This window comes from Amblyomma maculatum, chromosome 3, assembly GCF_055883805.1.
Source record: "Amblyomma maculatum isolate TAMU_Amacu chromosome 3, ASM5588380v1, whole genome shotgun sequence".
Lineage (NCBI taxonomy): Eukaryota > Metazoa > Arthropoda > Arachnida > Ixodida > Ixodidae > Amblyomma > Amblyomma maculatum.
Genome location: NC_139346.1, coordinates 209,392,836 through 209,444,672, shown reverse-complemented (window position 1 = coordinate 209,444,672; position 51,837 = coordinate 209,392,836). Strand labels below are relative to the sequence as shown.

The 51,837-nt window shown below is 47.6% G+C and overlaps 1 protein-coding gene across 1 annotated transcript; it reads right to left on the bottom strand.

The window, feature by feature from the left end:
* Positions 1 to 7,225: 7,225 nt before the first annotated feature.
* On the bottom strand, positions 7,226 to 37,300 carry LOC146197583 (neprilysin-1-like). The gene is made up of 19 exons (XM_084599490.1): positions 37,186 to 37,300; positions 36,979 to 37,044; positions 36,305 to 36,466; positions 33,160 to 33,249; positions 31,508 to 31,893; positions 30,566 to 30,655; positions 29,583 to 29,713; positions 28,923 to 29,151; positions 27,890 to 28,000; positions 25,683 to 25,745; positions 25,017 to 25,120; positions 24,842 to 24,900; positions 23,838 to 23,904; positions 23,705 to 23,772; positions 18,310 to 18,440; positions 15,913 to 15,996; positions 15,718 to 15,822; positions 15,008 to 15,084; positions 7,226 to 7,325 (listed from the first exon to the last, which is right to left on the bottom strand). Exons 2-19 carry the CDS (start codon positions 36,992 to 36,994, stop codon positions 7,226 to 7,228), a joined length of 2,073 nt encoding a protein of 690 aa, XP_084455616.1. The 5' UTR covers positions 36,995 to 37,044; positions 37,186 to 37,300.
* Between the last annotated feature and the right edge of the window lie 14,537 nt (positions 37,301 to 51,837).

Here is a 51,837-nt window from a genome sequence, read left to right as displayed (position 1 = left end):
CGTAAGGAAAGGGAGGAAGGTGGGAGCACGACCTACTGTATACAGTAGGTCGTGGATGGGAGTGAATGCGGAAAGAGAGAAAAGGGAGTCGGTAGTGAACTACGGAGTAATTTAGACCACCTGGGGCTCTTTAACGTGCGCTGACATCGCTCAGCACACGGACGCCACTTCGTTTCGCCACCATCGAAACGCAGCGCCGCCGCGGTCGGGATCGAACCATGCTATGATCGAACCCGAGAACTCCGGCACAGTGGACGGGCGTCTTACCACTACATCACCGTGGCGGGGCCCTTAGCGCGCGTTCAAACGTTGGATTACAGATGGCAGGGATGCTAAACAAGAACACATCTCGTGGAATCTCGCAGAATATGGCATATTTCACGCGCAGATCTCGCGCACAACTAACGCGCACGAGACTTCGTTTCATGAGCCTAGAAAGGCTTCCGCCTTAAAAATTCTGAGCTCTGTAGAATCTACACTGAAGAAATGCAGAAGGCTGAGCGTTGCTGTGTTGTCCGCGAGGTGTGTCAGAGCCCCCTAGTCTAGATGGCTCTGGATGTGTCAGCGAGATTCCACGAGTGACAGATACTGCGCCTTTCCTTTTTAGTGAACCAATTAGAGAACGCCGGTAATTTTGATGCCTTCAACGGAACGCTGGTTGTCTTCGACAAGGGGCGCACAATGTACCGTGTGTAGCAGCAACGCTCAGGCTTTCGTACTTCCCCACTGCAGATTCTGCAGTCATTGCACCCTCCACCGCTTAGGTGGTGGATGACGGCTGTTGCGACGAACGTCTTTCTCTCCCTCTTCTTTTTCTTTCTTCTCTACTTTCTCTTCTCTTCTGTCCACACGAGGCAGCAGAGGTTGCCCCGCCTGGGTGGTGCAGTGGTAAGATGCGCGACTACTGTGCCGGAGTACCCGTGTTCGAACCCGACCTCGGCGGCTGCGTTTCGATGGAGGCAAAACGAAGAGGCGTCCGTGTGCTGTGCGATGTCAGCGCACGTTAAAGATCCTCAGGTGGTCGAAATTACTCCGTAGCCCTCCACTACGGCTCCTCTTTCTCTTTCCGCTTTCACTCCCACCTTCCTCCCTTCCCTTACGGTGCGGTTGCGGTGTCCACAGAAAACAAGTAAGACAGTTACCGCGCCTTTCCCTTCCTATAATAATAAATAAATCAGGCAGCAGAGGTGGCTCAGCTAGAGTCAGTAGCAGGCCCATGAATTATCTTTTCCTTCTTCCTACAGCCACAACAGTGCTCTCGGAAGTTTTGTACCGGCGCGCCTTCCTCACAACGCGGCCAGACATGATGTATAGCAGGCTCTCCATGATGTCACCATTGTTAGAGGCGCGCGGTTGCTGGAGGCATCATATGGTAGCGCCGGCGGCGGTCACCATGCAACAGCGCCGAGGTGATGTCACCCCATACCCGTCTCCATTTATGATCTTGCTTGCTCATACTCGCCCTATTTCGTCCTAATTATATACTGAGGCGAAATCCTTGAATGGCTCATCGTTGTCCATCCGTCAGCAAAACCTGTCACTCGCTCTAGGACTCCCCATAACTACTTCTAACGACATTCTAGAGAAAATGGGGTTGCATAATGAGTGGAAAGAGCTGGCTGCGGCGGTCAGGCTGTCCCAGAGAGAGCGACTCGCAGGAACGGCGGCGGGTAGGCAAATCCTCGACTGGGTAAACCTACTAGCGCCCGGGGAAGGCAAAAGTGTCAGAGAAAGCATAGATCGAGAAATCAGAAAGCATCTATACGTCTCGCCCATACCGAAGAACATGCACCCCGTACACGACGAGGGGAGGAGGAAAAGCAGAGCTAAGCACCTCGCTAACAAATTGGACAAACTCCCACCGGGATCGGTCGCCTACACCGATGCAGCGATCGGGAAAGAAGGCGACGTAACCTCGGTCGCCGTATTAGACACTGGGATCGCCATAGGAATAAAAAGAAACCGAGATCTACCGCCGGTAGAGGCGGAGGAGATTGCAATAGCCATTGCCATTGCACGACCAGACGTGAAACACGTCATCAGCGATAGCAAAGCGGCTGTTAGAAATTTTAGCAAGGGTAGAGTCAGCAATCATACTGCAAAACTTTGAACGAGTCGTCTCTCGCCGAAAGCGTGACCATAATCTGGACCCCAGCACACGCAGGTCTCGCCGGCAACGAGGCTGCCCACATGCTCGCCCGCTCCTCGCTACCTCGGGGTGCTGCGGACGCCTCCACAACATCTAAAACCAAAGAATGTATAGGTACCTTTAGGGATGTAACCGACAACCTGAAGAAAGACCGGAGGATATATCCGCCACCGGTTAGATCCCTGAGTAAAAAGGAATCGTACGACTGGAGAAGACTCCAAGCTCGAAATTTCTTTTCGCCCCTATGGAGGAGTTGGACGGGTGCCAGAGGGCGGAAGAGGGACGGTGCAGAAACCGAAATTTGTAAATTTTGCGGCCACGTGGCAACATTAGATCATATAATATGGAGATGCGTTCGTGCCCCAGGGCGCAACGCGATTAAAACTAGCGATGAATGGGAGACCACGCTAAGAAGCTCCGACGAAAAAACACAGCGATTCGCCGTCCGCCTGGCGGCCGAGGCTGAAGACCTCTTCTCCTAGACGAGGCCGGGTGTCCTCTGGCCGCGGTGTGACAGACTGCCTCCCCGGACGCCTGCGTGCGAACCCGTAGGTGGCTGCTGCACCATATTCGGCGGAAATAAATGTTCTTCCTCCTCCTCCTCATCCAGACAGCCATACCGGGCTCTCGCATCCCTCACGGCGTGAGTCAGGTGTATACGGGAGAAGTGTGACAGATAGATATACAGCGCCTTTACTTTCCTGTGAACCAAGATACCAAGAGAGGTCATGCGCGTCGAATCAACACCTTCTAGACTTTTGGTCACACTTATTTCTGTGGACACCTGAATCACACAGTATGAGAAGGGATGAAGGTGGAAGAGAAAGTGGAAAGAGGAGCCGTAGTGGTGGACTACGGAGTAATTTCGACCACCTGGAGATCTTTAACGGCCGTTGTTGGTACAGGTGGGCCCCCGCCGCAAGCGGCGGGGGCCCACCTGTACCTGGCACCGAATTTTTATCTGTTCAGGCCGTCATTGCACACGCCACCGCTGGTGGTGGACGACGGCTGTTGTTGCGGCGCGCATCTCTCTTTCCCTCTTCCTTTTCTTTCATCTCTGTATTCTCTTCTATGTGGTGCAGTGGTAAAACGCCCCACTACTGTGCCAGAGTACCAGGGTTCGAACCCGACCTCGGCGGCTGCGTTTCGATGGAGGCGAAACGAAGAGGCGTCCGTGTGCTGTGCGATGTCAGCGCACGTTAAAGATCCCCAGGTGGTCGAAATTACTCCGTAGCCCTCCACTACGGCTCCTCTTTCCACTTTCACTCCCATCTTCCTCCCTTCCCTTACGGCGCGGCTGCGGTGTCCACAGAAAAAACAAGTGAGACAGTTACCGCGCCTTTCCCTTCCTATAAATAAATCAGTTTTTTTTTTTTTTGCGGCGCGCGTCTTTCTCTCCCTCTTCTTTTTTCTTCTCTATTTTCTCTTCTGTCCGCACGAGGCAGCGGAGGTGGCTCAGCTACAGAGCCAGTAGCAGGCCCGTGCATTTTCTTTTCCTTCTTTCTACAGCCACAACAACGCTGACATCGCACAACACACGGACGCCTCTTCGTTTCGTCTCCATCGAAACGCAGCCGCCGCGGTCGGGATCGAACCCGGGTACTCCGGTGCAGTAGTCGGGCGTCTTACCACTGCACCACCATGGCCGTTTTTACTTTTTTTTTGTTGGGATACTCCCCTGATGGGGCTGGGACAGGTAGGTCACCGCCGCTGGCGGTGGGGGCTTGCCTGCCACCGAATTTTTATCTGTTGTAGGCCGTCATTGCACCCGCCACCGCGCCGGTTGTGGACGACGGCTGTTGTTGCGGCGCGCGTCTTTCTCTCCCTCTTCCTTTTCTTTCTTCTCTATTTTCTCTTTTGTGCACGAGGCAGCGGAGGTGGCTGCGTTTCGATGGAGGCGAAACGAAGAGGCGTCCGTGTGCTGTGCGATATGAGCGCACGTTAAAGATCTCCCAGGTGGTCGAAATTACTCCGTGGCCCTCCACTACGGCTCCTCTTTCACTCCCGCCTTCCTTCCTTCCCTTACGGCTCGGTTGAGGTGTCCACAGAAAACAAGTGAGACAGTTACCGCGCCTTTCCCTTCCTATAAATCAATCAGTATCCGTAGTGGAGGGCTGCAGAGTAATTTCGACCACCTGGGGATCTTTAACGTGCGCTGACTTCGCACAGCACTCGGAAGCCTCTTCGCGAAACGCAACCGCCGAGGTCGGGTTCGAACCCGGGCACTCTTGCACGGTAGTCGGGCGTCTTACGACTGCACCACCCTGGCGGGGCTATAAATCAATCAGGCCGCTGACGTCACGACAGAGGAGAGACGGGGGTCCAGCCAACACCTTCTCGACTTTTACCAGCTCGCGCCGTCGGCTGCGGTTGCACGCCGTGCGGACCACGTGGTATGGTGACGTCACACCACGTGATACGCTGACGTCACGACAGAGGAGAGACGGGGGATCGGCTCGCGCCGTCGGCTGCGGTTGCACTACGGTGTCTAGATGGGTAGGTGTGCCGACCGGCGGGGGTAACGCGTGCCTTTTCTTCATGACGCCGCAGTGGCGCCACCAGCGAAAGCCCGGTTCATGACCGTTTCCTCCGGCCGTCGCCACGCATGACAGAAAGCGACTCGCTTCACTTTTTTCCAAGTGCAAATGAGTCTATTGCAAACAAGCTGTCTTACGGGAATAGGGAAGGGATGTAAACATATTACAAAGGCAGGGGAGCCGAGTTTAAGGCTGTTTTTTTACGTACAGCGTGTTTGCTGCGTTCCCGATTTTTCAGGCAAGCAACTCCAAACACTGTTATGTCACTTCCTCGTTCTTAATTTTTTTTTCATTAAATGTTCCACGCCATCACAAGGCAACGCGAATATATATTAACACAGTGCTCAGCTGTGATTTATGCGTGTGCATGGGCGTAAGCAGACCTTGCAAATAAATAAAATAAAACGAGTGCATAAGCTTGTATTGCAAAACGGTATCTTCTAGCTGAACTTTTGAAAGTGCAATAAATGACATGCACACATTAGTGTTTTTGAGTCAGCGAAGTAACACACCCCAAAATGATGCCTATGCGTTCAAAACGCGTCTCAATTTCAGGTGTTTTCTTTTTTTTCGCGCGTTTTCACGGGCCAGGTTCTTCTCTTGACCAAGAAGTGGAGGCGCATGATAGAGTAAAACTTGACAACGCTGTTAGTGATCTCAATCTTATGCTCCTCACAACCAATTATAGGCGGAGGTTTGAGCTGCAGAAAAGAGGCGAAGTCTGCGAGACTTTCTCGCCTCAGTTCAGTGACTGTGAGGCAGTGACTGAAGGTCTCCTCGAGAGATGTCACGAGACTGTTCATAGCATCAGATGGGAATATTAAGTTCCCCATGCTTACGTGGGCTGTGAGAGCGGCCACAGGCGGAAGGGGAGCTTCTGGCGATGCCAGCAAAACAGTACCACAATCGGCACATATTTAGTCTTTGAAAGAAACTTTCGCGCCGTATCCTGCCAAATAGAAAATCAGCCGCGAATCACTTTTTCCTACCGCCAGGATGCTGTGGTCGTTGTCAAGCTGGCAAGCGCTGAGCATTTCGTGTGCGTTCTTCGTCTTTCGTTTCGCGGTCACCTTTCTTGACAGGGAGCATCGGGCAGGACAGAAGGCACGGCATCTTTCGTCAATCGTAGGTGAGAACGTGGGAGGCTAACAACGTTGCCTTCTATCATATATTTGTAATCCCGTTCGATACACTCTTGGTCAAATGCCGCTCACACACAACGGAGTGTGGCTGCAACCTCGTCGGCACGATGAAGAGCGCAAGCTCCCACCTTTTGAACAGCTCGGGATCCCGCGGCGCCGAAAACAGCGAGACTTTCAGTCCTTTTCTGGATGACTTGTAGCCGGATTTGCAGAAGGGTGCGAAACAAGTTGTGTCCTTTTTGGTCTTCATTCCGATCACTTCTCACAAAAAGCGCAGCGCCTGCTCCGCTACGGCGCTTGCATGTGGACGATGACAGACAGCAAACAGACGAGAAAACAGGTAGCTAGTGTCGTCTGTTTATTGTTTTAATGCCAGTCCGCAAAAGTCTCAGTTTCAGCTACTATTTTGACTGATAACGCAAGTAATAAGTAATGTTTTTAAACAAAAATGAGGTTAACAAAACGCGCGATGCGATTGCGACAAGTAGCAGACGATCCGCCGGTGAGCACCGGGCGGAGAACAGCAGCGCCAGTTTCGTCGTCATGAAGCGGAGGCACGCGGAACTACGCTTTGTGCCCTGCCGGTCGGCACACCTACCCATCTAGCCACCGTAGTTGCACGCCGTGCGGACCATGTGGTATGGTGACGTCACACCACGTGATACTCTGACATCACGACAGAGGAGAGACGGGGGTCCAGCTCAGCTCACACCTTATAACCATGGCTCCTTTGTGAATTCTGCCGTCGTGAGGGGCATGAGGCTATGATATTTTATGATTATATACGGGCACACAGTACCGTACCACGTTCGTTGTGCGTGTCGGCAACACAGTTAGATTAGAGATGAACGAGTCATGCTATTACCTAGTTTTATGCGATGGGAAAACATTGTGCATTCCAAGTTTAAACCGTGTAAAAGCACGTGTAACCAAGGAAAGAAAAGTTTAGCCAAGTGTAACCATGGAAAGCCGAGTTTAGCAATCAATATGCTTCGCATCTGACCAGGCTTAACCAAGCTAAGCCTCAGCCATTTTTTCTTTTCCTTCTTCCTACAGCCACAACAATACGTTTGTTGCCCCGCCGGGGTGGCGCATGTGGTTACGGCGCTCGACTACTGTTCCCAATAACGCGGCTAGGCACGAACTATAGTGAACTTGAATGTTCACTATAGTGACTATAGCGCGAACATAACGAGCGGAAGTGAGACATCATGTGACGCCGGCGACGCCGGGTCCGCGGAAGACGTTATCGCACAGGCAGATCACCATTCAAAGTTGGGTTTATATTTATTCGATACTTAAGGCAGGCTCCATATAAACGAGCGTGCGATGAAATGTGCATTCCACTCATTCTTTTCTTTCGTCAGGTACGGGCATCGCTATTTTCTGGCCCAGTCCTACCACGTGCTGCACTTGAAGTGGGGCGTCATAATGTCTCCGAGCTGGCAGTCGAATGTCTTGCCGAATTTCTCAAAATCCATCAGTATGTGGTTCACCCTGCGTGGACACAAACGGCGGGTTAGCCCAGTTTTCGTGGCAAACGGCGTTGCATGGCTGAGCCACCGAGCAGGCTCAGTTCTAAAAATGATCTTCATGTAGGCTGAAATATTCTTACAAAGTGGATTGTTTTGGTTTGGTTTATGGAATTTAACGTCCCAAAGCGACTCAGGCTATGAGAGACGCCGTAGTGGAGGGCTCCAGAAATTTCGACCATCTGGGGTCCTTTTACGTACAATGATATCGCGCAGCACACGGACGCCTTGCTTTACGCCTCCATCGAAAATAGGCCACGGCGGCCGGAACAAAGTGGTCGGGCAACTCAATACTTCAGATACCGAAAACCCGAGACCTGGCAAGTCGCCATAACCTGTTCCTAAAATGTTCATAGCAACGTTGGTTCATAGTATGACGAAATGCTTGCCAAAGTCATGTCTGCCTCCGCAGTCTTCAAAAAGTCATCACAGCGCTTGTAATATCTTTGTTTTTGTCCTTCGTTTCTCAAGAGATATTTAGCGCAGCGGAGATGCCTACGTTTTTGTTACGACGGTGTTTCTCGTCGAAAAATGAGTCAAGCAGTGTCACGCTTTTAAATTTTCCACAGAACCTTGAAGTCTGACGGACTCTGCGAATCCGAGCTGTGTGCCGATGCAGCACCTAGGTTTTGCACGGGGATAGACCAGCCACCCGCTGGAATGTCCGCCCGTTTTGAACGAAAGCCAAGCAGACGAAAACGCTATCCTGCAAACTTTTGTGACAGACGGCATTCGTATTCAGCGCTAAAATTGCATGTTTAAAAGCTCTCAAAGTACGTGACCATTACGTACTTTAAGGGGTGCTTCGTAGCACAGCTGCAAGTGACGCCGATAGCTGCCTTTATTTGAATCTGCAAGTGTTTCGCGCTCACACTTTACATGCAAGAACTCCTACCGCCTTGTTTATAGCAAATCGATAGAACGATGGCACACTTCGACAGTGCCCACACAGCAGTCATGCTTTTTACCAATCCACTGGTGGCATGGGCCTAGGGAGACTTGTAAACTAAATGACTGATAAAATGAGATAATTAGTGATGTCGTGAAAGTCGGCATCGGGAGTCGTATCCATCCCGTCGCGTACAGTATTCGTGTAGGGGTCCACGCCGTCACACATTTTCGCCTTAGATTAACGAACAAACGGACAAGCTCTCTATCCCTGTTTTAAACCACCGTGGTATACGTGGTTCAAGTCAGTACTTGGTAGTGACGGACAACCGGTGGAAGTGACTGGTGTGGCTTCGCACTAAGACTACATAGACGACTTTGAAAACAGAAACAGGCGGTCGAATTTGATCATCTTTGGCTTAACAGAACATAATGATGATTGAAAACCTAGAAGTAACTGTCAGCATACTACAAGATAAACTTATAACAAAACAGAACTGCGCGAAGGAAACGGGACAAGAAGGCACGAATACAGCCTTCAATACCGTGTATTCGTGCCTTTTTGTCCCGTTTCCTTCGCGCAGTTCTGCTTTGTTATAACCATGAACCGACTAGCCCAACATCACGACTTACAAGATAAACTTGGCGAGTCTATCTTGGGGATGGAAAGATTGCAATCGCTTAGGAGCAAGAAGCGAAAACAAAACGCGCCGTCTTCAAACTACTCGATTGCAGAGATAAAACAAAGATTATGAGCCACTGTTCAAAGCTCAATGGCTCGAATGTTTTGGTCAGTGAAAACTTCTCTCGGCAACATCAGGAATAGCTGCAAGGCTAACAAGACAAGCGTGACTGAGTTTGATTTGTGTATGACAATTAATGCCACTAAAGAACAAACAGTATACTGTTTGTTTTTATATATAAAAAAAAATAACATGCCCGCCTACGATACTGACCCCGAAAGGACCAACTTAGACGAAGTCATAGCCACCTTGTACGCTAGGAGTATAGTAAATAAATTAGTGGAGCTAGGAGCGTTTCTTCTTGAATACTGTCCAGATTGTAACTATCACTGAAACTTACTATCTTCGCACGTATCTAATAACATCTTTCCATCAGGTTACCTTATTTGCGCACAGACAGGCATTCTCGTAGTGGTGGTGTCATGATTTTAATTACGGAAGACACACACACACACACACACACACACACACACACACACACACACACACACACACACACACACACACACACACACACACACACACACACACACACGCGCACACACACACACACACGCGCACACACACACACACACACACACACACACACACACACACACACACACACATATATATATATATATATATATGTGTGTGTGTGTGTGTGTGTGTGTGTGTGTGTGTGTGTGCGTGTGTGTGTGTGTGTGTGTGTGCGCGTGTGTGTGTGTGTGTGTGTGTGTGTGTGTGTGTGTGTGTGTGTGTGTGTGTGTGTGTGTGTGTGTGTGTGTGTGTGTGTGTGTGTGTGTGTGTGTGTGTGTGTGTGTGTGTGTGTGTGTGTGTGTGTGTGTGTGTGTGTGTGTGTGTGTGTGTGAAGCCATATATATATATATATGGCTTCAAGACTGCCATAGGTAGCGTAAGAGGGTTCTAGCACAGCTTTCGCCCTCGCTCTTGATCACGTTCTACGTGACGCTGGCGGTAACAAAAGGACGTTCTACGTCCGCCGCTATGGCTGAGGGTGGCGCTGGTGAACACTCTCAAGGTTCGTATACAGACAACATAAATACCCAAGCAAGTAGCAGGGGGGACAGCGGCCGATGTAGCTCAGTTGGAAGAGCACCGGACGCGATATTCGGAGGTCGTGGGTTCGGATCCCACCATCGGCACGTTGTTTTTTCTTCTACTTTGTGTTTAATTACCTTTCCCTTAAACAGATTACATTACTAATTTCTGTTATTATCTGAGCAAAAACATAAAAAAAGACATAAATGTGCCATTCCCAACGCTTTCCTTGGCCTCGCCGACTGTTGGCTTCTTTCATTCATGTATTATAACGAGCACCCTCATTTCCCCTTAATTGATCTGCTTATATATATATATATATATATAGACAGGGCAGGAGCCCTGTCTTGAGAAAGGCAGGGCTCCTGCCGAAACGTCGACTACAAATAAACTTGGAAACAGTATGAAGCAATTTTTCACTTGTATCGCAGAGGCACTTTGGTGCAATGTTCTCGCTAATGATACTCCGGTTTATAAGTGCATTATGTATCTACCACCAAGCAGTAGTGTAGATTCCTTGCGACGCCCCCTTAATTAAAATAAGGAAATTATTCTTACGGGAGATTTTAATCTCCCAGGTATATCGTTGGAACCTCTCGATACAGGACCCATTGATCGAAGTAGTGCCGATGCGCTTCTTGAAATTGTATTTGTTTTTGACCTCAAATCGTGCGGGAACCCACCCGTGTTACAGCGACGAGCAACAGTTTCTTGACAATTAACCTTTATAATAGCTTTGCTGAGGGCGCATTTTTGTGTGAAATACATGACGGAATATCAGATCACAACGCAACCATTTGTTCCTTATCGATGACTGCTCCAGCTTATACACAATTTTATGATTTGAAAAATGCTAATATTTTGACGTTCTTGATGTTTTTAATTGCTTCTATTCAGACTTTGCCGCCATGTATAATGGCCAGTCGGTGCCATGTGATGATCTATGGTTGACATTAAGTGTGCAAAATAGAACACCGCCTATTCCTTTATGTCCAGACACAAGTGAAAACTGTAAACAAACTTAACCCTTGGATAACATGTGAAGCGCAAACTATCACGACTAAGAAAACTGAAAAGACCAGAATCGCTGGCAGCACATATTTGGAGGTTCGCAATCTCTCAGATGATCTAAAGTAAGCAAACAGCAAAACATAAATATTATAATATTACCCTCAACATCATCAAAAACCACTCCCTAATTTTTTTTAGACAGATCTGAACTCTCAAAAACAATAAGACAACCATGTGCCCCCGTATGAGACCTTAAAGCGGCTAATGAATTTAACTTGTATTTTCATAAGATTTTCGCCCTCGATAACAAGAGTATAGGTACAAAAATACTTGTTTCTTGTTTATAAGAAGTCCCTCGAAAACGCAGAAATGTTGAGACTGGAAAATCGCGTTAGTTGTTCCCGTTAATGAATCTATAGACACTACAAATACATCTAAATATCGCCCTATTTCACTCACCAGTCTGTATCGAAGATCCTTGAACATATCATTCTGAAGATAACTATAGTAACATTCACTGAAAATAATAATCTACTGAGTCCTAACCAGCATGGCTTCATGAAGGAATTATTAACTACAGCTCATATATTACAAACAATCCATGATCTCTCATCTTTTCTCGACAAACGCAGCCAGATTGACATCTTATTCCTTGACTTAACAAAAGCATTTGATCGCGAATCGCACCCGAAATTGGTGTTTAAGTCTCACCATTTTCTTGGCTGTAATAAAGTAACAAACTGGATAAAAGATTATCTTTATGACCTCTACCGGTATACGCGCTATATACGGTCACGCATCGCAGCAAGTTAATGCCCGGCGTACCTCAGGAACCGATATTATCACATATCTTATTTCTTCTTTACATTAACGACCTAACATCAAATCTTAACGAAACAGTACGAATGTTCGCAGATGACTGCATTATTTATAAAGAAATTAAGTCATATGATCACCAGGTAAATTTAAACAAGGCAGTTGATCAAATAGCAAACTGGTGTCGGGAGTGGCAAACGACTTTGAACCTTGGGAAATAAGTTTTTATGACTGTCTAAAGAAAAAAGAACCTGCTTGTCTTCCCGTATGAAGTTGAAAAGAAGTCGTTAAAAGTAATTAAAGGATCTCGGAGTCATCATCTCTTCAGATTTGAAATGAAATAAACAAGTACAATACGTATCATCAAAAGCATTTTGCGCGCTTTTTTCTCTTAAGCGATCGATCTCGTCTGCCTCCCCCGACACCAAGTTGCTGGCATATTCTTTTCCGGTCTGTGTTCGAGTACAATATTCTGTCTTTGTTTCCGCACACACGGCAAATGCATAAACAAATTAGATATTATCCTGCGGAAATCCGTAAGGTTTATATTCAACACATATTGACGCAATGATTCCCCAGTGAAATCCAAGGTTCGGCGGAATCCCACCTGGCGAGGAAAATTCATAGCATTTTCTTTCTCTTTTTAACCATTTCGCAAGTGTATACGTTTTGTTACGTCGCAAATGACTCCCCGATCGAACGTTTAAGCAATGCGAACCTTGCTACTATTAGTAACTGCGCCTCAAGTTTGCGCCTCAAGTTACTCCTCCTTTTGATAAAGGTGTTTTAAAAATAGATTCCAAGCTTTACTTAGTTCTTTCACCTAAAGAAAATGCCAGAATCAAACATGCACAGCATTTAGTTCAGAATAAATTTCCCACTAACACCTTTCGTTAATCATTTTTCCCGCAAAGTGACTAGGGAATAGCGCATGTTGCTTTAGGATGTTAGCTCTGAATATTTTCACAGTTTTCTTCCCTAACTACCGTAATCGTTCCATCATCATCAACCGGACAATACCCACTGCAGGGTGAAGGCCTCTCCCATATTCCTCCAGTTAACCCGGTCCTGTGCTAACTGCATCCACTTGACCCCTGCGAACTTAACCTCATCCGACCACCTAACTTCCTGCCGGCCCCTGCTATGCTTTCCTTCCATTGGAATCCAATTTATTACCCTAAGCGACCATAGGTTATCCTTTCTTCGCACTACATGTCCTGCCTATGCGCCCCGCCGGGGTGGCGCAGTGGTTACGGCACTCGACTACTGTTCCCAAGGATGCGGGATCGAATCCCGGCCTCGGCGGCCATTTTTCGATGGAGGCGAAAAGCAAGGCGCCCGTGTGCTGTGCGATGTCAGCGCACGTTAAAGAACCCCAGGTAGTCGACATTTCCGGAGTCCTCCACTACGGCGTCTCTCATAGCCTGAGTCGCTTTGGGACATTAAACCCCATAAACCAAACCAAAGCATTTCTTCTTGATTTTCATTAGAATGTCATTAACTCGAGATATTTTCACAACCAGCTCTGCTCGCATCCTATCTATTAGCGTTACAGCTACCATTTCCCGTCTCAAATAGCTCTGCGTTGTCCTCAACTTAAGTAGTGCCTCGCCCTTAAACTCTGACGTCTTTGTGCTACTTATCAGCAAATTTTATATCATCTCTACACACGTTGAATTGTATGCCACACCATAGACGTTGATATTACTACACATGATGGCTACTTATTTCCAATGTTATCTCCGCTGTGTACGTTTCCTTTTGTGCTTGTATGATTCGCGACGTGATTGTAACCTTAATGTTGTACCCCAATCCTGCAACAGCCTCGAATGAGGCTAGCGGTATGTTCGAAATGAAATAATTATAATTGTAGTGCGTCAGCGTCGGTGCTCTATAGACCATGTACATATACTCATATGTATAAGGACGTAACGTCCTCGAACATGAACTTATGCTAGCAACAACTAACGTGAACTCGACACATGATCATTCACACATGACCCTCAGCGTAGTGATTTATCACACGATAAATTACTTGAATAACCTGCGCGTGGCACACACATGAATTGCGTCGGCCAAAGCGAGATCCTCGACACTCCAACGGTGCTGGAAGCCACGTGTTCAGTGTCTCTCCCTTGAACAACGCTGCCCACCTCCCACTGATCAACATACTTTAAAAAAAAATTGGCAATGCTTTTCACGGCTTCAGTGATTTGGATTCTTCCGTGCATATACGATAATGAACCCATCATGTTCTAACACTTGCGCGCTCCGCAAGTTGCGAAATGCAAAAAAGAAAAGGTAGCAATGGGGAAGAAAACAGACTACACATGGATAAACAAAATGACAAAAAGTAAAATGAAAGCGAAGAAAGCAGGACAACCGGAAAGCCAGGTGACAACGTTCTGTGGCACTACAGCGAATCATCAGGGAGCAAACGGAAGGAGGTGGGCTTTTCTCCCCGTCCCGTGGACAGCTTCTTCAGTCTGTGCAGCACTGCACCGTCTCTCGAAAGAAAAAGAAATCCTTCACTCCACCACAACACAGTCACAAATACTGTCTGTTTCCCTCTCCCGTTTAGCTATAGCTAGTTTTACGGACTGAGAACGTCGACTGAAAACAAATCGACCGTCGCCTCACCGGTTCCAAAGTAGTAGGCTTTAATAAACATTTTTCATCAAACAGTGCTGTAAATCGACGCAAACTGAGACCGATGAATTCGCGACTGCGTACATCTAAGACGAGTTAAACACTGTCATTTCGGTTATCTGTTATATGTATTGCGAATTTCTTCTCGCAGCGTTGCGTCGTTATGTATAAAATTCCCGCAAAGGGATCGCATTAATTATACAGCTCCCAGGCATGTTCACGAGTATAAGCGTACCTTGCGCGGAAATGTCACACCCTTAAGCAAAAGCTTGCAGGCCAATGGGTTTGCACCCGAGCCTCACCATGGGGACTTGTAATGCATTCACAGTGTTGTAAAGTTCGTGAGGGTAAGATTTTTAGTCCTGACCCCTTCAGTAGACAGGACATTCATAAATACTGCAAGGGCCCTACTACACGCCTAACCCTTGGGCTCAAACTTTTGGCAAAGGGTGTACGTATACGTGTAGCGATGTCTATGCTATGATTCATTGGAACTCGCCTCAGGTCGGGAGGTGGCTGGTTGGTGTCCTCAATATAGTAGGATTCGTAAATACGGCGCCGGGTATGGCACCAGCTCTGTGAATAATAAAACAAATAAAAGAGGCACACGTCAAGAACCACCTTTAAATATTGTTATCAGTGATAAACAATTACACGGCTATTTCTTGCTATTGACTTAATTTGTCTGGCACAAAAAAAAAAAAAAAAAAAAAACTCGTGTATGGCTGAATATTTAATTTTTTTTTTAAACCTTTCGATGCCTTCCCGACTGCCGGACTGCCGTCACCAAACGTGACAATATTGACTAACTAAATGTCAATCGCTAGAAACACAATTTGTTCCTAAGCTTCGAAAAGTCCCATGGTTACATATCCGCCGACGCACGACGCATAAGTTCTTCTTTGTTACTTATTACAAAAATAGCACAATCACTTCAGAGCAGAGCTCTGTTTCATGTAGGGTACCTCGATGGCCAACGCGAGTGGAGGCAAGGGAATCGAGGCATCATACTTCTGAACCCCTCGATACGCGCGCTGCCATTTCATATAAGATATGACCGGCCCATTCATTATGTTAATGACATGCGCGTACCTCATTTTGAACTCTCCTTTTATGCCATAAAATGAAACATTCATTATGTTAATGACATGCGCGTACCTCATTTTGAACTCGCCTTTTATGCCATAAAATGAAACAAAATCAGGCTACCTTTGCGAAATATAGGAAAAATAGCTGGTTCTGCGAGAACCGAACCCTGGGCAGCGAGCTGAACTCGGACTCGCCTTCGTACCGTGCCATGAAAGTGCGGTAGGCCTGCGCGCCGCGGGTGGAGAGAAGATAGAATTTGAGACTGGAGTTTAGAGAGTAAAATTATAATGTCTGCCGACCATTAGGCGAACAGACCTTGAAGGCGGCCGGCAGGGCGGTCGAGCCGATGACGAGTTCCCGGCTGAGCATCTGCGACAGCGCCACGCTGCTGGCACGCACCTGCAAATGGTGGAGTCAAGCACGGAGCATCTTTACAGTTGCATGACGACTTGTTTCCACGAACGCTCGTTTACTGCACCAGTTTTGAACGAATGAATAAAACAGAAAGAAGGGGAGAGAGATGAGCATCGGGTATACAAGTTCCGGATACTATATTTCATATCAAAGCCGTATAGTTACGAGGTAAGGGTGGCGGTGAAGGCAGCGTATGAAAGAAAAGACAAGAACGCATGGACAAATTCTTCACCGACAGTATGCGCACAAAGTGTAAATATAACTTTTTTTTTTTTTAATCGAGCGTCAACACCGTCACAATAACGAACCCGCGCTTTCTTTATTACTTAATTATTATGTATTTATTTATTATTTATTTATCGGTGTGCCCATAGGTAGACTTTTCTGTCAGACTCCTACGTTGTACAGGCAGCAAGCTTGCTGGATGTACGTTAGAAAGCTTCTTTCGGACACTTTTTTGCCAACGCTGGTAATGCCGAACGAGAAAATTCGCCGATATCCAGCAACCGTTAGAATATTGAATGTCGCAGCTAACTCGATCCAAGGGCTATAGTAAAATATTTAATCAGGTAAGGGAGATCACTTTCATATTGCTTTCAACAACATTTCACATCATAATTTATGTTATGCAATTATTTATCAATCTATGCAATTAAATCAGAATTACTGAATATTGAATTTAGACAATAAAGTGGATTTACGAATTTGCAGAGCACCTTCAGAAACACCCATTTCATTACTTCCGAGAAGAAAAGCCTGACACGTACTTTTTTCTCCCCGAAATAAACTCCGCGAAATGGGATAAGTCACTTAACTAGCTAATTCACGTGCCACGACCATGCTGCACTCAAATGTAGATTAAGCGAATGAAATCACTTCCCTTCCGTGATTAGATAGCCCCGTTATATAGCCCCGTCGCAGCGACAAGGCGATATATTGGCAATGTTTTCTTCGCCTTCGTCAGCCAGTGTGCGCGCGCGGTGGTGCATGGTGTAGCGAGCGCGGCACGAACAATCGCCAACATATCGGCTTATCGCTACAGCGGTGGTGGTAAGCATTTAATACAAAAGGAGAGGTTGCTTGGAGAGTCACCCCTAGTGGGCCGCTCCCCTTACAATACTAGGTGGTCTCTTATTCCAGGACTCCATTGGTCTGGGCCGCCACACGAGCTCGCTGGACCAGCGCTTGTTGTGCCGCTAGATCCAGGCAGCCGAGCAGGGCCGCCTCCCAGTCCTCTCGGGTAGGGGAAGAAGTTATGGGTAAAAGAGAAGGATTTAGCTGGCATGCCCAGACCATGTGAAAGGTGTCAGCCACCTCTCCACAGAAAGGGCAGAGGCCAGAAAAGGAAGGGTCAAAATGTTTGAGTGCTGCCGGGCACAGTAGAGTATTAGTAAAAAGTCTAAGTATTCTTTTGCCCGCTTTCCTTAGCCCCTTGAGAGGAGCCGGGTACTGACGGTGCGAGTCCCGGTAATAGGCACAGATTTCTTGAAAAGTTAAGAGAGGATAAGTGTCCTGGTTCAGATCGGTAGGGTCTACGTCGGGGTCCCGGTTAGTGAGTGCGCGGGCGGCCGAGTTGGCGGTCTCATTCCCTGGTAGGCCCTGGTGGCCTGGAGTCCAAATGAGAAATCGGGTCTGGGGATCCTGATCCCGAGCTGCTCTCGGAAGTATTCTGTGTGCTGTAGGAGTTATCCAGCCCAGCTCATAATTCCGACAGGCCCCTCGCGAGTCGAATAGGATGAATTTAGATTGAGGGTGGGAGACAGCCAGAGCGATTTTTACCTCCTCCGTGTGGGTTGCGCTAGGGGCCTGCAGCGGGCCGTTGGGTCAAGGTCGTAGGCTCGCAGCTCGTTTCCTCAAACCACGGTTAAGAGCACCATGATCACGGCATGCGAATGCGCTAGTTACATATTTAATATTATTATCTTTTCTTTTTTGCCATTTTGAAGGCTTTCCATCTAACTTGGGCTTTCCTTGGAGCTCGAGAAAAAAATAACACGCGAAGTTTTCTGTATTGCCCTTAATGGATTGGGAGTTTCTGAAGGTGATCTGCTCTCCAATTTTACAAATTCCATTATTTTAACACAATATTTAGCAATTTAGGCAAATTAGACGAATCAATTATTATTAATTGCAAAAATTTGACAGCTGTGCGCAAAGTAGCTGTCAGAAATATGGAACTGGCTTCTCTCGCTTGCTCTAATATTTTATTTCTATTAGCCCTTGGCTCAAGTTAGCTGGAACAACCAAATTATATAGGTTTGGAAATGCTAAAAGTTCACATGGAAGGCTGGGCCGTACCCTCCTCATGAGTTCGTTCGTGATTGTTCGGCGAAACATGGATTCGAAGCAGTTGACCAGGATGCGGAACTTCGCCGGAGTATCCCGGAAGTGCCAGTTCCGGAAATTGCCATCCGCGTCGATGACACTGCCTGCGGGCGGCGCGCGAGTCGCTGTGAAGTTGCCCACGCTTGCGTTGAATTCAAGGAGCCCTAGTATATTCGATAATGAGTAGCAAACTGCCAGTTCGCATAAACCGGAAGAGCGAATCAAGCGAGTTCGAAATAACGAACTAGATTCCATTCAATACCTACAGTACTCGTGTTTAGCAGCTCGACGGAAATGCGTGAGCAGGTGTTATTGCTGTCTGCTTATAGGTTTCGACACACAGATTTTGTATGTTCAGATCTCTCCTTTTAATCGTGCGTTTTTCAGAGGATTCGAATAGTTCCTCTAGTGGTCTACCCATATTTGCCGTTACAACTTTAAAGCTAACGCACCATTTTCTCAATGTGAGTTTGGCACACAGTATCACTAAGATGCTGTCATTCGAAATGAGTCATGTTTTCGTTGCAGTGTTCTCGTTCGGTTCTGAATCCGTTCCAGCGTATACTACGCGTAGTGCTGCGATGCCACATCTCACTCATGCATTACGTGAAAGATCACCAGACACAGACTATAAAGCTCCGCTTAGCCAAGCCGTGCAGACGGGCGTACGTGCTTACGTGTCCTTTATATGAGCAGCTTGTCTGACTCAGGATCCAATGCTCTCGGTGGGTTCGATTGCCCTCTCCCACTCGCATCTCAAGTTATCCGCCCGAGTTGGCAGCTCCTGCCATTTCACGTGGTCTTTTGAGTTTACAACCGACTGGCCTATCACCTGCACCACTATCACCTGCCAGAGGAATGCACGTGCTTTCGTATACATTATACTCCCCCTCATATTTTACCTGCGTGGCCAAATGTAGTGATGCGTTGCTAGGACAGGGTAGCATTTCTAAGGTTTCGCCCCACGTGTAGTCCTCACACTGCGTTCTCCGAGGCATGTCTTCTCTAATGCTCACGCATCAATAAAAGAAAAAAAAATGACGGCGGAGCCAGTGCGGCCAGGCTAAATGCGAATTAGGTGCGCAGGCACTTCGGTTCAAGTTGCACATACTCATTACCACGCAGTTCTAATGTACGACATCATGTGACAGATCATATGACAAGGATTACAAAGCCTAACCAAGACCGTGCCTCAATAGTCCAGCTGAGGATGCAAGGACCCTTCTTGGTCCCATCTATAAATTGCATCCCGGGTTGGCAGCTCGTGCTCGTTCGGTCATGCCATGGGGTTTCGAAACGTCAGAGAAATCGCCGACCAATCAGCGTCCGGGCATGTCACCTGCCAACTACTGCCACTGGCGGTGTAAGACAAACGACTTTTGGTCATGATATTAGGGTTAGAAACCGCCAGTTGAACGCCTAGGAGTGGCCTATCTAAATCGTTATACAAGAGCCCATGTGAGTTCGATTCCCATTTCAAAAATGCCGCCCAAATTGGCAATAGCTTCAGAGAAATAGGCATCGGCGAATGAGGGCTCTAGTGCTAGCTCATTAGAAGGTACGCTTGATCGAAACAGTATAAAAAGTCCCGGTGGATTCGATTCTTATCTCAGTTGCCAGATCCTGCCAGCTGCACGACCGACCGGCCCGCCGAACGGACAAACAGAGTTCCGGGCATACTCCTAAGAATATGCAGTTATATCCTACCACACAGCCAATGTTTAGAACATCAGGTGCTTCAGGGAAACCAGCCCCTGGCGTTTTAGTTATGATGGAGTATTTGCGCCCTGCGGTGGAGAGGAGGAAGCTGAGGTGGGCGATGACACGTTTGGGCACTGATTGCCGTTGACAAAGCACACGCTCGCCGATTTCATCACCGCTGGCTTCAGTGCGGGCTTTGGGGCGGTCTCACCGAATTGTAGCACAGCTGGCGAGGTGGTGGGCCTGATGAGCACGGCGAAGGCTTTTTCTTAATCGGGTGCGTCCCCATGAGAAAGTCACTTCTTTTTTGACAAGACCGGTGAGTTGTCAGCAAATGCTTAACGCTTTGACGGAAGAATCAGCACAGCCCAATTAAGATTTGCACATCGTCGCAGGAATGTGGCAGTGGAAAGTCCATTATCACGGCTCGAATTTTGGTTCGGTCAGGATGAACACCAGTAACGTCAACTGCGTAACTGACGACGCGCGAAACGGCACTTAGAGGCGTTAAGAAGCTGGCATGACGAGTGACAAAAGAGCTTGAAAAGGTCAGTGAACATTGCAGAAAGTCGTCGACCATCATGCGCTCGAATGTGACCGGAGCGCTCTATAAGCCAAAAGGGATAACTTTAGTTTGATAAAGTCCATCAGCTGTCACAAAGGCAATCTTCTTGCTGTTCAAGTCATCCGTTGCAACCAGTCAATAGCGCAGCGTATATAAATAGAAGAGAAGAACTTGGCGCCCTACAGGCAATCAAATGAGTGGTAGATTCGCGGCAGAGGGCACCTCTCTGGCGATCTTACTTGGGCGCCGATAATTAACACAAAATATTGCGGAGTTTTATCCCGCGGTTAAACCTGGTTAGATGATCGATCTTAAGCTCTGCTAAGCATGGCTACATATCTGCTTAGCGGCGAAGCGTTGGCAAACCCGGACCGGCACGCACATCATCCATGGCGAGACTGAGCATGAAGCAGTTGTTAAACCCCTCGCCAAGCAACATGCTCAGTGCACGTTAAAGAACTCCAGATCTTCAAAATTATCGAGCTCTCCACTACAGCATCTCTCAGCTCAATGTGAAGCGCTCAAGCGAATGACATTGAACCTAGATGGTCAATGTTTCCGGGTCCGCTACGGCCTCTCTCGGTTCAAGGTTGAATTTACGGCGTCACATGAGATTAGGAGTCGCAATGCGAAAAGCAGAGCTCGCACTCTAAAAATGGCATGATCCGTCTTCCGCCAGGATGACAGATGAGGCTCACGGACTGTGGGAGGGCTCGATTATATTATTTGCGAGAATTTTGTGAACCTCTCCGAAATTATGCCCATGCGTTCAGCACGGGAGACACGGTGTAGCATATATATAGTATAGAACATGCATCATCGGTGTCGATGCGGTGCGTCGCAGCGAGAGCTTGGTCCTGGGAATATTTATCCATGTGGAAGATGTCAGAAAAAGTTTCTAGAAGCCGAAGCTGGACAGTTTAGACGATATGGATACTGGTGGGCCATGTGGGCGTGAAGTAGTCCGTAGAAAGAAGGGACTGGTGTTATGGACGGCAGTGTCGCTGACATGGGTGGTGCCGACAAAGCGACCTGGCATAGAGCAAACGGGGACAGCGGATATTCTGCAGTTCGCACGAGCGAACTGTAGAATATCCGACGTTCAGAAACGATGGAAAGAGTGCGTTCTTCTTTACAACTATAGTGGCGATGGTACGGTGCAGTGCAACTTGGTGGGTGAGTCAAAAATCAAGAATTATCGCAACGAGGTAGTCTCCATCCGGAACAGGGAAGGGCGGTATCACGGCAAAGAGGAGGTAGCTTGGGACGGTAGACGGGCGAAGTTTATGGATGACGGAGCGAGCAATAAGTGGGCGCGAAATCGAGCAGGGTAAGTTTCAGGGGAAGGACGACATGAGAGCGGGCGATGAGGCCTGAATGGCCGGAAAAAAATCCAAGCAGAAGAGAAGGCCCTTGGCACAGGTCTTGAAGACGGTGAAGTGAACCGGGATACTGTAGCCGGCTATATGGACCTGAGCGGTATGTAGCCCGTCTACAACCAGCGTGCAATCACGAGAAGTGGTCGTACGAGGCAGACACCGAAAGATGAGACGACTGCAGCGATGTAACGCAACGAGTTTGCGGCTATGAGAAGCGCAAAAATTGTCGAGGGTGATTGGAGGAGGATCCAAACGATTCTGGCTGGAGCGAAAAGCGGCGCACGAGCCAGTACGGCAACGGAATGATGATAAACCAGCGCTACGATGTGAAGGCCGGGAGCTGAAGCAATGTCGGGAAATATGACCAACGAGAGAACAGTGGAAGCATGATAGGTATGCCATCAGCAGTATGCCATTCCTCCTGACGGCGATAGCGTGGAGGGTATTAGGTCGGCCGGAAAACAAGTCGAGAGGCTGATGGATGACTTGGCTGCTGATGGTGGCAAGCTCCTGCCTAACAACGGGCTGAATCAGCGACACATCGGGAAGTGTGGTGACTGTGATGGCCAGTGGCGGCGACACAGGCGCCAGGACCTCCAGTTCACGGCAGACGACCCTGGTCACCGCGTACATGACTTTGGGAGAGACCAAGGGATCGCTCTTCCTCGCAGGAAGATATCGCGGCTTTGTTGGGAAGCAGCGAAAACTGGTGGGAAATGCATGGAGGGGCTTTTGACCGCCTCAAATCGACGACGTTCTTTAAAGATGGGGTCTGCAGTACACCAATCTTTGCGGACGAGCTAATGAAAAGCATCGTCGGCAGTTGAGCACGTGGCCCACCTCGTGGGTCTGCCATGGTGGCGTCGGCATTGTAGCAAAGTACGAGAACATCTTGGATGTAGGTCATGTAACTTTCCGCATAAAAATTCTATGGGGACGACACTCAAGACGTTTTTATTTTTTCGGCAAGCTGCCAATTATCGGGTCTTACAAACAGCGTTCGCAGTCTATATTCGCAGAAGCCCCAACTTGTTAGTTCATTAGTTTCATACCAAACACATGCCGTACCATTCAGATAAAACAACATATTGGCAAGCATACGGGTAAGGTCGCATCTGTTTTTTATGCCTACTTGTTCATACAGGCTTAGCCGTTCTTCGACATCAATGCCGTCAGTGCCGGGAAATGTGCTGGGAAATGTGCTGGGGTCGCGAGGCGGCGTCATTCCACGAAATGAGCGGTAGTGTTGCTCCGCGACTCACGAGGAGAGCTTGACCAAGAGCGAGCGCCCCACGCTCAAGAGCTTTTGCGACAGAAGTTATCCCACTTCCCTCTGTAATGCCACCAGAACTTGGCAGCACTAAAACAAATTAAAAAATTAAAGATTCCTACTTCCAAATCTAACACGAAGTGCAGCATAAACAATAACATGGTAGTTATGACGTCACTTCATTAAGTACCAGCTGAAATTATGGTGGTTGGCTTCCAAGTTATGCAATAATGTGCGCTTGATGGTTTCCGACATATCAATTCCTCTCGTGCACGCTTCTTCGTAGTTGGCACGAAGATGTTTAACTACTTGAACGAGTAACTGCATTATTTGTCAGTTCTATTCTTAGTTCGACTCGATATGGATCTGATTAGTTCATGTCTAACAGTGTAAAGCAATTAACCCAGCTTCGCATTTGTGCTCACAGCACCAAAACCATTCCTGGCCACTCACCACTGAACATGATGCTTCGCAGCATCTCATGGGCCACCAAATAGCCGAAGGTGCCGAAGTTGATAGATCTGTAGTGAAAACACACTTTCATTGAGTCCTGTTCGGTTGCCTGCAATTCAACAAATATACTCACGGACTGAGGTCGACTGCCAGTAACCCGGGTGTCGAGAGGCCCAGGCCCGTCAGTATGGCCGGCACAACTGCATACATGCCAAACATAGATGCGGCGCGCTGAAGTTTTCACACCTTCTTTTTGTGGTAAAATACTGCTGAAAAGGACCTCAGGAAAAAAGAATGCCTTAGCAGATAGTGGTTCATGCTGGTAATTATCAGGTAAATTTCTTCTCAAAGCCGCACTGCAACGCTACGCGGCCAGTCACGAAGACACACCTGAGAACATAACTTTATTCACTGATAGTAGTTTCACATAATTCACTATTTTACCGTTCGAGTAGGGACCCAGCACATAGCTATCAACACTACGGGAACTTCTCTTGTGCACACATGCTTTATCATAATAATGCTCCACAAACCAAGAACGTTAACAGACCCGAACCATTACGCCCAACACAACACAGCGAGTCTTCCACCACGCACGCTAATGATTAGGTGACTCGCTCCACTTCGCTAAAATTTTGAATTTACAAACAACACCTTCCTAACGATTTATTCTAATACTTAATTAGTTCCCATGTGCAGACACAGGCGATCCTGGAGCAAAACGTTCTCATATCGCGTGATAGTGTTCTTGAACAGGGTTTTAGATCACAACTTTTGGATGCCCGTTCCGGGCTTGAACGGCGTGAGTGATTAGAGTGGTATTTTCAACTTTAATTACTACTAATTATTCAAGTTGGCAAAACTAAAAAAGTATGATTTGGTGCTTCATATGGCTCCTAACAATATTCACTTGATTTCAGTTGGGAAGAACGCTTAGGTTTTTTGTAATATTGGGCAATCTTAGGACGTAAACCTTGTGCCGAAATTAATCGGCGCCTGCCGTTGTAGCCTGAAGCACGCGCGCGCCATGTCCTCGTAGGCCAGATGTAAGGGACGCGCGGCCACCATCAACTGTGGCGCACCAGTCTTCGACGAGTGTGCGTAGAAATTGACGTTGCAATCGGAGATACGACTCACCTATGGCATTCCGGTAGACATCATACGAAACGCTCATCCGCAGCTGAGGTACTGGCACGCTGCAAAGGACAAACGGTGAAGTCAGATTCCTAATCATATCGTGCACAACTCGGCCTGCGTGCGTTATGTGTTGCGGCCGAGGACCCGCGTAACGGTCGAGCAGCACAGCGCTCACCTGTCCAAGTAGTTGTATTTCCCCAGGCGCTTCCAGTTGTGTTCTGCTTTAGCCGACAGAAGGATGGCGACGTTTGTCCCGAAGCTAGATTCTGGGTGAAGCTCCTGTTGATAGACAGGCAAGGAGAAGGTTGAGTGGGTTAATAAATTTTCACACGATAAAGAGACACTGTTAATATGGTGTTGTTGTTGGGTTTTAGGGCTCATAGGTGGCTAAGACTATCATGCGCCAAACGCAAGTTTCATTGGCTGTGAGGCAGACCGTAAAGAAGGGCTCTGGATAATCCGATTCCGACCACCCGCTGAGGCTCTGATGTTCGACGAAGTCTCATTATATGGGTGCTTTTGCAATTTTATGTTCAAATGGAGACGAGATGTGAAGACTAACAGCGCCTTGACGGCACCTCTTTGCTCTTTTCCTGCTTCCAAGTAAACGTTCCTCCCTACCGCTTTCGTCCTCCCCGTACGCGTCTGCTTTTCTTTAAAAAAGGCAAGATTTACGAACCAGTGCTTCTAACAGTCGACAAGAGGAGGCGCAGAGTAAGCAATCCGAACCATGCATGCACTTAGCTGTTTGGGTGCACAAAAACACAACTTGGTCCGCGCATAATAACACATGTGTTGACTGCCAGGATTCTGCGGCGCAACGACCACATTCTTTACTCACGGGAGGTTCCCACTCGAGTACGGTGCTGTTGACGGGCTGCTGGATGAGCTTCAACCGTCTGATCTGTAACATTGTGTAGAAGACGTCGTCAGGTCGTCAATGAAGAACCTTATCTAGGCGCGAAGCATATATTGCACGACAAATCATGGTAACATGCACTTAGAGAATTCAGCCAACACACATTGATTCTGCTTAGGCTGCATGTGCCGGCTTTGGATTCTAATTCCCCGCAAAATGTGTTACTGCAACCACCACTCTCGTGCGTGGAACGCTCTGCGTCCCTCTCTGTAAACGATGGTGGCGCTGGTGAACATTTTAAAGCAGAGTGCCTCGGCCAGCAAGGGGGGGGGGGGGGCAAAGGTATCGAGGCACCGTATACTTTGAAGTAGGAAACACTGCTTTAAAGGACAGGTTACACGCAAAGTAAAACACTTATGAAAGTAGAGGACTGAAGAGCCGTCGCCGTAACTCAGTTGGTTGAGCATCGAACGGGAAACTTGGAGGTCGTGGTTCGGATCGCTCAAGTGGCATTACTTTTTTTGTTCTACTTTCTAGCCTAACGTAGCAATATTACTATGATTACAATATTCACACTTATCAACCCGAGAAAATTTGTTTCTCTTCATGTTAGTGGCCTTCGGAACGAGCTCCTCATCTGCGTATCTCTCTCTCTTTCTCTCTCTCTCTCTGCGTGTGCGCGTGCGGGTGTCGAAATATTCGATTAAAGGTAAGGAAATATTGTTCCAACGCTTATTTTCAACGTTTCCGAAATGTTAGAAAGAAAGAGTGTTTGACCAATACTACGAAGTAACATTGTTTCAACGCTCTGGTCCAACCTCGGGCAGAACAAATGCTGGTTACCGAGCTATCAACGAAGGTAGTTTTAATTTCATCAGTTTTCAAGGATGTCATTTTCAAAGGCAGAATCCCGTACAGATCGTCAAATCAAAACGGTGTACAAAGACAGCTGGAGATGTGAGCTCGCGAACGGATGGCTATGCTCGGTAACAAGCTTTCACAGCTTGTGAACGTGAGGCAGGCTGCGGCCTGCCTCACTTTCTTAAATGCAAACGTCATCACTGATCAGGTGAATTTTTTCTACTTTCTGCTAAGCCCAGGTAACAAAATAAGTGCCATTCCTTGAGCACTGTGCGTGCGGCGAGTCATCCTAGCCTACCAGTTCTACAATGGTTTGTTCAAGCCTATAGGTGTAGCACATCAAACAGCCAAGCTATACGTTTTAACCAAATGGCGAAAGAACAGCGCGAAACAAACGAGGACGAAGGAACACGCAAACGCAGGACGGGCGTCTGTGAAATGCCAAAAGATGCCAGGATCCAGATTTTGCATTAGATGCTACTCTTTCCCGATGTACATGTGTGTTGGGCCTGCAACGTGAGGTCTAAGAAAGGTCTCTTGCCTTATAACAGCCTGCATTTCAAACTGGTGCATTCCCATCCGCTACCCAGAAAAATGTCCCACCTACCAACAACATCGACCTACATTATATAATTCTATTTGGACTTGCCTAAAACCACCCGGCAGCATTCCAACTATAACTCACTCCACCCTCTCCTCTTGGGAAGATGCCTTGTCCCGCACGAAGCCGCCCGAACAACGCTGGCTAATCGAGCAGGCAGAGAGAATTGCAGTGACCAATAGACTTACGGACTGACATGCATTTATTCCTTCCTGAGACCGTTTCATTAGCACCAACCCACCAGACCAGCGACAGCTGTTCTGGCGGGCCTGCAGGATCGAGGCGGCACATGGAGCCCTGGACTGAGGTCTCCACTCAGGAAGATAAGAAAATATAAAATAAAAGTTTGTCCCCCTCCTCCTCCTCCAAACTGGTGAAGCGGGCAGTCGCAGCTAGTGTACTTAAGGCTACCCTGCCGAAGAGCTGTGAACATAACAGCGACCGTCCTGTGTCTGCGTGTTCCTTCGTCCTTGTTTGTTTCACACTGTTTGGTCATTTAGCCATGAGCCAACTAGCACAGACAAAAGTCTTGATTACAGGTTATAACGTCGCAGGAGAAGATTCTTACAATAAGCCTAGATTCGGGGAAAGACATTTACCCTACAACGAGCGTAGCATATAGCAATTACGAGGATGGTCATGATTTATCCGCGAGTTCTCTCTCCGAGGGGACATGTGTGCTCGCGCTAAAGGATCGAGACAGTCGAATTCGACCGGCGACGCATACCTTGTTTATGGCGACCTCCTTAGACTGCTCGTTGAGCCAGCTTACGTCACTTCCTCTGAGCAGCAGCAGCAAGGACGCCCTGATCTCCTCCACCATGCGTGCTACGAGACGCTGTGTGGAACGACAGGGAATCCCTCAGTTCTCGAGCCAGTGATTCTCGCTAATCAAGCACCATCGCACAGCTCACAAGAATCCGATATGCTCTGTTTTACCCAGAACTCGAAATCTACAGACTGTCGCGTCGCCTGTGGCGGTTAAATGAATCGCTAAGAAGTGCATAACTGCGAATCTGTGAACGTCATATATGTCGAAATTAGGTGGTGGTAAAAGCATACATTTTCATAGTTGGGGTGCTTTCTTAAATATATTCGAAATTCACATAGTGTAATATATTGACATGGCAACTTGTTAAGAAGGTCACCCAAAGCACGCTGCGCAGAATATAAAACCGCACAGAGCAATTATTCTCCGCTAACTATAATTATGAAATAATAAATTATTAGTGTGGAGCGCCAGCATGTCGAGCAACGAAAGATTACGCAATGGCACGCTGGCAGCCAACATGGCAGCGCGCTTTGATAAGATATGATATGCTAATGAAATGTATTCTCACCGAGATCCGTTTGTGCAGCCGATACACAAAACGCACGTATCTCAAACTCGTAATCACGAAAGAAATAGGCACCAACATCAGCCTATTCAATTGCCTCGTGATAACACGCTGTCTGGTATACGATGAAGGGCTCGGCCAACGCACAGTTGTAAGAAAGCATGTTTCAAAATGAGTAAGGGTCCTTTTTCAGCCATGTGTGTCTGGATTAAGGTAAAAAAAAGGGGTTGGTGAGGTGCAATATTTTCGTTTGTATTAGCCGACAGAATTTCACGGAATTTGATCTCGCCCATTAGGAAGTCCTGATTTATTTTCTCGACCTTTGTGTCCACACAGCAAAACTGCTAGTTTCATCACAAGCATTCAACGCAGCGAGTCCTTACACGATCATTATCACTACTCGAACGAGTATAGGTAGCCCACCTGCGTCTGTCCAGAGTCCCCGGCTCCGGTGGCCCGGAATGCCATGCGCCCCACGGCCACAGGCAGCATCTTGGCAGCCTGGTCGAAGCAGAAGGAGAGCAGCTGCGGCTGGTCTTCGGCACCGAACTTGGCCATGTGGAAAGCGTGCCGGGCGTTCAGCATCTCAGCAGTAGTCGCCGGCCCCAGAAGAGCCACCACGCGCCAACCCAAGTAGTTCAGCAGCATGCGCCTGATCAGTCCGGCATTCCAAGCCACCGCAACACTCATTATCGGTGTAGGGGGCTCCGCGAAATGAACAGCGCGCTTCTGTCGGCAGGCCTGGTCAGACCAGCTAACATCTGGCATTGCGATATTCTGCACGTTATTCTCCGTCGCTAACGTATGGGCCGCCATGAATACTATCAATTCTGTCCTCCTGTCAGTTCTTCCAACAGTTCCCTCCTAGTCTTAAACATAATCTGTTTCCGTGGAGCAGCCCCGTGATAAGGTTGGGTTTTGCAAATGCATGCACATTACATGTAGTCAGCCTACTAGGAAGCTCTGCCATGGCATACTTTCGCACCCTGAAGTATTTAATTCCATCCACGCTCTGAATCGACTGCCCAGCTCGTCGGAAGCTAGCCTTCCCCCGTAAAGGGCACCAAGTCCCGCAACGCGTACCGGTTCTCCGATGCGAGGAACTTGTCGAGCACATGGAAAGTGCTGATGTTCCACACCAGTATCTCCTCGTTGTACCGCGTTGGCACGCCGCTGCGTTGGTAGATCTGGCGCACGATGCTCGCCAGCAGTTCCTGCGGACAGTCATTCGATGAACAAGACACCTTCGGGACAGGAAGAGATCATGGTATAACAGAGTTTGTTACTCGACATGTTAGAGACTTCCATGTGTGATCGGGCTTAAAACAGGAACACAAGAACAAAGCTTTCTGGTGACAGCCAACGAATGGTTTATTTTTTTTTTATGACTCATGTAGTGTAAGATTATGCAAAACGAAAATCCAACAGTAGAAGACTGCACCAGGTCTTTGTGTATAGTACATAATTCGCGAGAGAGCTTGCTTTATGAGAGAGATATGCACACTATTTAGTCGATTCGCACAACTTTTTCAACGGATGTGAGTGATTTACTTTTATAGTTGAATTTATACCTTTACAGATATAGTCTTATGGTTATCGCTTCATAGTTATAATGCATAGTTATAGTTTTAATTTCTGAGGGTGCGCGCTAGGCCGGTTGATGACGCTTTCGTTCTGTTTCTTTTGCAAGATAATCTTCCTGCGTATATATTCGCATGCACAAGAGTGGGCGCATATGAAACCTCTGCAACCTGAATGCAGCGTCGTACGAGGTTGTATTAATCCTGGAGAATTAAGGCTAGATTAAGGCCGGCAACATGTAACGGCTTTCACCTACATACACGCGTTTCAAAGGGGAAAGGAGGGATTACAAAATGAAATGTAGAGATACCTCCCAACATCAGCATCCCAACTTATTATCAGTGTAAATCCGAGCACCTAGCAAACTAAAATTTTTACCTTTGTCGGCTCAATAAGCGAGGTGTTGTCAATGCTTTCACGCCCCTGTAAAGAAGTGTACTCCTTGAGCTCCCGATCACAGAGGCAAAGCCAGCAAACAGGCTCACCAAGGTCGCCCCAGACTGGAGTTGATCGAGGGTGACAATGTTATCGCTGTTGAACTCCGTCAGTTCCCTAAGCGTCTGGTAGTTGGACAGCTGGAAGAGAACAAATATACAGCTGAATTTCGCTGCCGATAGGTGGTCAGAATTTAGAACGCCTTCTCTTCGGGAAGCTGGCAATACTGGAGTAGTCAATGAAACCGCATGTTACTGATTTCTCGCAAGTCGCGTCCGGTGAATGCAACATGTGTGTGTGTGTGTGTGTGTGTGTGTGTGTGTGTGTGTGTGTGTGTGTGTGTGTGTGTGTGTGTGTGTGTGTGTGTGTGTGTGTGTGTGTGTGTGTGTGTGTGTGTGCGCGCGTGTGTGCGTGTGTGTGTGTGTGTGTGTGTGTGTGTGTGTGTGTGTGTGTGTGTGTGTGTGTGTGTGTGTGTGTGTGTGTGTGTGTGTGTGTGTGTGTGTGTGTGTGTGTGTGTGTGTGTGTGTGTGTGTGTGTGTGTGTGTGTGTGTGTGTGTGAAAAGATGTAAAAATGCGCTAACTGCGCTAACACACGCGCATAAATACTGTCTCATAAACGTGTTCGTACAGGCAGCGGGGCCCCGTGATGGCTGTAGTTAGCACGCATGCGCAGAATGTTCTGAAAGCTTGGTGCGGGTCAATCGCAACCAGGATCTGATCGTTCTGCTAGACAATTTTAGTGCAGGTATCATCAAACCCAAACCTCGATGAGATCTAACCGAGCAACAGTTCTTCATGCAAGCCCCGACAACGTCAATGCGGACGCAAACGTGCAGTTAGCGCCGATATCCGCGGAGATTTGTTGTTCACCCGAGTGCTTCTGTGAGGCTCGCTAAATGGAGTGCGCCTAATTGACTGCACTATAAGTTCGTCAGAAACGTTACGTTTATCGGGAACCGCGAATAATTCCGGCGATCTCGCGTGCCTCTTACCTCGGCAAGTGCGAACTCATAGTCATGCACGTCGGCCGTGACGGTGGATGCCATGTCATGTGCGCCCATGAGCGCCATGGTTCGGCGCACGTAGGTGGCGTGCACGCGCAGCAGCGCTCGGTACTCGTCGGCGTCGCGGGACACCACAAAATTTGCGTGCAACAGCGGCTCTCCCAGGTCCACGGCCAGTAGGGTGGCACGCGCATCGCGCGGGTCCGGCACAGCGTTCAGCGACACGAAGAACGGCAGCCCGTAGTCGACGCTCAGCCGCTGCAGCACGAAACGGGCCCGCGGCAGCCGCTCGCCCAGCTCGTACGGCCACTCGCTCAGAGACAGGCCGCGCATGACGCGCGTCAGTGGCAGCAGGCCCTCGTGCTGGCGGCCGCCTGAGAACAAACACATTCCAATAGGGTGTGGTATATTCATCAGTAGACGACTGTTTAAAAGACGCGCGGCGAAGCAAAGCTGCCTGGAGAGCTCATAATAAACGGCGCCACCAATCAAAAACAAAAATTATACGCAAATGTTTAACTCGGCTAAACCTAAGCAGACAAAGCGAAAGCTTGGGTTAAAGTCTGGTTTAGCTTGGTTAGCTTGGCTATGCTTCTTCGGGTACGTTCAGCTGCATTGTGTCGTTGTTTGGCCAATCTTCCCTCTCGTTCTTCCGGAGTTTTGACAACGCGTTTAGCAAGACGGCGGCAGCGGTAGAGCAGGCTCCCGGCTCCGGCTGAGGCGAATACTGTAATAATCCACGTGATAGACCCGGCAAGGCGACGATCTGCGCAGTGGCGGTGGCGGCGGCACAGAGTTTAGTTGAGTTGAATGAAACTTTGTCCACCGATGTAGGGAGGCCCCTTAACTTCGCGATCCGCAGCCTCCGCGACTATAAAGACAAGCGAAGACATATTGTGTTTTCGCGGCTGTAGCCGCCTGGGTGACGCAGCAGTTCTGTAACTGTGACGTCGAAGCTACGCCTCTTCAAGACCAAGCGCACACGGTTTTGACAAAACTCTGGAAGGAGTAGTAAAGCTCTCGCTTTAAAGCCGGCCGCAGCTTACTATTTAGAGTTACGTGAATGAGAAAAAAAAAATAAAGATCCCTTGCGGACTAGATGGGCTTAGTGGACCTCTCGAACGCTTACCATGGCCCGTTGCTGCGTTTCCCAAACACCAGAAGCGTGCTCCGTTGGCCGCACCTGTACTTCACTGATTACAAGGCTTTTCTAACGGGTGCTCTCTGCCATGGCTTCAGAAAAGCTGAGCTGTGCACGCTCACGAATATCGCCAAGAAAAAGTGAAAATGCAAAGTAACGATGGCACGTTATGTGCCAATGGGGCTGCGTGTGGCTCTTTTAATTTTAATTCATGAATTCCGTTACCTACTTCCTCTGGCCGGCGTTGAAGAAACGTTGATAGAAAAGAATTGGTACATCTGCAAGCATACGTGTGGGGATGGCAAACAGTAATACCAGCTTGAACTCGGCGCAGTAAACCGTTCTGTACATATTCATGCGCGCATTGCATATATTGTCACTTGCTCGTAGTTGCCGTTTTTGCCAATGCTGTTCCATGTACGCGACTCCGAAAACTCCATGCGTGTGCAGGAGAGGTACTTAGTAAATCATTAGGCAGGATAGAAGACGTGGTACGCACGGAGGTTGTAGCAGCTGTAGAACAGGCGCATTGCTGTTATTTCATCTCCAAATCGCTGGTCTACGTCCAGTGGCCCCTTCCGAAGAGTTGCTGCAAGAAAGTGGGGGAAAAATATTCAGGGCAGAAACAGTCAAGGGAAGGGAGGAAGGTGGGATTGAAATAAAAAAGAAAGATGTGCCATAGCCTAAGGGTACTGAGTAACTTCGACCAACTGAAGACATTTAACGTGTTCTGACATCACACAGTACACGGTCGCCTTTTGCGTTTCGCCTTCATCTAAATGCGGCCACTGCGGTAGGACTCAAACCCAAGCACCCCAATCTGCAGCTTAAAGTCTTAAAATTTACTGCAGCGAGTTCGCATTAAGATTGCAAAGCTAAAAAAAAAAAAAAAAAAAAGACGCGCCAAAACGTCTCCCTCCCCCGTGGACACCACCGTCTCGCCTTCAGAGAAGACATGTGACGAACCAGGAATGAGAAGGTACGCCTTTCTTTTTCGTTGATGTCTTTGGCCGAAAAGCACTGCCTCCGCGCTGGTGCGCAAAGTGCCGATAAACACGACATGAATAAGACCTCCCTACATTCGTCAGGCGATCGCGCGAAACACTTGCAGTGTTTTCGCCCTGAGACTCGCTAAACTCTCGGAGGGTATACCCTCAGTGGCGGCCGACGCCGACGACAGCAGTTAAAAATTTGTGCAATTAGTAACGAGTGCTTCAGTAATTCAAATGCGATACATCTGCAGATTTAGAGCGCGACCTCTAATATTCGCACTGTAACTTCCAAGGAAGATGCGGCGCCGCAAATATGACCTCGAGCCGAGATACGTCTTGCTAGAGGGATCCTGAAATTACGACCTCTTCATACTGCAACTCCTAAGGTCACCTGGGTTCAAGGTCATTCACTTGCGTATTTCATCTTGAGAGACGCCGTGTCGAGGTGCTCCGGAAATTTCGTCTACCTGGGGCTCTTAAACATGTACTAACCACGTGACTAGGCGGAGGTTTAACGACTGCTTCACTGACGCTTGGGTGCTAAGTCTCGCCATGGATGAGGTGCGTGCAGGTACGAGTGCGTCAACGCTTCGGCGCAGGCGTCAAGCTGATGTGCAGCCACGCTTAAGAGAGCTTACGCACCATAGCTATATGTTTAACCGAGAAAAACCTTCGCGATTATTTACACAATGCACATGACGTTCTTAAATCAGACGTTCGTAGAGACGGTATGCAACGCAGGGGGCGCTTGCTTGCTCACGAAATGCTGCATTTATGTAGCTTATGCGACGGCTGAGAGACCCATGTTATCACGCTGTACTTTCTGTCAACGCATACGTACGTGGAAATGTGTCAATTCGTGAACCGACAGTTTCGGCGGTTCCTCTAACTAGACATTATTGCATGCGTCAAGAACGGACAAAAACCTTGCAAATTTTCACGCAATCAGAAGGCATATCGGTTGTCGGCTAGCTAGTACTCTAGCGTAACGCGAATAAATACATCGTTGCGCCTATCAAATTGAGCATTCCTTTAAATGCCGACTTGAGGCTTTTCGTCTACAACAATGGTTTACAATTTTCTTTTCTCTTCCCCTTCATCGAAGCAATTGTTTCTAGCCATCATCAAGCAAATTCCGCTGCGTCGCCAGCGTTGTTGGCTTGCAACCTCTGCTACCGCGCATTGCATGATGGGGCTGCACCGCAATCATACCGTCGGCCTTTCGGCGCGGTGCCACGCATTCTTGTCTTGCTCATCCCAGCCGAGCGCACGAGTGGCGGCCAACCGACTGTATGGCATCACAAATGTAAGAAGAAAACTACGCGAGCGCCGTGAGTCGAAGACACCAATGCTTACTGTGCTTACATCTTCTCTCGACTGCGAGATCTACTGTGATTTTTTTAACAATCAAAGAGCGACAATTAAAAAAAAAAAAACAATGCGTATCAGTCTGGAGGGTAAAGCGTCAACAGGCAGATTGTGGGTCGCAGGTGAAGACCTCAAATGACATTACCAAATGATTATTTTCTGTCACTACAACTTTCGACGGACAGAAGAAACGGCTTTAACGCTGTCTAAAACGCTTAAATCTAAACAAAAGTCTACAGCACCGAAACGCTTGCGACTATGCCAGACATTTTGCACAAATTTCGGCAAAAAGTTTTTGAACAGAGTTTTTCTCTTTAGTATAACAATAAATATATAAGCAGATCTTGTCTTAGCAGGCTTGCAGTTTCTGGCTATTTATTTTCAAAAGCGCACACCAACGGATTTTTTTATGGCAGTCTGAATGACTTGTTGTAAACGCAGTACAAACTTCATAAGCGCAATTTTCCATTAAATTATATCTTACACTATTACATAATTGCCTCAATTAATAAAAAAAAACGCACCGCATTGGGTTTGGTGCAAGCGCTACAGTCTTCGTAAGCAAAACTTCGCGACGCATCGGAAGCTCAGACCGTTTCTATTAGTATGTTCATAAAATAGTATTGCAATATTCCCCAGCTGCCTCACAAATCTCAATTACTTTCAAAAAATCAGGCCACAGTTTTCTATGAAAGTTTTAACTACTCGTGAGAACGCAGAAAGGCTACGCATCAGGAAGCTTGGATAATTCTGTTTAACATGTGCATAAAAGTATCTCGCAATACACTTGCCTTAATTATAATATATCTTAGGAAGCTGAAATTTAAGAAAGCGACCTGACAACTTTTGAAAAACACTGCACACTGGTGCAAAACAAATATAAAGGGACAGTGGCCATATACATGTACATTATTCCTATTAGCCCATATTACTTCCAATTCACCAGTGTTTCTTGCAGCACCAACATGCCTAACAATAACGCGCATGAGCTCGCCGTAATATTCTTTTTTGATCCACGTTGCGCCAAGTAAGCGAACATCTTGACGTATGTGCCCATTCCATTCTGTTTTGTCGCTAATGTGTTTTGGCGCTAACGATTCCAACTGAACAAGCAATGTTCGTCGAAGTTAGCCTTCGCGCGCTCCCCGTGCATTTAAACTTGCAGTGATATTTGGTATGATATGTGCGTTTTGAACGACTGGAGGTGCCATGGTGACTTTGATGTCGTCGTTTGTACTTCACAAGACTTCATAGCGTATGTGATCTTGAACAACGTAAGCGTACCGAATATCCTCTTGGCCACTTCGTCGCGCACGTAGTCCTGGACCGAGTAGTGACCCATGTCGTCAGGAACCGGATAACGGTTCGGCCATAGGCTGCACACGTACTCGTAAAAATTCTTGCACGGGTCCTTGTTCAGGTTCAGCGTGTCCTTCAGTTCGATTGCTGCAATCGAAGGTCAAAGATTGTGCCAGGTTGTGGACGCACGCACGCTGCAGTTAAGTTGCCACACGCAGTTGCCGCACGCAGTCGTTGACTGTGCCAATTAATTACACATAGCTTCGACGTTATTTAGCCCTTTAGGTTAAAAAAAAGCACAGTGGAGAGCACAAAGCCGGTGCGCACACAATTTTTGTCTGTCCCCCTGATGTCATTAATCTGCCTATAATCACGAGTCGTTCTGCAGGTACAACGGCGTATGCACAAAAAGAGAATTGGAGATCTGCGCAACGAGCAGAGCAGCTGTGACACATACTCAACGGGCAGAAAGACTGCATCATTGCGCAGAGCATGAGATAGGCCAGAAGCGGCCAAAGCAGCCCAAACCGCTTCAGTCTTACCGAGCTGAATGATTATGTGTGCCGCTATTGATAGAGTTATGATAGAAGCTTTGCCTTTTTTGTTACAGCTGTGTGCCATATGCTCAAAGAACTTTGCTGTTTATGCTAGGTGATTACCTGCGTCTTTGCACATCTGAGTCTGGCAGTCGTAATACTCTATGCCGACTTGCTTCAGGCGTTCGGCTAGGGGAGAAAGAAGTATGTCTTGTTAGGCGCACGCACATGTACGCGGAGTCCGCTAAAGCCTATACACTCTGTCAAGCTCAGTACAACCTATTACAGGCGACAATTATTTGGCTTTGGCCCCCTACATACGAAACTCACCTTTGCCATACTCGCGAGCGTAGTAGAAGGTGTAGGTAAGTGTCACACAGGTCGACAGAACCACTGAAGCGCACAGCACCAGCAGCCACTGCTCGAACGTGGACCGCCGCTCCCAAAAACCGCTGCGAGAACACACGAGATTATCGATGATTCTAGTGAGTTATACATGCTTAGATGCAACTATGGGGTCACGGAAGCCCATTTCGGCCGAGAGTAAGCGCATAACCTTTCGGCCATCAGTGTGGAAAAGTTCCAGGGGTGCACTTTAGTCTGTTTAAATACAGTAATGCGAAAGTATTTCTCTTAATGCTGCCGAGTGAGGAACTCGAATTCCCAGCTTTCCCTGGGACACGAAACCACGACTTTTACTGGAACTCAAGCCCTTGACCATACCTGAACCCCCAACTTTATTTGGGACTCGAGCCCACAACTTTCACTGGATCTCAAACCCTTGGCAATATTTGAATCCACGACCTTTACTGTAACTCAAGCCCTTAACCATACCTGAACCCCTGACCTTATTTGGGACTTGAGCCCACAACTTTCACTGGATCTCTAACCCTTGGCAATGTTTGAACCCACGACCTTTACTGGAACTCAAGCCCTTGACCATGCCTGAGCCCCCGACCTTATTTGGGACTCGAGCCCACAACTTTCACTGGATCTCAAACCCTTGGTAATATTTGAACCCGACCTTTACTGGAACTCAAGCCCTTGACCATACCTGAACCCCCGACCTTATTTGGGACTCGAGCCCACAACTTTCACTGGATCTCAAACCCTTGGTAATATTTGAACCCGACCTTTACTGGAACTCAAGCCATTGACCATACCTGAACCCCCGACCTTATTTGGGACTCGAGCCCACAACTGGATCTCAAATCCTTGGCAATATTTGAACCCACGACCTTTACTAAAATTCGAACCCATGACTATGCTTGGGGACTCGCACCTTTTACCTTCTTTCTCTAAAACCAGTTTCTTATAAGCGATTGACAGTTCGTGTGGGCATGTTCTGATGGCATTCTCTGCCAACACACTCTGCCGACAGAGCCAGTACACGCCGTATATGAGGCAAAAAAAAAATGCTTTCGCATTGAAACGTTGGTACAGACAGATACAAAGCACAGCCTGCTGTGGGTCTTCAAAACGCTCATGATATGGATAGTATGCACCACCCACTGGTCCGTGTTTCCATATTAACACATTGTTACGGTTATGAATGGCAAAGCGTATAGGCCTCGTAAAGTTTCTCCGCCACTTCCAATTATTGAAGGGACTGAGCACACCTGCAAGGCAAATAGACGCTTTCCCGGTCAACAGATGTCGGCGGCGCCGAAGTATACGAAAAAAGCGCCGATAATAAAAATATGACGTCTGGGAAAGGTGCAACAGCAACGCAAGACTATAAATAGGGTAGGAATAACATATTTATTCAACACGGTGCTGCAAAATTAAGATGTAAAGGACATTTATGGAACCATGCACAGTGTTGAAAAAGAGCTCATGGAAATAATGTTTATTTGTGGACCGGTAGAGAATCTTCACACGAGATTGAAGAAGCTGGTTTAACTCAGGTCATAGAAGAGAGACCATCCTCATAGGAGACATGAATGCCCATATATAGAAACTCTGTTTTCACACTGATCACTGCAACAACAAACAATTAAACCTAAGTCGCATGCATCATCTCATCATGGTTAATAGAGAAGACAAACGTGAGGGGGCAAATAACATGTATACCGGTTGGTCTTTACATAATAAGCTATAGTTCAAGACTGTATACGCTAATGAGTATGCTCGAGATAACAAAGGTCCAGGCTAAAGAATAAGTGATTTAGTGAACAGCTACGTTCATGTACACGTACGAAGGACCGAAGGTTACATCCTTAAAGGAGGAACTTAAGTGTCTCCCTCCCCCTCCTAAAAAGTCACACATAACAAGGACAGCAACAATATTTGGGGAGAAACTTCAAAGCAAATGAATGAGTAGTTTCTAGGCCAACAGACGCTGCTACGTTGAAGATGGCGTACGGAGAGGTACAAATGAGGAACCTGCTGTAGGAGTGGAAGAGAGGTCTGGACAGGATTCCTAAGATTAAAGCGCAAGCGGTTCCTATGCGATTCCAGTAAGGTTGGTTACTCGGCTGGGACCGAAAAGTCAGGAGGCACTGTTTAAAGCTATAAAAGTCTTTCAAACTAAGCATCATACTAGAAGATAGGCCACACAGCTTAACAAAAGTGAAGAACAGAAAGGCAGGATTGACTTGCATACACACCAAACGGGATAACGTCGGTTATAGCTCTCTCTCACTCTCTCTCTCACACGCACGCACACACGTGAGAGAGAGAGAGAGAGAGAGAGCTATAACCGACGTTATCACGTTTGTTAAACTCAACCAGCTGCGTGGCCTCTCTCTCTCTCTCTCTCTCTCTCTCTCTCTCTCTCTATATATATATATATATATATATATATATATATATATATATATATATATATATATAGAGAGAGAGAGAGATGTCCGAAACCAGCTCTACTCTAATCTAGTATGCTTTCCATCTTTGGTTCATGAATCATGACCAACGGTGGCGGCAAGGGAACCCCTTGTCTTATTTCAGCCTCTTCTCTGTGCTCACCTTCTCTGTACTGTTTATCCATTGACAGTTTATTTACCCTTAATTTCCTTGTATACCGCCATTTAAAGGTCTGTTACATTTGGCAGCTTTTCCTGATTCCATTTATATCCCCGGCATACAGATATGAGCCTGTTATGTCCAGAAAAACCAACCATAGCGGCCTTTTGTGCGCCATAGCCATTTCAGTACATTCAGTACTGGGTTTCTATAAAATTGGGATATGCCAACAACAGAATTTGGCCCTTGAATCCCCAAAATTTGAACGCGTCGGAATTTGACCAAAATCATTGTTTAACCTAATTCGAGTACCGCTAATTCACTAGTTATCCCAAATTTTATGGGACACATCCAAAATTTGGTCCCCTGGACCCTTGAAATAAAATTTCAAGGGTCCAGGGGACCAAATTTTGGATGTGTCCCATAAAATTTGGGATAACTAGTGAATTAGCGGTACTCGAATTAGGTTAAACAATGATTTTGGTCAAATTCCGACGCGTTCAAATTTTGGGGATTCAAGGGCCAAATTCTGTTGTTGGCATATCCCAATTTTGAAGATCGCCACTTAATTAACCATACTTAAATTAGGTTATACAACAGTTTTGTTCAAATTCTTACGAGATCGAATTTTGCAAGTGGCCCATCCGAATTTAGAGGCCATCATCGTGTGGGGCCACACTCGAATTATATCGATACCTAGTTTGGTCAAATTATCTAGTTTTTTTTCTCGGACACGCTCTGTCCTCAGCTGAATTCGCTTCATTAGGTAACCAATCATTTACATGTTTCACTGACTTTATTCCTACTGTTTCAATACATATATATATATATATATATATACGTGCTTCATTTACTTCTTTTTTGTTAGACGCTTACCTTCTCTCCCCACGAGCCTATAAATATACGGACCGCAATAAGGTTCCCCAACTGTGCCGTTCATTTTTCCGTTCTAAAGCCAGCACACCGTTGAACTATGCAAGTCAAGAGCGTAAGCCATCGGCCGCAGTTGCTGTTGTCGCTTCAATATTGGCTCGCTTGCTCGTTTGGTAAGATTCTAGGCACCGGGAGTCTCCGTCGAGGCTGTGTGGTGGAAGTCGTCGCCGACGCAGCAGCTTCAGCCAATGCTCTCCGGTGAAGCCGTTCCTGATCTTGCAGTCATCGCTTAGCGAGCCGCTCCTCACGTTGGTCGTCCGTTTCAGCATGCGATCTATAGCATGCTTGGCCTCGCGCATCTTTTCTAGCGATGCAGCTAGGCGAACCACATCTACCGGGTGATCGGAAGCAGCCTGTCGCTTACGAATTGGATTGCAAAACATTTATTTCGTCGCTCAAGCAGGTCTAAGGAGAGGCACAAAGTAACCGCGGTCGGGGCTGCCGAAGTTGACCCTGCAAGGCTCTCCTTCATGGAGAAACGCACGCCCAACGTCAGGCTAAGCAGCGAGTCGCATGGTTCGTCACGGCGCGCGGCGCGGGAAAGGCAGCGGGAGGAGCTGTGACGCGTCACGTGGTATGAAGTCAATGACCACCTCCGGCGCTCCTCTGGCTGAAGGTCAAATTATCATAATTATCATGTCCGATTACTCTGGCGAAGCATGACGTAGTGGAGCTTCCCCTCCAAAACCGGGCTACATAGATTTAATGCTAGCGAAACTGGAACAGCATCAATACCGAACGTCAGTACAAATATCTGGGAGTTTAGATTAATGCAGAAAATTATAAGGACGTTAAAGTCGCCTTTACGGCATTAGAAACAGCGTTGCTGCCTGACGCGTTCGTTGTAGTTTTATTGCTTTTGTATTTTAAGCACTTAATGAGGTAGGTTGTGGATACAGTCTACCACTATCGCTCTCGGTTATATATGTCATACGATCAGCTCATCTGAAAACTGCTAGCACACCTGCTAACTCTTCCCTTTCATGTTGTTTTATGACATCGCACATCCTGGCTACCAGTCAGCTCTCGGTCATGTCATGTGGACGTGCGCCGTCCCACACCACACTGACTAATCAGCGGACAGCCTATCACCTGCCACCTCACAGAAAACTTGCCAAATCGGCCATGTCACGTGGTCACGCGGTCACACGACGTCGCACACACCAATCAGCGCTCGAGCCCTCAGCGACACTGGCGCCACTTAGCACTAAATTCGAAGGGCTGGTATACAGCACAAATTAAACTTCAGTATCAAAGTGCATTCGATCACTTACTCGGTTGATAAGGAGAACGATGAGTCAGTATCAGAGTCTGAAATATGAGAAGTGAAATAAAAAAATAAAAGCTGCATTAATAATTAGTTCACGCAGAGCCTAATTAACCTGCACTGCTGTACCGCTGCACTGTAACTCCCCAGTAGCACTACAAGAAGCGTTAACAAGTACACAGTAAAAACTAAAGCAGTGCGCTCCACTTTAAATGACCTTTGCGCTCGTTTCATAGCACACAAGTTACTTTGCGGCTATGATGCGCCAAAAATAAGGTCAAAATAAATCTAAGCAGCTTTTGATGGAAAAACTGTTTAGTGATGGTGAAGGACGGGCAGTTCTTGCAGTTCCCTGTTAAGCATGAAATTCTTTTATCGCCAGCTGTTGGCAGTTTCAAGCAAACATCGTTCGCAAACTGTGAATAACAAATGGCCGAATATGGCATCGAACGTGAGCCGCACTCTCCTAAACTTTCTGTCTCCACGGCACGCAGCTAGGGATAGGAACCGGAGCACCGTGACCGGAAGCGTTCCCGTGCGGGCCTTCAAGCCTTCAAGGCTTCAAGGCTAAATATCGGCGGCAGGCGCAAACAGCCCTCGTCTATGCTGACGTCGAGCCTAGCGGCTGGGCCATTCATGCGAGCTGGTTTTTCGCTTTGGTTTGGTTTATACGGCTTTACGCCTCAAAGCGACTTCGGCTCCGGATATTTCGACAAGTGCACAAACTTTTATTTTCAACAACGGGTAAAGAGGGGCGAAAACAGTGTGCGTAAACAGACGTGAGAAGCGCGCTCGAGCGGTTGTGTCCCTTGTCGCAAGGTGCAACCGTGAGTACTTTATATCGCACCTCTGGAGGGAAAGTCGGGTCGCGGCTCCCTTTTGCTGCAAAAGTAAACGACTGCAAATGGTGATGGGACGCACCAAATTCGTGAGCTCTGCGGAAGATGCTTATGTCGACGGTCTGACGGGCCAGGTCGTAGGCGGCGTAGCTGTTCCAGTGCGGCTCCAGCCGGTCGCGTTCAGCATCCTCGTCGTCCTGCAGGTCATCTCGTCGAGGTTCCTGCGGTATACAGACAACCTCGACTGAGGGGAACCGCGCCCGCCGGGACAGCGACCGCACACGGCGCCGCGGTGGCTCGCGACCCTGCGGCGACATGTCGAACTGCAGTCTCCGGGCTACGTGGTGCGATCCGGCCCTCTTGGCTGGTGGCGAGAGGCGCTCGACAGAGGCACGCTGCCGCACGCTGCTGGGCCTTGGTGCCCGCTGGGTCCACGCTGCTGGACGATGAGGAATACGCAATGAATATCATGCGTTGAACGAGCTTTTTTTTTATGTTCGCCGAAAACAAACTTATATGCTGTAACAGCATTTTAATATAACTAAAAGCGGATATGGGCTCTCCGAACTTAGAAAATCCGATTCGGCTTTTCAAAGAATGCCGGCAGCCTTATCTGCGTAGAGTGGACCCTCGACCACAGGTTGCTCAGCAGCGCTTGAATCGCACTAAGCACGTGTTCTTTTCTCGCCGTGATCTGTCATCAGCGAAGGTGAGCAACCAGATCGACCTCAACCTCAGAGTGATGTGAGATCGGCGACGAGCCGAAACTTTTAGGTAAGGTTAGGAAATTGGACCTTCGACCTCATGCGTGAGTGAGGTTGAGAGGTCGTCGTTCAGTAAAGTCGAAATAGGCATGACGTCTGGGAGCTTTTTAATGCGAAAACATTTGGCGTGGACAGTGTGTGTCATAGAGCCTGTGCACAGAGCGTGGCCGCATGAACTGTCAATCATCCACTGCATGGGTAATTAAAAAACACTAGATTGAAACAGTAGGAATAAAGTCAGTGAAACATGTAAATGATTGGTTACCTAATGAAGCGAATTCAGCTGAGGACAGAGCGTGTCCGAGAAAAAAAACTAGATAATTTGACCAAACTAGGTATCGATATAATTCGAGTGTGGCCCCACACGATGATGGCCTCTAAATTTGGATGGGCCACTTGCAAAATTCGATCTCGTAAGAATTTGAACAAAACTGTTGTATAACCTAATTTAAGTATGGTTAATTAAGTGGCGATCTTCAAAATTGGGATATGCCAACAACAGAATTTGGCCCTTGAATCCCCAAAATTTGAACGCGTCGGAATTTGACCAAAATCATTGTTTAACCTAATTCGAGTACCGCTAATTCACTAGTTATCCCAAATTTTATGGGACACATCCAAAATTTGGTCCCCTGGACCCTTGAAATTTTATTTTGTCCGAATGACCCTCATTTGCATCTAACCTAATTTTAGTACGGCCAACTTAACGTTGACTTTCGTATTTGGGTGGGCCACCCCCAGAAATTTGTCTGACAAATTTAAAAACGGCAAAAAAGCAATGGTGTTAAGCAAAAAAAAAAAAAAAAAAAAAAAACGCACAACTCATAATAAAACTAGGGGCAGAATTCGCTATGCTTTCGAATTTCTGCACTTGAGCAGACTTAAGTGCACCCCTAGATTTTTTTAACTTTCAGCCACGCCATGTTTCTTGCTGTATAAAATTAGCTGCCAACTACAACTCTCACGACAAAGCAATTTAGATTGCCTCTATCTGAGGAGTATTTATTTTAATAAGTTCAGTGTTTGTACCACTTGCTATGGTTCCATTTTTATTGCTGTATATTTTGCTTCGTGCTGCCTCAGCTAGCTGCGTCCTAGAACATTTTTTTTTGTGCTGTCCTCGCTGCAGTGCCTGATAAGTGGGTCCAAGAACAACTCAAGCCGTGCTTGAACGGCTTTTCCCTCCACTCTATTTTTTCACTGTATAGTCAGAAAAAAATAAGCAAGAGAAAGAAGTGATTTCTATTTTTAGTTACGGTTTATTTATTGTATTGTCGGTTTACCAGATATCGGCTGCGCATGCGCCGTGGTCGCACCTATGCCAGTGCGCATGCGCAGGAGGCGTCTAGAGAACCGTCTAGATGACTGTCCAAAGGACCGTTCAGAGATCAAGCGTTGGTTCAGTAAACCGCAGCGAGACTCCGCGTTGCTGTGCCAAAGCAGCGAAGGTGTGTTTTCGGCGAATTAAGCTTGAATCGAATTAAGAATTCCGAAGGGACTCTGAAAAGCATGTCCGCTAATTGATTACAAGGAATGCCTTGTAACTGCAATTGCAGCGATGTTGCAGTGCAAGTGCAAAATAGCATAGTTGCTCTTAAATTAGACGTTAGCGGAAACCTCTCGAACAGCAAACCATCTGTAGTCGGATTTGCGACGTTGCAATGTCTAGAGCGTGTTGTGGAGTATAGGAGCTTTAGGAAACCTTTCAGCTACAGGGTCGTCCACTTCTAGCTATAACACGGTCACGGCTTTCAAAGCAATAACTGCATCCAATGCAGGCGCATATCGAAGTAAAGCGATACACACACACAGAAACACGGGGGTGGTGCTTCGCATGACCTCACTGTTAGCTTTATTGTGCGTCTGGGTAGAGCGAAATGGCGCATTGAAAGAGGGGACCTTGTTATAGCTAGAAGTGGACGACCCTGTACATATTTTGCAAAACGCAACAGTAGTCATATATTGCACCGAAAATCGACCGCGCGCACTTTCGAGGTAACGAAAAGCCCGTCTGTGTTCGCTGTGAACATCACCTTGAGCATTGTCGAAGTTGGACGGCGGCCTGGGTGTCATGGCGGTGCACCAGGCGTGCTCAGGTTTCAAGCAAGCAAGAAGGCGCGCTAAAGGCTGGACAGTGGGGCAATCCGACAAAGAATGTTGCTCTTCTGTTTCTTCTTCTTCGACGACGACATGCTCACAAGTAAAGGAGCTGGCCAAACATCCTTCAGTGAGAAAACGCAACCGCGCATCTTTTGAATGAAGAAAGGGCGACGAATCTCGATATAGCGAAATCTCGATAATTAAAATTTAAGGGCATCGAGACCTCTTATTTCTGGGCGGAGTTACAATACTATAGCATCCACTGCGGTCGCCCTATACCACACGGCGTCGTCGCAGCTTGCGCTGTTATAAAGATGGAACCAGCGAAGAAAGACGCAGGACAGGAAGATTAGAAGATACATAAGTGATCCATCAGTGGTTAACACCAAAAATTTTAAAATATCGGGTTTTGTTATGAATGGCTTTTTCCTTTTTTCGGAGCACATGCCTGCGCAGGGATAATACATGTTCGTTATTTCTTCTGTTTCTTCTTCGGAATAGATTAGCTGTAACTCCAGCGGTGTTGTGTGTGTACATCTTCGGCTTGTCCTGCGTCTTCGCTGGTTCCATTTTTGTAAGATATTTGCGCTCTCGAGCTGCACGGTGCACATCGTCATTTCTTCATGTCCGTGGCGTCGGTTTGCGCATGCTCATAGTTCTCCGTAACGTACCCGACCTAATCGAAAACGATCCGCATGTTTGCATGTCGTTAAATGCGTCCACATCCGCTTTTCTTGTAGAATACGTTGTGCGCATGAAGTTTGAAGCTGCATCCTCCTGCGCCGTGATTTAACCACGCTGCCTGGTCGATATCGCAGTTAGGCGGTCACTGCTAGCTTATGTCCCAGCTCGATAACAAAACTGGCCGGCTGCGTTGCACGCAACACGACTTGCGGCTTCTCCCACTCGAAACTAATATTCATTACACCCCGACCTGCATACCCGATTACTACCACATCATGGTTGTAAGGACAGCCGGGGCCAGAGTAATGAGGACCTACGTACGTGCAGGTCTACAGAGGCAAGCCAGCGCGTCTGCATCGTACTAAGCAAGGCGCCCGTGTGCTGTGCGATGTCAGTGCACGTTAAAAAACCCCAGGTGGTCGAAATTTCCGGAGTCCTCCACTACGGCGTCTCTCATAGCCTGAGTCGCTTTAGGACGTTAAACTCCAAAAAAAAAAAAGCAACCAACCAACCTTGTGAACAGGGTGGGGGAAAGACGAGGTCGGGTCGAGTATGGCAGGCTGGGGGAATAGCTGGGATGAGGATACAAACCAGGGTTCGTGTTCCGAGTTCGCGTCGTTATCGAAAGTGCCGCTATCTGCTTGACCTCGGATCATATGATTGGTGGAAACGCTGGAACCGGAAATGGCTACCACTTCTGGTTCCGGTATTTCCACCAATCAGATTACTCGAGGTCAGGGAGATAGCGATACTTCCGATAACGACGCACTCGGAATATGAACCCCCGCGGCCGTCGATCGATGCAGACGCGGGTACCGAAGCTCCTAGGCCAATATGATTACGGATGAATGTACCCAGCAGGCTCCATCAAAGCCAGTGAAAACAGGAAAACAGAACATGACCAATGGCGATGAGATGACTTAACGAATGTCGGTGGGCCTAGTGGGAACGCACCTTTCAACGCCACTGCCCGCTTCTTCGTGTGTAACGATATTAATTTAAACATTTGTGTAATCAATTACTCCGAAATTACCCAATCAGTTAATTAAACAAGCATTGAAGAGCTAATTATATTTAATTGTTTAATCCATTCATTTGTTTCAGTAATTATTTTACTTAATTAGTTTGATTCCTTTATATGGATAATTTATTACCTTAATTTATTTCATTAAATTGATCATTTTGATTTGATTTATTTCATGTAATTACATTCTTGATTATTTCATCACCTCAGTAACCAATCTCGTAAGAGATGATTGACAGTTCGTGAGGACAAGCTGTGGTGGCATGCTCTGTCCACAGCTCCTGGCAAAAGGACCTGCACGCGCCACCCGAGACAGAAAATGCAGCCACCGCCCATAAGCGTTGAAATGCAAGAGCGTAAGCTGTTATCCATCGCATCTCATTTCATATAGATCTTGCTGAGGCGGATCGTTTGATACCACCCGCTTGTGTCTACGAGCAGTGGTTCGCCAGATACACACTCCCTGCAAAAAACATTTTGACCATTTTGGACCCAGGTGGTCGAAATTACTACCTACTCCGTAGCCCTCCCCTACAGGACCCTTCACCTCGAAGGGAAATTTGGCGCAGTATCTTTCACACGTTTCTGGGGTCGCCTGACGCGCACCGTAAGGGAAGGTATGAAGGTGGGAGTTGTGGCTGTATGAAGAAGGAAAAGAAAATGCACGGGCCTGATGCTACTGGCTTCTTAGCTGAGCCACCTCCGCTGGAATCTGATTTATTTATAGGAAGGGAAAGGCGCGGTAACTGTCTCACTTGTTTTCTGTGGACACCGCAACCGCGCCGTAAGGGAAGGGAGGAAGGTGGGAATGAAAGTGGAAAGAGAGAAAGAGGAGCCGTAGTGGAGGGCTACAGAGTAATTTCGACCACCTGGGGATCTTTAACGTGCGCTGACATCGCACAGCACACGACGCCTCTTCGTTTCGCCTCCATCGAAATCTTCGTTTCGCCTCCATCGCCTCGTGCAGACAGAAGAGAAAAGAGAGAAGAAAGAAAAGGAAGAGGGAGAGAAAGACGTGCGCCGCAACAACAGCCGTCGTCCACCACCAAAACGGTGGCGGGTGCAATGACGGCCTATAACAGATAAACATTCTGTGGCAGGCTAGCCCCCGCCGCAAGCGGCGGTGACCTACCTGTCCCAGCCCCATCAGGGGAGTACCCAAGGTGGGAGTGAAAGTGGAAAGAGAGAAATATTACCCTAAGGTGGGAGTAAAAGTGGAAAGAGAGAAATATTACCCTACGGCTCCTATTTCTCTCTTTCCACTTGTGCGCTGACAGGGAGGTGAGGGGAGGGTGGCTGTTCCTGGCCCTACGGGGCTGGGACTGGTCAGGACTGGACGCCGCTTGCGGCGGGGGCTAGCCTGCCACCGAATTTGATCTGCTGTAGCCCGTCATTGCACCCGCCACCGCGTCGGTGGTGGACGACGGTTGTTGCGGCGCGCGCCTTTCTCTCCCTCTCCTTTTTCTTCTCTACTTTCTCTCCTGTCCACAAAATCAGGCAGTGGAGGTGGCTCAGCTACAGAGCCAGTAGCAGGCCCGTACATTTTCTTTTCCTTCTTCCTACAGCCACAACGAGGCAGCGGAGAGAGAAAAAACCTTTATTCCACGTAGGAATTCAGGGCGCGCAGACACCTGGGTCCCCGCACGACCCCACTGAAATTCAAGTGTTTATGTCCCTCAGGATCATAACACTGTGGTTCAGCTACAGAGCCAGCAGCAGGCCCGAGCATTTTTTTTTCCTTCTTCCTACAGCCACAACAACAACGCTGCTCCCCAATTCTTGGCCGATCCCCCTGTGTGGGTATGTGCCACCAAATTAGAGGAGAACAACAACAACAACGACATCGCACAGCCCAAGGACGCCTCTTCGTTTCGCCTCCATCAAAGCGCAGCGACCGCGGTCGATATCGAGCCCGGGTACTCTGGTACAGTAGTCGGGCGTCTTAACACTGCACCACACTGGCTGGGCTCTATCACCATCCATATATATATATATATGGTTCACAGGAATTGAAAGACGCAGTATCTGTCACACCTGCTCTGTGGACACCTGAACCGCGTCGAGCCGTAGTGGAGGGCTACGGAGTAATTTCGACCACCTGGGGATCTGAACGTGCGCTGACATCGCACAGCACACGAATGCCACTTCGTTTCGCCTCCATAAGGTCACCATTTTATATTTATATAAATAATTGGTTCACAGGAAAGGAGAGCCGCAGTGTCATACTTCGTCCGTGGACACCTGAACCGCGCCGTGAGGGAAGAAAGGTGGGAATGAAAGTGGAAAGAGAGAAAGGGGTGTCGGTAGTGGAGGGCTCCGGAGCAATTTCGACCACGTGGGGATCTTTAACGCCCGACTACTATTGTTGCGACTGTAGGAAGACGGAAACGAAAATGCACAAATGCGCCGGAGTTCCCTATGGAGTTCAAAATGGCTGTACGACTTGTACTATCAGGACTCCATGAGAGTATATGTTTCATATCCTCGGATACCAGGTGATGCTTGGATTTGCTGTAGAGCTATTATGTCCGGATTATCTTTCTCATCGAGTTGAAGATGATTTTGGTTTTTTGGTCGGAAAGATCTGCAGTTCCACTGCCATTTCCTGCTCTTCGGTGGTTAGACTCGGAAGATGGGAAGTCGGCTTAGTCGCAGGTCGGTAATTTTGGGCCCCGGCGGCATCTTCGGCCAGTCGAAGAATTTCTCTTTGGGATCTTGGGTCTGAGCTTCGAAGGGTCTCCTAGGTGTACATATTAAGTTATATTTTAGCCCTGCCTGGTGACTTCGCACATTCCCATATTATGTGATCTAGCGATCCCCTTTCCTTACATAATGAACATAGATATCTGATCATAGATATCTGATCGTATTTGCCCCGGGTTCTGCGTTTCGATGGAGACGAAACGAAGAGGCGTCGTGTGCTGTGCGATGTCAGCGCACGTTAAAGATCCCCACGTGGTCGAAATTACCCCGTAGCCCTCCACTACGGCTCCTCTTTCTCTCTTTCCACTTTCACTCCCATCTTCCTCCCTTCACTTACGGCGCGGTTGCGGTGTCCACAGAAAAACAAGTGAGACAGTTACAGCGCCTTTCCCTTCCTATAAATAAATCAGTTTAGAAATCGGTTTAGTTCTGATCGTATTTCCAGCCATATATGGTTGACTAGAACTGGGTTCGGGTATATATATTTGTCTGGAGCTTTCTCCATGCTGCTGCTTCTTTGCCTAACGTGGGGTCTGGTAGTGGTAGGGCACTCCTGCTCAGTCTACAGTGCGTTATTTCGCTATAGTTAATCAGGTCCTCTTGTTTACCTTGCTCCGATGGCACTCCTCCAGCCGGGCGTATTAGATCCTGGGCTAGTTTGTGTGCCGCCTTGTTTCCGGGCACGCCTGCGTGGGCTGGCGTACAAAAAAGGGTGAAGTCTCTTTCTATTGGCTTTTGATTGAGGATTCTACCCGCAGTCGTCGCTATGACTCATGCGGTGTAGCTCCTGGTTACGCTTTTGCTGTCACTGACTGCATACTGCCTCGGTCTGAGCAAACTTCATTGCAGCCTCTTCCGCTGTCTGTATCGATCTCGTTTTTATAGAGATAGCTGTTATCATTTATCGCTTGCCATTGACTACGACTGCATTCATTTTTCATTTGCCGCAGCATGCAGCGTCTGCATATGCAATTTTATCTGGATTTTCTGCCTCGAATCTACGTGTCTTTCTTCCCTTTTCACTTGTCCTTACTGCATATAGTCAGGTTGCATGTTCTTTTGTAATGGGGGAATATGGATCCGTTTCCCGTCCTCCCCTCTCATTTCCTGTCTTGTCCCAGTATTCCTGCATACCTATTTCTCTGAGTATGTTCCTTCCACCCTTACTTTTCTCTAGCTTTCTTTGTTGCATACCTAGTGTTGCCTCAATTATTTCGTCTAATGTGTTGTGTATTCCCAGCATCATTAGCCTGACTGTGGAGGTACTTGCCGGGAGCTGCAGTGCTTTTTTAACGCATCGATCATATCTTTTCTGCCTTCTTCAGGTCTAAGTATGGTATGACATAGCCGACCCTGCTTATTACGAAAGCTTGTATGAGCCTTAATAGGTTACTTTTCTTGAGGCCTCCTTTTTTATTGGCTATTCTCCTTATAAGGTTCGTCGTTTGTATGACCTGCCGTTCCAGTTTATCATTTCTCCTTGTATCCGTTTGCTTGGAGGACCATTCCTAGCATTCTCGTTTGCTCGACTTTCGGGACCTCGTGTCCCTCAACTTCTGTATTTACGCCCACTTGTTCGTTTTGCCTTAGGTGTTTTGGATTATATGCAAACGACTCCGATTTTTCTGGAAAACATTTCGTGCTCCTCTCTTTTGCATATTGTGTTGTTTGCCGCCTCTTGCATTTCTGCTCGATTTCAGCATC

Bases quoted from the DNA above. Each gene is read 5' to 3' on its own strand.
- LOC146197583 (XM_084599490.1), bottom strand. The intron at 23,773-23,837 runs GTGAGTATATTT...TTTTCACTACAG, and splicing joins CTGGCAGTCGACCTCAGTCC to ATCTATCAACTTCGGCACCT. The intron at 7,326-15,007 runs GCGAGTTCCAAT...GTGTCCACGCAG, and splicing joins CAGCCACCTCCCGACCTGAG to GGTGAACCACATACTGATGG.